The 60,948-nt window shown below is 39.9% G+C and overlaps 2 long non-coding RNA genes and 1 pseudogene across 4 annotated transcripts; 1 reads left to right on the forward strand and 2 right to left on the reverse strand.

Moving 5' to 3' along the window:
- Nucleotides 1-14,344: 14,344 nt before the first annotated feature.
- On the reverse strand, nt 14,345-20,294 carry LOC134477287 (uncharacterized). The gene is made up of 2 exons (XR_010049228.1): nt 18,837-20,294; nt 14,345-15,645 (listed from the first exon to the last, which is right to left on the reverse strand). It is a non-coding gene; the product is annotated as an uncharacterized LOC134477287 (long non-coding RNA).
- Nucleotides 20,295-30,839: 10,545 nt separating this feature from the next.
- On the reverse strand, nt 30,840-57,329 carry LOC134477288 (uncharacterized). Of its 3 annotated transcripts, XR_010049231.1 has the most exons (5): nt 57,233-57,329; nt 46,380-46,450; nt 41,064-41,500; nt 39,314-39,485; nt 30,840-33,551 (listed from the first exon to the last, which is right to left on the reverse strand). It is a non-coding gene; the product is annotated as an uncharacterized LOC134477288 (long non-coding RNA). The 3 variants fall into 3 exon arrangements; XR_010049230.1 differs by lacking the exon at nt 39,314-39,485 and having other exon boundaries at nt 41,064-41,200; XR_010049229.1 differs by lacking the exon at nt 39,314-39,485.
- Nucleotides 57,330-58,015: 686 nt separating this feature from the next.
- Nucleotides 58,016-59,750, forward strand: LOC100723953 (probable ATP-dependent RNA helicase DDX41; annotated as a pseudogene).
- Nucleotides 59,751-60,948: the final 1,198 nt, after the last annotated feature.

The following is a 60,948-nucleotide window of genomic DNA, read 5'->3' on the forward strand; positions in this document are numbered from 1 at the left end:
CTATTCTGTTTCATTTCATTTGGTTTTATTCTCTTTAAAACAAAAAGAAAATGATAAATTGAGCTGAGGACTTACGTTCCTTCTTGATTAAGGGAATAAGAAATCACTAGTTCCCAACCTATATCCTGAATTTCTTTAGCAACAGAACATTAGTTTTTTGTCAAGTACATTGCCATCCAGCTATGATTACAGTTTTTAGCCTCCTTTTCAGACTTCTGTGGTCATGTAAGTAAGTTTTGGTCATGATATATAAGACTCATTGCTTAGTGTTTTCAAGGAATCTCATCCCTAAGAAGGAGGCAAAATTTTTCGTGCCCTTCCTCAGCCCTGCTGCCTGAGCACAGGTGTGCTGGCCAAAACTTTGGCACCCAACTGTCAACCATGAAAAAGGCAACAAACCCCTAGAATTACAAAAATGAGGGCTGCTAGGAGTCTTCTATTTTTAGATTTATTTTACTCACCAAATAGTGCTGAAGACATTATTATTTGGGCTACTGTAATCTTACTTGAAGAAACTAGTGAGAGTCTGCTTTCTGGGTAGATTTATTCATCTTAGTGATGAAAGCATTTTAAATCACTTTCATAAAAATCTCTAAGACGCAGTAAGTGTAAAGAGGTCTAGTTGTAATTTATGCATCAGTGGACAATAGCAGCTGGGGAGAGAGACCTGGTGAAGAGCAGAGTTGCCAAAATAGTCATGAGTGGTCACCTGGCCCACCTGGAAGGGAGAGAGCTGTCACTCCCACCTCAGTGGGTCTCTAATGGCCTCCCACTTTCTTCACACTCATTCTTCCCAGGGGAGGAAAAACCTGTCCAACTGGAGATTTGTACAAAAAAACCTCACCTCAACATGCTCATTTCAGGGCTGAGTCTCTCTTAGGTTCTAACTGATATGATAAGATATGATAAGGTTGTATTCAAGCACACACACACACACACACACACACACACACACACACGCTCCACCCAGGTATGATAAGCAACGAGCAGGCTCCACAGAAAGTAGCTTTGCCTTGTGCAAAGATCAAACCATAAAAGCATCAGCTGCCAGTCTCATAAGAAGTCAGGGCTTGCCAGCCTTCTATGCAGGCCAACAACCCAACAGGCATCTTGAGTCTTCTTCCTCTCATATCACACATAAGATCTATAAGGAAATCCTGTAGACTTTACCTTCAAATTATGTCTAGAACCCTAGTATTTCTCATCCTTTCCTCAGCTATCCTGTAGGACAAAACCACTGCAAACTTTTTCCCGGATTACTGCAGGTAGTAGGTTAAAAATAGCCACAAGTTACTGGCAACTTCTTTCTTCAAAAAGTGTAGTTATTACCTGTCCCTTGAATGTGAAAATGGACTTGTGATTTGCTTTGACCAAGAGAATGGATAAAAATAATTGCTCCACTCCCATCAAGATAAGTGCAAATTAAAATTACCCCAAGATACCATGTCTCACCTCTCAGGTTGGCAAAATGCAAACATTTGATCAGGTATGCCATCATGTTGTTCACTGGTAAGGCTGTGAGAAAACAGGTGTGTTTCTATTGCTGGGAGTATGTAAAATGATAAAACTCCTCTAAAGAATTAAAAAAGCATGTAACAAAACCAAAAAGCATTTAGATTTTAGAGATATTTATAAAATTGTATCTTCATATATACAAAGCAATACAAACGCAAAGTCAATCTTTGTGGTATTATTTGAAATAACAAAGTGCTTCCATAAATGGTCATGTATAGAAGGCAACACATCCAAACAAGGGAGTACTATATAGCCATTAAAAATATGAAGATGATATTGTAATAACGAAAGGGAAAGAAAGTGCTCAAAAATAAAGAACAACTTGTAGGTATACAAGTTCTATATAACTGTATGTATGTTTAAGTGTGCAAGATAGATGACCATATTATTAATTCTGTTAGTTTATCAAGAAGAACAGTTTGTGCTGTCATAGTTTGTCTGTTCATTTTTTATGTTTTGATTTTGTAACAAGCAACTACTTCTAAGATAGCAATGGGTACTATATTAACCAGTGTTGGTTTCTTCCTGTTATTTTTAAAAATTGTTTTATTTCTACCCTTTTTTCTGTTTTGCTTTTTAAAAGTTAAAAGAAAAATGGAGAAGATCTCTGTGAACTTATATGAATTTCCAGGCATACATCATAAAAGTAAAGTGCAAAGAGTTGCAAGGCAAGAAATCATGGTGGAAAGCCCTGGGCAGAAGGCACTGCCCCCCTCAGGATGGCGGGCAAATTAACACAAACAAGGACGGAAGCAAAGACAAGGAAAACAATGGCAATAATTTATTCTAACCACACCAAGTTCAAAACCTGTGAGTCCATCGTGAAATAAACACGAAAATCAAGGCCAAGTGGGGAGACGATGAATTCCATGTTGTTACAGAAGAAAATTGGTTAATAAATGTAGAAAGAATGTCATAAATTGAAAATCATTTTGAAACCACGTAAGCAATAATGGATTCAGGTAAGCATGATTAATGGATGATAAAATAAACCACTGGATAAAAGCTTGTTGGCTATTCACAGGCTATTCATGTGGTCTTAAAATATCATTCTATATGTAACTTATTAAATGTACATGAGAAAAAAGACATTAACAAAAAACAAGTGTGAGAAATACCACCTGAACCAATCCATCAAATTTGGCATCAACATTGGATTGTGTCTCAGTATCATGTCAATATTAAGGTTCTTGTATCAAGTGTAACTGGAAAATATGGTGAATGTTTAAATTTTCTAAAATCATTATATCTAAAGACATATTGCCATAATCACTTTCAAAATACTGCCTTCACTTTGTACACACTTATTTCATCCTCTTTGCCACTATTTTAAGCAGTTCTGGAAGTTACTTTTTCTGGGTGTCTTTAGTTGTGCTGTCCTAACTGCTTAGATGTCCTGAATTAGTTTGAAACATCTCTCTCTCAAGTTCATTTGGTTTTGGGGAAGGGCTAGAAATCACAAGGCACCAGGTCGGGTGAGGGGGTGGCTCGGGACACACACGGTGCCTTCTTGTTGACTGCAACTGGGCAGCAGTATTCATTGTACAGTATTTTGAACACACTTCAAACAAAGGGGACTTTCCTCCTCCAAAACTGCTCCTCCAAAAATGACAAGAACAGGGGATAAGTGTGTTTGAAGGAAAGTGAGTATCCAGGGTAGGAGGGGAAATTAATTATTACAATGTGTCTCATTGTAATAATTTTTAAAATGTAAATATTGCTTCATATTTTGCTAGCATCTCCTGTATAATAATGATAATTAGATGAAAATATCCCAAATGTTCATTTTATTATTTTTTCAACTTTCTAGCAGTTCATAATTTTTTGTGAAAATTTGAATTATTTCCATTTTCTAGTACTATGAATCATTGTTTTGAACATTGTGTACAGATTTTCGTCTATCATGTGTTTTAATTTCCCTTCAGGATATACCTTGGAATGAAATTGTTCAGTTATGGAATACCTGTCACATTTTGAGGAAGTATCACATTTGTTTTCACATGTGACTGTAACATTTTACATTCTCATAAGAAATATAAATGGGTTCAGATTTCTCCACATTCTCCTCAATATTAATTGTCCTTTCTAATATAGCCATACTTGTGAGTGCAAAGTGGTACATCACTATGGTTTTGTTGTTGTTGGCTTTTTTTTTTTTTGTTTGGGTTTTGCTTTGTTTGCTTGCTTTGGTTATTTTTGTAGTGCCAGAAATGGAATCTACAGTGTTACATGTATAGGCAAACACTCTGCCACTGAACTACATCCATAATCCTGTCACCATGGTTTTGATTTTCCTAATAACTGGTAATAATCATCTTTCCATGTCCTTGTTGACTACTTATATGCCATTTTTGCCCATTTTCCAATGGGGTTCTCTCTCTCTGCTGCATTGTATGTGCTGGATATAAGTCCCTTATGAGAAATGTACTTTGCAAATACTGTATCTCCTCAAATTCTGTGGATTTTCCTTTCAGTTTCTTGATGGTATCAGCTGAAGCACAAATTGTTTAAATTTTGATAAAATCCAAGGTACCTATTGCTTACTTGTCATTTGTGCTTTTGATATTGTGCCAAAGAAACCATTGCCCTATAATTTGCTCCCATAATTTTTATATAATTTTTTAGAAGTTTCATAGTATTATTTTTTTCTATCAACAATATTGAGTTTATTTTGTGACTGATATGAGGTAGAGTTCTAATTTCATTCATTTGTCCCTGGGCTATTTCTTAGATTAAATGAAGAATATTCTTTCTCCATTAATATTTGGGTGCAATAGGGAGCCACTGGCTGTGAGCTGAAGCCTGCCACAGAGATCCCTACCAAGTTATACAGCCATGGGACTCTGCCTGGAAGCTGGTAGGCCACTGCCCAGCATTCCTAAACACTGCAGGACTCTGGGTAATCAATCCAGTACTGGCTGGACCCCACCCAGAGACTTCTAGGCAGCAGGCAGTCACTGCATATGAGCTGAAGCCTGCCACAGTGATCTCTACCTAACTGTGAAGCTGTGGGACCATGCTCGGAATCTGGTGGAGCCACACTCAGAGACCCCAAGAAGCTGGGAAGCTTTGGTATGCCACATGGCATGAGCTGAAAGCACGTCCAGTATACTCCACAACCAATCAGCCTATACCACTCAGAACCTGGTAGGGCCCTGCTCAGTGACTTCAAACAGCTGGGGTACTTCAGTGAGCCATGTGGGGAGAGCTGAAGGTCCACTCAGAGCACACCCCGATCCGGGAAGTCTCTAAGTGCCACAAGGGAACTAGGGAATACAGGAGAATGACAAAATGAAGGAGGAAAATGCAATCTCAAACCTCCAGCCCATCCCAAACAAGCCGAAGAGACATGGACATGGCAGAAAACTAACCTATACACTTAAACTGCTGAAATCATAGCAACTGAAGTAAAGAAGCAACTCCATGAAGCTAGAAAGAAACTCAAATCAGAAATAATCTCTCAGGTAAAAGAAGAAATGGTAAACATAATAAAATAAATGCCAAACACATCTAAAAAAGACCTAGGTTTAAAAAACCAAGGAACACTGCAAAAAGATAGAAGCCTTACATGGACAACATAAGAAAACAATAGAATACATGAAACAGATTCAAGGAGACATCCAGGAAATCAAAATAGCACTGAAAGCTGCCAAAACTGCATGATTGAATGTGAAGATAGACTTTCAGACCTAAAAGACAAGATTGCAGCTAGTGAACAAGAAAGGAAAGATCTGTTAAAAATAACAAGGAATCAGGAAATAACAACTCAACAGTTGCAAGATGATAAAAAAAAATAATATATGATTGATAGGTGTAAATGAAAAAGAAGATGACAAGACAAATGATATCCAAAGACTCTTTACAGAAATATTACCTGAAAATTTCCCAAACAGGGGAAAGAAAACTGATATACAGAGAAGTGAAGCATATAGAACTTCAATTAGCCATAACCAAAATAAATCTACACTCAGACATATAATAATCAACCTCCCAGAAATTCAACATAAGAACACAATATTAAAAGCTGTTAAAGAAAAGAGATCAACTATAAAACCTATCAGAACCACCACAGCAGACTTCTCCACACAAACAATGAAGTCAAGAAGAGCATGGAGAGCCGGGGATTTAGCTCAGAGGTGTAAGTGCCTGCCTGGCAAGCACAAGGTCATGAGTTTGATCCCCAGTACCAAAAAAAAAAAAAAAAAAAAAAAGAAAAAGAAAAAAAAAAAAACCTAAAAAAAAAAAAAAAAGCATGGAGTGAGGTATTTCAAATCCTAAAAGAAAATGACTTCCAACCCAGATTGATGTATCCTTGCAAAACTGTCCTTTAAAATTGATAGAGAAATAAAATACTTCCATGACAAAGAACAGCTGAAGAATTTCATGACCACCAAACCAACTCTAAAGAATACTGAAAAATATTCTAGATAGCCATAAAAACAACTACAACTCCAAAAACACCAAGAGAAAAAGCTACTAAGCAGGGCAGACAATTAAAGAGAGGGGAAAGGTAAAAAAAACCAACAGCAGAAAAATAGCATGTCAAAAATAAGCCAAAATGTATCAGTTATAACCCTTAATGTAAATGGTCTCAATTCACCAATTAAAAGAAACAGACTAGCAGAATGGATCAAGAAACAATATCCAACATATGCTGTGTGCAAGAAATTTACCTAACACAAAAGGAAATTCATAGACTGAAAGTCAAAGGATAAAAAACATACTTCATGAAACAGGAACCCAAAAAAAAGCAAGGGTAGCTGAACTGTTTGCAGACAACATGAACTTTAAACCAAAAATGATCAGAAGAGATAAAGAAAGTCACTACATACTAGTTAGGGGAAAAGTTCAAGAGGAAGAGTTAACAATCCTAAATGTGAGAGCACCTAAATATGTAAAACAAATATTAATAGAAATGAAAAACCAAATAAGCAATGGCACATTTATAATGGGAGAACTTAACAACCCATTAACACAAAGAAATAGATCAGCCAGACCAAAAAAATCAGCAAAGAAATAACAGAACTGAACCAAACTTGTGAACAGAGGGACTTAGTGGACATGTACAGAGTGTTCCATCCAACAACATCAGAATGTTTCACATGGGACATTCTCTAAAATAGACCACATACTAGCCCCTATAATATGCTTTAGTAAAAGCAAAAGAATTAAAATTACCCCATGTATATTATCTAATCATAGTGCCATGAAATGAAATTAATGACAAAAGAAACTGCAAAAGCTCCATAAACACATGGAAATTAAATAATATACTCCTGAACAATCAATGGGTGATAGAAGAAATTAAAGAAAAATTAAACAATATCTACAAGTAAATGAAAATGCAAATACATCTTACTGGAACCTGTAGGATGCAATGAAAGCAGTCCTCAGAGGGAAATTTATTGTCATGAACTCTCACATCAAGAAAATAGAACAAACACAAATAAACAACCTGATGCTACACCTCAAACATCTAGAAAAACAAGAACATGCCAAGACCAAAGCAAAAAGAAGGGAGGAAATTATAAATATCAAAGTGGAAATCAATGTAATAGAGACTAAGAAAATAATAAAAAGAATGAATCAAAGAATTGGTTCTTTGAAAGAATAAATAAAATTTATAAGCCCCTAACCAACCTTATTTTAAAAAGAAAAAACTCAAATTCAGGCAATAAGGAATGAAAAAGGTGAAATCACTGCACTCCCTATGGAAATACAGAAGATCATCAATACCTACTTTGAAAACCTTTACTCTCATAGAAACAGACAGATTCCTAGAAACATGAATTACCAAAGCTGAAACGATGTAAAACTGCTGAATAACCCAATTTCACTTAATGAAATTGAAAATGTAATTAGAAGCTAACCAACAAAGAAAAGCCCAGGTCTTGATGGATTCACAAGTGAATTCTACAAGAAATTCAAGGAAGACTTAATACTAACATTCCTCAAACTCTTCAATGAAATCAAAAGGGAAGCAGTCCTCCCTAACTCATTCCTGGAAGCAATTATCATCCTTATACCAAAACCAGAGAAAGACCCAACCAAAAAAGAGAACTACAGGCCAGTCTCTTTAATGAACACAGATGCAAAAATCCTCAAGAAAATACTTGGCAAACAGAATGTAGCAAGTCATTAAGAAGATCATACACCACGACCAAGTGGGATTCATCCCAGAAATGCAGGGATGGTTCAACATATGCAAAACAATAAACATAATACATCATATCAACAGAGCCAAAGAAAAGAATTACATGATCATCTCAGTAGATGCAGAAAAAGCTTTTGATGAAGTCCAACACTCATTCATGATAAGAACCCTAAAGAAAATTGGAGTAGACGGTCTTTACCTCAATATAATAAAAGCCATCTATGACAAGTCAACAGCAGCATCACATTAAACGATCAAAAACTGTAAGTTTTCACTCTAAGATTAGGAACAAGGAGCAATTAGACGAGAGAGAGAAATAAAAGGAATGAAGATAGGAAAGGAAAAAGTTAAACTATCATTATTTGCAGATGACATGATACTCTATATAGAAGACCTCCAAAACTCCATTGAGAGACTTCTAGTTGTAACAACCAAATTCATTAATGTAGCTGCACACAAATTTAACACTCAAATATCAATAGCATTCCTGTACACAAACAACAAACTCACTGAGAAGGAAACAAGAGAAACCTCACTCTTCACAATAGCATCCAAAAAAACGAAATACTTAAGAATCAATCTAACAAAGGAAGTAAAATATCTATTCAGTGAAAATTACAGTACTATGAAAAAAGAAATCAAAGATTTCAGAGACTGGAAAGACATTCCTTGTTCATGGATAGGAAGAACAAATATTGTGAATATAGCCATTCTCTAATACTTGTTATAAAGATATAATAACATTCCAATTAAAGTACCATTAGCATATCTCACAGATCTAGATAAATCATTCCTAAAATTCATCTGGAACCATAGGAGACCTAGAATAGCAAAGGCAATTCTGGGCAACAAAGGCAAGGCAAGAGGCATCACAATCTCTAAACTGAACTTATACTACAAAGCTATTGTGATAAAATCAGCATGGTACTGGAATAAAAACAGACCTGAAGATCAATGGACTAGAATAGAAGATACAACCATAATTGCAAACACACTCAACCACCTTATCTTTTTTTCTTTTTTTACTTAAAGAAAGAAAAAAACAAAACAGAAAAGGGGCAGAAATAAAAAATAAACAGTAAGAAATCACTAGTTGATAATTACATAGTGTCCTCTTAGATATAGTTGTTCAAGTTACAGAAGTGAAGCATACAAAGTGGACATTCAAAGAGTGAGACTGCAAACAGTTCTGTCTAGCTATCCAACAAAAACTTAGTAATATGGTTATGAATCCCATACACTTAAACATACGTGCAGTTATAGCTTTTAGAGCACTTTCTTTTCCTCTCTTTCTTACAATAGCAATTACACATTTTGAGTTTTATTACTCCTACATTTCTTATTAATTTTTACACTAGAGACACAATGTGATATTTATACATATGATTCTTACTTATTTCACTTGTTAAAATTCTCAGATTGTCAGGACAGTCTCAAATTGTCTCCATTTCAATATGAAGGCCTAAAGATCATCATTTTTTATAGCTGAGTAATATTCCATTGTATAAAAATAGCACATCTTTTTCATCCACTCTGTGGTTGATGGGCATCTTGGTTGTTTCCAAGATTTAGCTATTACAAATTGTGCTGCTATGAATATGGATGCACATATATCACTGTGATATATGTATTTCATTTTTTCAGTTTTTCTGGGAAAATACCCAGGAGGGGAATAGCTGGGTTGAATGGAACTTCCAATCCTAGTCTTCTGAGAATTCTCCATACTGATTTCCACAGTGGCTGCACCAGTCTACACTTCCACCAATAGGGGAGCAGTGTTCCTTTGTTCCCACAGCCTTGCCAACATTCGTTATCAGCCAATTGCTTGATGGCAGCTATTCTTTCTGGAGTGACATGAAATCTCAATGCTGTTTTAATTTACATTTCTTAAATGATCAGTGATGGTGAACATTTCTTCATGTATTTATTTGCCATTTGTATATCTTCATCTGAGAAATGTGTGTTCATCTCAGATGCTCATTTTTGGAGAGGATCTTTGAATTTGCGGGGGCTTAATGTTTTTCAACTCTTCATATGTTCTAGATTGCTGGCCATAACTCTTTCCCATTTTGTGGGTTTTCTTTTCACTATGTTGGTGATTTCTTTTGAATTGCAGAAACTTTTCAATAGTATGTGATCACAATTGTTGATTCTTTGAAATGTTTCCAGTGCAGTTTGCATTTTGTTCATGAATTCTCTGCCTCCCTCTATGTCTCCAAGACTTTTACCTTGTTTTCCAGTAGATTTAGTGTTCCTGTTTTAATATTTAAGTATTTGATCCATTTAGACTTTAGTTTAGTGCATGGTGAGAAGCATGGACCTAGTTGCAGTCTTCAGCATGTGGAGAGCCAATTTTTCCAACATCACTTACTAAAGGCTATCCTTTCAGTGAACATGTTTAGGCCCTTTGTCAATATCAGGTGGCTGAGTGTCTCTGTAGTTGTGCTTGCATCTTCTAATCTGTTCCATTGATCCTCAGGTCTATTTCTTTGCCAGTACCATGCTGATTTTTATCACTGAGACTTTGTCGTATAGTTTCAAGTCAGGAATTGAGATGCCTCCTGCCTTGCCTTTGTTGCCCAGAATTGCCTTTGCTAAACTAGATTTCTTTTGTTTGCAAATAAGTTTTAAGAGTGTTTTCTGTAGATCTGTGAGGTATGTTAATAGTATTTTGATTGGGATTGCATTAAATCTGTGTAACAGTTTTGGGAGTATGGCCATTTTCACAATGTTGGTTGTTCCTAGCCAAGAGCAAGGAATATCCTTCCATTTTCTAATATCCTCTTCAATCTCCTTTTTTAGCACAGCAAAATTTTCAGCATATAGATCTTTTACATTCTCAGGTTGATTCCTAAGTGTTTCATTTTTTTTAGATGTTATTGTGAAGGGTAATATTTCCATAATTTCTCTCTCGGTGAGTTTTTGTGTACAGGAATGCTATTGAGTTTTGAGAACTGACTTTGTATCCAGCTACATTGCTGAATTTATTTATTACTTCTAGTAGTCTTTTAATGGAGTTTTTTGGATCTTCTATATAGAGTATCATGTCATCTGCAAATAGTAATAATTTAACTTCTCCCTTTCCCATCTTTATTCCTTTTATTTCTCTCTCTTGTCTGATTGCCCTGCCTAGTGTTTCCAGAACTATATGGAATAGGAGTGGTGATAGTGGACATCCTTGTCTTGTTCCTGATTTTAAAATGAAAGCTTTCAGGTTCTGTCCATTAAATATGATGTTGGCTGTTGGCTCATCATAGATAGCCTTTATAAGATTGAGGTAGACACAGTGTATTCCAAGTTTCTGAAGGATTTTTATCATGAACATGTGTAGGACTTTATGAAAAACTTTTTCTGCATCTATTGAGATGACCATGTAGTTTTTGTTTTTTCCTCTGTTGATGTGGTATATTACATTTTTTGATTTGCATATGTTAAACCATCCCTGCATTCCTGGGTTGAATCCCACTTGGTTATGATATATAATATTCTTGATGATTTGCTGTATTTTATTTGCCAGTATTTTATTAAGAATCTTTGTATCAATGTTTTTTAGTGAGATTGGCCTATAGTTCTTCTTTTTTAGTTGGTCTTTCTCTGATTTTAGTATGAGAGTAATACTTGCCTCCAGGAATGATTTAGGGAGGATTCCTCCCTTTTCAATTTCATTGAAGAGTTTAAGGACTATTGACATCAAATCTTCTCTAAATTTCTTGTATAATTCGGCCATAAATCCATCAGGACCTGGGCTTTTGTTGTTGGTGGTGGTGGTGGTAAGGTTGAGATTTGGTAGCTCATATGTTTCTAAAAATCTGTCCATTTCCTCTGTGTTTTCCACTCTATGTGAGTAGAGATTTCCAAAGTAGGTATTCATGATCTTTTGAATTTCCATAGGATCTGTAGTAATTTCCCCCTATTCAAACCCTATTGCATGAATTTGGTTTTTTCTTTCTTTTTCTTTATAAGATTAGCTAGAGGGTTGTCAATTTTGTTTATTCTCTCAAAAAACCAGCTTTTTGATTCATTAATTCTTTGTAATTTTTTTGTTTCAATTGCATTGATTTTTGCTCTAATCTTTATAATTTCCTCTCTTCTATGAGCTTTGGGTTTAACTTCCTCTTCTTTTTCTAGAAGCTTGTGATGAAGCCTTAAGTTGTTTATTTATGCTCATTCTGTTTTCTTGATATGACAATTTATTGCTATATATTTCCCTCTTGAGACCACTTTCATTGCATCCCACAGATTGCAGTATTTTGTTTCTGCACTTTTCACAGAATTGTATGTATTGTTTTATTTCTTCTTTAATTTCATCTGTAGCCCACTGGTTGTTCAACAGGTTGCTATTCCATTTCCATGTATTTATGCAGGTTTTACAATTTCTTTTGCTATTAATTTGCAATTTTTTTTTTTTTTTTTTTTTTTTTGGTCTTTTTCCTTTTTGTCGATACCAGGGATCGAACTCACGACTGCCTGCTTGCAAGGCAGGCACTTATGCCGCTGAGCTAAATCCCCAGCCCCATTAATTTGCAATTTCAATGTTCTATGGTCAGATATTGTGCATGGAATAATTTCAATACATTTGCATTTACTTAAGAATGTTTTATGGGATAATATATGATCTATTTTGGAGAATGTCCCATGCGCAGTTGAGAAGAAGGCATATTCTGATGTGGTTGGGTGAAACACTCTGTAAACATCTACCAAGTCCAATTGCTCACAGGTATGATTCAATTCAATAGAACAAAGAAATAATAATTTCTTTGTCGACTTTTTGTCTAGTTGATCTATCTCTTTGTGACAATGGGGTATTAAGGTTATAATTGTGTTCTTGTATATTTGGTTTTTCATGTCTATTAGTATCTGTCTCATATAGTTGAATGTGCCTGTATTTGGTGCATAAATATTTATAACTGTTAGTTCATCCTTTTGAATTTTTCCACTAAGGAGTATGTAGTAACCTTCTTTATCTCTTTTAATCATTTTAGGCTTGAAGTTCATGTTGTCTGCAAATAGAATAGTTATCCCTGCTTTTTTTCTGGGTCCCTGTTGCATGGAATACTGTTCCCTCCATCCTTTGACTTTTAATCTATGAGTTTCTTTTTAGGTCAGATGTGTTTCTTGTATACAGAATATTGTGGGATCATGTTTCTTGATCCATTCTGTCAACCTTTTTCTTTTGATAGGTGAATTGAGCCCATTTACATTTAGGGATATCCCTGATATCTACTGGCTTGACTTTGCCATGTTATGTTCCAGTTGTTTGCTTTCTGCTTTTCCCCTTGTTTAATTGCTTGTCCTACCTGGTGGTTTTGCTCTGTTGTTGTTCTGGGGATTGTGGTCATTTTTATCTCTATTTAGTATGTCTTTCATACTCTTTCTAGGGGTTTTTTTGGTGAATGTGAATTTCTTCAGTTGTTCCTCATCATGGAAGTATCTTGTTTCTCCATTAAATTTGAATGAAAGTTTTTCTGGGTACATGAGTCTGGGCTGAAAGTTGTTTTCTTTCAGGGCTTGAAATACCTCACTTCAAGCTCATCTGACGTGAGGGTTTGTGCTGAAAACTGCAGTGATTCTAATTGGCTTTCCTTGATAGGTAAGTTGTGTCTTTTCTCTAACAGCTTTTAGTATTCTGTTTTTATGCTGTATGTCTGAGATCTTAATTATTATATGTCTGGATGTAGATTTATGTTGGTTGTGACTGTTTGGTGTTCTCACTCATCTACATATCAGATTTTTTTTCTCCATGTTTTGGAAATTTTCTGCTATTACTTCTGTGAATAGTTTACCTATGTCATTTACGTTGACTCCTGCATTTTCACTGATGCCTATTAATCTTATATTGTTGCTCTTGGCATCATCCTGAAGCTGCTGAATTGTCATTTCTTGCTGCTTTGTTATTTTTAAAAGTTCTGTCCTTTCATGATCACTAATTGCAATCCTGACCTCAAGGTCCAAAATCCTATCCTCAGCTTCATTTAAACTGTTTTGCCAGCTCTGAATAGAAATTTTTGTTTCTGGGATGTCTCTTTGAGTTTGTTTCATGAATTCTGCTTGTTTTCTATATTATTCATTCAAAGTTCCAATCAGCTTCCCATGCTCCTGTACTTTTTTCTCTATTTCTTCTTTAGCTGTGCTCAGCAACTCCTTTACTAAGGTTGTTATTTCTATCTTTACATGGGAGAGTACTTCTAATTTGATTTCCTCTATAGCCTCATGAAGTTGTTTTTTTATTTCATTCACTATCTTTTCAGAGATCTCTAGTGTGTTACTTTTGAAGTCCTCTATTTCAATGTCTCCTATACTTGATCCTGGGGGACTAGATGTTTGAGATTGCATTTTGCTTTTTTGTTTTGCCATTCTCCCCTTTCAAGTTAATATTTGGTCCTTCAATCCCACTAGTGTCAACTGTTGGTGGTGTGTATCTTGGGGTTCTAATATAAGGTAGATGTTTGTCCAATTGCTGGGTCCCTCAATGAATAGGTGGGCCAGTCACCTGACTTCCCACTGCAGGCCTGTTGAATGAGTCCTATATTTTTCCTGGGCTGACAAGCCTTGTAGTATTGATGTAGGTCAGCGTTTAGTTCCTGCTATTGCTTTATCTTCAGGTTATTCCAGGTCACCAGATCTCCCTGTGTTAGGGCCGACGCCGCAGGGAAAGAGACCCCAAGGACTCAACTCTTGGTGAGGAAAAAAAGTTTATTTCCATGCGCATGGGGTCCCTCAGGCAAACAAGTGCAGAGGGGCCCCGAGGGGAATTTGTGTAGGGTTTTTAAAGGTACATGTAGGAGGCAAGCAAGTTTACAGAAGCAAATCGCATTGGTTAATTTTGAGCGGCGCAGGACCTGGCTAATGCTGATTTGAGGGTCTGGGGCTGAGTAACCATGGAGACCGAGGGTCTTGGGTTGACCTTAGAGTGCCAGGTGCTCCCTGGTCCTGTTTATACAGTACATTCTTTTTGGCCCTGCTCTGACTATCTCCTGGGAAAGGTTTAGGGAGTGAAGCACTCTTTACTGCTCTGTTCTGAGAGCTCCGGGGAGTTAGGGAGTCAACCCTTTCATTCCCTGCTCTGGGGAGTTAGGGAGTTAACCCTTTCATTCCCCGCTCTGGGGAGTTAGGGAGTTAACCCTTTCATTCTCCGCTCTGGGGAGGGGGTTGTAGCAGGGGGGTCGACTCTCACATTCCCCCCTTTTATTTCTCCAATGACTTTTAATCCTAAAAGTCCTGTATAGGTAAGGGGTCATATTGTTGACGTAGCACCATAACTTTTACCTGAGAGATCTGAGCCCTTACAAACTGGGTTACTCGGTTAATGAGGCAAGGGGCTATAGCCATGACTATAATGAATCCGGCCAGGGGTCTCAATAAAGGGAGGATATAGGGCAGAATTGATTCTCGGAAAGAGAACACTTTGGCTTTATTTGAAGGGGGCTCTTGAGATCTGATTTTCTATCTCAACTTTTTTATTGTATCTTTTACAATCCCAGTATGATCAGTGTAAAAACAACATTTTTTTTTAAGTGCGGCGCAGAGACCCCCCTTTTTTTTTTTTTTTTAAAACAAAAGATCTTTAACAATTGGTTTTTTTTTTTGCTTACAGGGGGACCAAAGCCGCCATGTAAGGTCGGCATTAATGTTATTAAAATCAAAACAAGCAAGCTAAAACAGTTAGTCAATTTTTAACTTTAAGGGTTACCAGTCTGTTGTGTAGTCCACTGAGTATGTCCCTCGTTGTCTGCTGTTTCCAGTGGCTTTACATGAGTGTAGTGAATCCGCGCAGTTTTTCCTGCTACCTTGATGGCAGTGGGGGTATTGAGCACCACGGTGAAAGGTCTTTCTCAGCGGGGTTTAAGGGAGTCACGGTGGTGACATCGAACCAAGACTGGAGTCCTTGAGGCCTTGGTCTCTGAAGGCAGGTCCAAGTGTTTTTGTCTAAACAGCTGGTGGATCCAGGCCAACACAGGTTGGAGTGTCTGTAGGGACTTAAGATTTTGATTAGTAATTTCAGCTAATTTGTCTTCTGACAATCTTGGAACCAATGGCGGGGGCCTCCCAAACATGGCTTTAAAGGGGGAAATTTTAGAAACATATGGGGTATATCTAGCTCTTAACAGTGCAAAGGGAAGAAGGCTCATCCAATTATTGCCAGTTTTTGAAGACAGCTTAGCTAAAATGTCCTTGAGACTTTGGTTCATACGTTTTATTTGCCCTGAGCTTTGTGGCTGATAGGCACAGTGGAGTTTTAATTAATCTTTAATGTCTGGGCTAACTTTTGGGTGACTCGGGCTATGAAAGCCAGGCCATTATCGGACCCCATTGATAGTGGGAGGCCAAATCAAGGTATGATCTCATGTAATAGCCTTTTAACTACCACTAAGGCTGACTCAGACTTAGTAGGGAAAGCCTCTACCTAGCCAGTAAAAATGTTTATTAATACCAAGAGATAGCAGTGTCCCTGTAAATTAAGTTTTACCATGTCCATGAAGTTTATTTTCTAATGTTCTCCTGGAACAATTTTTTGATGTCGGGTGGTCTCCAACGCAGAGCTCTTGGCTGAGTTGACTAACAAACACTGTGGGCATCTGGAGCTCGAAGAGGTGGTCAGTTTGTAGAGTTTTGGAATAAAATACTGAGTTCTGAACAATTCTGTAAGGTGAAACAGCTCCCATCCTAGTGCCTCCAGTAACAGTACTTGTTTATCAGGTAACTGGTATTAGCCCCTTGGGGTGGGAGACTTTATTCCAAGTTGAGATGTCAACTGTAGGTCTTTTTTTTTTTTGTGTAGACTAGTTCTGACAAGGTCAGAGGACTAGTATCAGAGCAGTTACTTTCTTGGTTGACCCCTCTGATGTGGTTGTTATTTTTTATCTCTGGTTGGGTGAGCCTTGTAAGGAATAGCAACCCATTGAGGCAGCCAGACAGCTGCCAGCAAATCTAGAATCTGTGGAGCATTTTTAGATGGCTTCCCCGTATATGTACAGTAGCAAAGGGATGTCTTCAGTAAAAAAAATGTTTACCCTCTTTTCCGTGGCTAGTTTTAGCCTCTCAGTCAAAGCAACAAGCTCTGCCTTTTGGGCAGAAGTGCCAGGCTCTACCCGCTTAACCCAGAGTACCTCCTTTTCGGTGGTCACTGCTGCCCCGGCCACTCGTTTGTCGTTTTGGATGAAGCTGTTTTCATCGAACAGTTGTTGGCATTTCCCAAAAGCTGGTCAGTAAGATCAGCCTGTAGGTTCTGCTGCAGTTCGAGGATGTCAGCACACTCATGGAGAGGTGTCCTTTGTTCCTCCGGATCATCATCAGGCATAAGGGTGGCTGGGTTTAAAGCTGAAGAAGTCTTGAATATCATTAACTCTGGGTCTAGAAGCAGGGCTTGACAGTAGAATTCTGGCATTTGAGAGCCCTTTTTTTTTTTTTTTTTTTTTTTTAGGGGGGGTTTTGATAAGAGTCTCTAAACTGTGAGAGGTTACCACAGAAATCACTTGCCCAAAGCGAGTTTTTTTTTGTCTCCTTAAGTAACATTGTCACAGTAGCTAGTATTCTAAGGCAGGGGGCCATACTCCTGTCACTGGATCAAGTCTTTTGGAGAGGTAGGCTATAGGCCTCTTTTAAGGGCCAATGTCCTGAGTTAGGACTCTTTTGGCAATGTCCCTGAGTTTATCTATGAACAAGATGAAAGGCTTGGTAACGTCAGGGAGTCCCAGGGCTGGGTCCTCTGTCAAGGCCCGCTTGAGCTGTTGGAAGGCCTGTTTACATTTATCAGTCCAGTTCAGTGAATTTTGAGTTTCTCCCTTATGGGAGTCATATAGAGGCAAGCTTTTCAGTAAAATTTAGCCTACAGTATCCAACTGCCCCCAGAAAGTCTCGTCTGTTTTTTAAAAGTTTTTTCTCATAGAGCAATTTTAACATCTTGGCTATCTTTTTGTAAATTTTTCAGTTCTCAAAGACCTTTTTGTGCTATCTCTATTAACTGGCTGAGGGGCATTTTCTTAAACCTCTCAAACCTTTGTAATTTTTGTCTAACATGTGGGGCCGACTGAGTTACAAAGAGAACAACTGGCAATATTGGGAAACCTCCTTACCTCTGGATGTCCAGTCAGGGTGGCACAAAAGGAGAACATGGTTTTGGCATTCCGGATCAGAGAGCCGGCTTCATCTGGATGGCACACTGTTTTTTTGTCCAAGGGTGTCACGTGACAGGCCATTATTTTATTAAAATTATATTTTTAACAAAAAGGGCTTTTTCATAGGTAACAAAATTGTGCTGTATAATCTCCCAGATGTTTACAGCGCATGTAAGAACTTGTATCTTATTTTTAATATCACCTATAATCTCATTTTAATGAAAACATTTTGCAGCAAAGTACAATCTTATGTATACTTTTACCAAAACTGATCTAATACTGTCAAATTCTGAACACATTTACTTTTTGTCAAACCTGTTATTTGTAGTACTATAAACCAAGACAAATAAAATTCACATCCTCTTGAGCCTTCTACAACTTACAATAATACCTCTCAAACTAAGCTTTAATCTTTTTCTACATTCTGGCATAGCCAGACACCTTTACTTGAAGACCACTCTCTTTGTCCCTCTTTTTACTATTACCAGTCAATTACCTTTTTTTCTCATTTCTCAGACAACATCAAAACTCTCAACAAAACCCTTGAAGTCACCTTCTAGTAGCCCAGAACATACTTATTTTATGTCTTTTTACCACATAAAAATGTTGTATTTTAAAAACAAAACTGTAACCTTTTAACTGGCTCAAATATAGTACCGCCTGGTTTTTACTTGGCAAAGTTGACATGACTCTTAACAACCATAGATATACATATATATGTGTACATGTTTACATTTTCACCAGAGAGAAAAAATACTCCTTTTAAAAGGCATGCCGAGGTTGCAAGCAATCAATTGAAGTCTTACATATTAAACAAGGTGCCACAACATTAAAGACACAAACAAAGGGAGCTTCTTGCATAGTTTGGTCAGCTAAAGGAAATAATTTTTCTTATCATGAACCTTGAATCTAATAAGCCATATGGATCCTGCAACAGAAATGGGCAACAAGCCCCTAAGTTAGTAACAAGTTTAAACAGGCAACCAAGGAGAGGGCGGAGGAAGGAAGGGTTTTACCCACGGTGGGGGCTTCTCCCTGAGGTCTTGCCATACCAAGATGTAGGTGACCCAGTCGGGGTGGCTCTCTCGTCCAGGGCGGAAGATGATGTTCTTAACTGCTAAGATGAGGGGAAGGTGGAAAGTCCCCTCTGGTGGCCAATCCACGGAGAATGTGGGCCACTCAGACGAGCAGAAAGTCTGCCATTTACTTTTTTAACCTGAAAGGAGAGATTGTGAGCCCTCTCTCGAACCTCCGACCAATGGTCGAGGGTGAGGGACAATGGGGACGATGTCATTTGTCCCATGGTGTTCTGAAGACAAAGAGTGGTTAGCGTACGCGCGACACAACAAATAACCGATCACAACAGTCACAACACACAGGACAAACAGGCCGGCCACCTCACTCTCACGCATTAGTTTCACATCAAACGAGTCACCTTAGGGGGTGCCTCCAGATTGGCCCGGACGGACCACAGATTGGGAATGAAATTCCCCAGATTGGCCCAGACGGACCACAGATTGGGAATGAAATTCCCCAAACGAGTCACCTCAGAGGGTGTCTCCGAATTGGCCCTGACGGACCACAGATTGGGCCCCAAACCGATAGGAAAATCCTATCGCAGACGGTGAGTCACGGAAAACCGTGTGGGGCGTCCCCCGATCACCCAAGAACAGAGAACAGATAACAAAAACAGGTAACAAAAATTGCCCCTAGACCGGAGCCGTTTGGCTCGGGGCGTAAAATACCGGTAGATTGATCCTCAGAGTAAAAATAAGAAGCGACCGGTCGTACTCACCCACCGCAGAGCCGTTGAGGTCACCTTCCATGAGACGTGCTATCTCGGTGGGGCCTCCAAGATGTTAGGGCCGACGCCGCAGGGAAAGAGACCCCAAGGACTCAACTCTTGGTGAGGAAAAAAAGTTTATTTCCATGCGCATGGGGTCCCTCAGGCAAACAAGTGCAGAGGGGCCCCGAGGGGAATTTGTGTAGGGTTTTTAAAGGTACATGTAGGAGGCAAGCAAGTTTACAGAAGCAAATCGCATTGGTTAATTTTGAGCGGCGCAGGACCTGGCTAATGCTGATTTGAGGGTCTGGGGCTGAGTAACCATGGAGACCGAGGGTCTTGGGTTGACCTTAGAGTGCCAGGTGCTCCCTGGTCCTGTTTATACAGTACATTCTTTTTGGCCCTGCTCTGACTATCTCCTGGGAAAGGTTTAGGGAGTGAAGCACTCTTTACTGCTCTGTTCTGAGAGCTCCGGGGAGTTAGGGAGTCAACCCTTTCATTCCCTGCTCTGGGGAGTTAGGGAGTTAACCCTTTCATTCCCCGCTCTGGGGAGTTAGGGAGTTAACCCTTTCATTCTCCGCTCTGGGGAGGGGGTTGTAGCAGGGGGGTCGACTCTCACACCTGTCTATAGTGTTCGCATGAGCTGAGGTCCTACTGTGCCCCTATTGTGTGCCTGTGTGTCTCATGAGCCCTTTTGATTTTCTCCAAGTTGAGGAGGTCCTTATTGGCACACTCCTCACTCTGTCTGATGTACTCAGTGTGCAGGAAGGGGTCACCCACACTCTTGTCAGACTCACCAAGGTCTTACAGTTAGTTGGAGGGAGCTTTATTACTGGCCCTATTTACCCACTGTACACCTCTATTTTAGGGGCATACTCACCACACTGACTGGAGCCTGCTGAGATCTTCTGAGTGGGTGAAGCAGTTACTGAATCTCCCTTCAAGCTAGCACAGTTAATCCACTGTTTTCCAAGGTTCTGGGAGAAAGGGTGGGAGCTGAAGATCAACAGCAGTATTAGGCCCAGGAGGTAGGGAGTGTCCCTGAGGGGCAAACAGATTTCCTGGGTTAGGGCATCCACTGGGCTCTGGCTAAGGTCCCAGAGCAGCATGGCACCCTCAGTGTTGACTGAAGTCATGCAGGAAGTGGGCAGCTGCATAGGCCAATGTCCGAGTGCAGCACACCGTTCCCCAGGGCCAGCGCGGGTCATGCAGAAAGCTCGTGGCAGTCTGGGCTAAGGTCCCAGCATGGAGTCACGCCTATTTTTGGGTTTTGAGAGATGTTTCAAAGCTTCCTGGATGTACTGGGAATCACCTGGCCCACTTTTGGCTCCTGGGGCAGACAGCTGGCAACTGCTTGCCACTTGGAGTTTGCTGTGTGGGGGCCAGTTGGGCCCTCTGGGACTCCATGTGTTCTCTGATGACTTCAGACACAGGATGTGGTCTTACTGCCTGGGAGCGAAGTTCTAAGGCTTCCCCGTGCACTGGAATTCAACCTGCATGGTCAGGGCCTGGGACTGGATTCCAGGCCTTGCTTGCTGCTTAGAGTTGGCTGGGCATCTACATCACCTTATCTTTGACCAGGGGGCCAAACATGTTGACTGGAAGAAAGATAGTCTCTTCAATAAGTAGTGCTGGAAAAATTGGCTTTCCATATGTTGAAAACTAAAACTAGACCCAATGCCTATCACCATGCACTAACCTAAGGTCAAAATGGATCAAAAATCTAAATATTAAAACAGAAATGGAAGACAAAGTACGTAAAATCTTGAGGATATAGGAGTCGGAAAAGAATTCATAAACAAAAATCAAACTGCATGGCAAATATTTCCCAGAATCAACAGTTAGGATCTCATCATATTAAAAAGTTTTTGCATGTCAAAAGAAATTTCAAACAGAGTGAAAAGAAAGAAAACCTATGACTTGGGAAATATTCTTAGTCAACTGTTCCTCATACAAAGAACTTCTATCTAGAACATATAAAGAATTTTAAAAAATCAGGCTCCCAAAGTTCAAAGACCCAATCCAAAAATGGGCATTTGAGATGAATACACAGTTCTCAGAAGAAGAAATAGAAATATAAATGGCAAATAAATACATGAAAACATGTTCAATATCATTGGTTATTAGAGAAATGCAAATTAAAGCCATACTGAGATTCCACCTCACTCCAGAAAGAGTAGCCAGAATCAAGGAAACCACCAATAAGAAATGCTGGAGAGGCTGTGCAGAAAAAGAAACTCTTCTGCACTGTTGATGGGAATGTAGACTATTGCAACCACTGTGGAAATCAGTGTGGAGCTTCCTCAAAAATCTGGCATTGGAGGTCCCGTTAAATCCAGCTATTCTACTTCTGGGCATATTCCCAGAAGAACTGAAAACCTCATACCACAGTGATATATGTGAACCCATGTTTATAGCAGCACAATTTGTAATAGATAAATCTTGGAAACAACCCAAATGCCCATCAACTGAGGAACAGATTTAAAAAAAGGTGTGGTATTTTTATACAATGAAATACTACCCAGCTACAAACAAGGACCACACTGGGGCTTTTATAAGTAAGTGGATGCAACTTGAGACCATACTCATGAGTGAAATAAATCAAACTCACATGTATAAATACCATATTGTCTCCCTAGTGTAAGAAACTGAAAGAATAAATAAGGTACAAAATCTCCAATAAATATTGTGAAAGGGAAGAAACTGCTCAAAGAGGAAAAAATAACAGGGAAAAAAAGAAAAGGAAAAGAAATGAAATAAGATATACATTTGTATATGTATATCTAAGATTACTAAAATGATTGTACTACTAATCCTATTAGTTCTCAGAACAAAACAGATAACATCTGTAGGATTAAATCAATTTTGCATGACTATATCTGGTAATTCAAGTAAGATTTATGAAAATATGCAAAACAATAAAAATTGTTATGTTCCTAACAACTTGCTTTGAAAGACTACATTTGTATTGTTTTTGGCTCTTAGATATAGTAATTCATTTGTTGTTTTGTATTTCCTCTAATACAGAAAGGATAGATGTACATGTATATGCTTATGATATGCCTAGAACTTTACCTAAAGAGTTTATAAGAATTGATTTTAGTATGTGTGATGGTGTGAACAACCACACCAAAGAAAATGAGACCCCATGGTAGCCACTGATGATTTCCTATCATTTAGATTCAAAAGCCAATAATGCTCTTATTCTTGACTTGGATTGATTTTGTCTATTTTCAATTATTTGATTCCAATATGTATGAAGATATGGACAGATGTTTTGAAGAAAAAAGGAGACATTATAGTAGCCATTATTGATTTCCTAGTGTCTGGTCTTGAAAGCCCTTAAAGCTCTTTCTTGTGTTTTGATTGCATTTTGATTGATGGGTATTAATTTATTTTATGTGAAGGTCTGGATGACTATTTTGAAGAAAACAAAAGACATAGTAACCACTGTTGATTTCCTGCTGTCTTTTTCTATGTTGTTTGCATTGTTCTACTCTACTGTACTTTGTTCTGTTTTGTTTTGGTTTACTTTGGTTTGTTTTGAAAGACTATATTTTTATTGTTTTCGGCTCTTAGGTATAGTCATTTATTTGTTGTTTTTTTTCCTTTGTATATGTACACCTAAGATTACTCTCATGTCTGATAATTGGTGCAGACTTCCAGCTGGACCTCTTTTCATGTGGTCTGTCATCAGCAGGGTGATCACACTGTGCCTCTTTCCATGTAAGTCTCAAAGCAAAAATGCAAGAACACAAGATTAGAAGTTCTCAGTCCTCCTGAAGCTGGCTTGGAAACCTCACTCTTGTGGCCCACATTTATTGGCCAAAGCTGGTTCCAAGTAGAACCCGTCCAACCCAGATACATAGGGCGGGGCACTGGGATCTACCTGTTTATGGAAGAAGTGGCACCTTAATTCACCATGCCTATCAAAGATGTGTTCCACTGGTTCTCATTCCTTCCTCCTGCAGTGAGTTACAACCTCCCTTAGTCGTTCTTCCTCACTGCATTGTACTTGAATTTACGAGTGCAACATTTTCTTGGATAGATAAGAACAAATAAACATTGTTTTCTCTATGTTTTATCACTCTCTCCCCAAGAGACAGAAAGAAGATAAATAAATTTTGCTCTTAGAAGATAAGTAGAGATGTCAGAACAAGGTGATGATAAAGTGTAAATTACTATTTGGTACCAGCTCCCATAAATTCAATAGAAAAGCAGAATCCAGGATTTTGTAAATAGAATTCATCTTCTCTTGTTGGAAGCATGGTATTTCTCCTAAGTAATTACATTTACATGATTTGTTTGTTAAATGTTTCAAAGCAGCTGGTCCATAACTAAATGGAGACAATGATAGTAATTTGCATATTTTAAAATTATAATTAAAGTTCCAGAAACAATTTTGACTATAGTATAGAGTAGTTGTCCAAGAGTATGTTTTGTAGACTGTGTTCATTGAAAGTAAAAAATGCTAATCCATTAGATTTGTCCAGTTGTCTAGAATCTGAAAGCTAAGTGGAATATTCAACCCTCTGTTTTAAAAAGGCAAATTATTAGAGAGCACATAACTAATTAAGAACAGAACAAAATTTCTTCCTAAAGCTAATTTACATTCAATTCCAATCTTCTGCAATTAAAGAGAAACACTTTGGCTTATGAGTTAAACAAAAAAAACTTTAAATATTCAATTCTAATCAATATAAGGATGAATGAAGCATGTTTAAAAGACTTCATATTAGAATAGAAACAAAGGATCCTCTGCCAGTTAACCAGAGAAATCGATTTAACCTTGGCACCCTTAGCAATCTGATAATGTAAGTGGGAGATTGTTCTTAAAGTAAAGCCAGATATATTGTTATTGATAATTATAAGTACCACACAATGAATATTATCATATGCTTTAGTGCATTGTATAAATACAGTTATGTACAAGGTTAGTTCCTTCTGAGGCCTGTGAAGGAAGTCCATTCCAGGCCACTCCTCGGTTGGCATCAGATGGCTGTCTTCAGTTTTCCCTCTGTCTCTATATCATCTTCCCTTTGTATGTGTCTATGTTCAAATTTCCCCTTTTTGTGAGGACACCAATCATATCGGATAAGGGCCCACCCTAATAGCCTCATTCTAACTGAATTTCCTTAAGATGCTGTTCTTACCTACAATCATATTCTAAGATACTAGATGTTAGAATTTCAACATGAGAATTTAAGGGGAAAGAATGGGACATCATTCAGCCCACATATACAATTCCCATTTTACAACTGAAGAAATAGGCCCAGAGGATTGATATATATTTTTTTTTTATTTAAGGAGAAAAGGAAAAAAAAGTGAAAGGGTACAAGTTATACAGATTTACAGAAGAAAAAAATGAACAGTAGGAAATCACTAGTTAATGGATTACATATTGCCATCTTAAAAATAATTGTTCAAGTCACAAAATTAAAGCTTGTAGAGTGGACATTCCAACAATGATACTGCAAACAGTTCTGTTCAATGATCCAATAAAACTCTGTGATATCATGTTCTATTTTATACACTTAAATATACATGCAGTTATATAGTTTAGAACACTTTCTTTTCCTCTCTTTTGTACAATGACTATTACACATTTTGGGTTTCATTGCTCCCACGGTTCTTATTGCTTTTTTGGAAGAGAGTAAAACCAAATGAGACATAACAGGACAGAATCGGTCAAGTCAAAAGGGTGGACATAATAGATAATATAAAAACATAATACAAGGTGATCATCAATGGTCCAGGTGATGGTAATGGAGACAAGACAAACCCAGATCCATCGAGTTCCAAAGCCTGCTGTTAACCGTGGCAAACACTCCCACCCTTAATAATAGGTGATAGATTAAGGTTCCCATCAGTGTCCCCACATACCCATGGGCTCCTAACAGCCCTCAATTACTCCTTCCACACTGGCGTCCTATCCCCACCCCGCTGTGAAGGCAGATGTTCCCGCAGGGCTTTCCTCCTCTGAGGGAGGCATCATTCCCAACTCTCCACACTGCTTCCCTACTGGGAGTCATAAGTGGGATTTGTGGGCCTCCCTTAAAATTATATTTGCATTATGCCCTCCAGGTCCCACAAGTCTCCACAAACTGGCCCAAAAATTAAACCAAGATATTGGATTCTGGAGAAGATGCAGAGTTCTCTGAAATCATGTTTGTGTGTCCACTGCACACCCATATCTCTCTCACAACTCACCTCCTTCAGGAGACTTTCATAATGACCCCTTCATACTCTGAAGGGAGCACAGAGATTTTATCAAACAGCAGCAATACCTTACTGTGAATCTTTACCTTCTGTCTGTCTCTCCACCCAACCATGAGGTGGCAACCATATCTTGTTTCTGAAATCCTAGTGCTTAGCAGTTCACCTGGTACTTACTGGTGGGTACTCAGGAAGTGCTTGCCGAATGAATGCTCTACCCTGTGCTTCAAACTTCTTTCCCTTCCCATCCAAATAATGCATAAAATCATAATATTAAATCTAATGAGATGGTCTGTTCTTCCTTTGGTTTAAGAACGTATGCCTCATTGAAGGGTCTGGCCTCTGAGGGCAACAAACAGGAAGGCACTTGCACGCTTCAGGCAGCGGTGTGAATGACTCCACAGTAACAGAAAGGATCACTTGAGGAGCCTAACAAGGGCTGGAGAAAGGGGGAAATACAAAAAGATCAAAAGATGAGGGAGCTTTTTTTCCCTCTTCAACAGCTTTTCTAAACAGCAGCTGGGGTTGTCATAGTAACAGCAGCAATTTGTGATACCTCCTCACAGTCCCCTCTGCACATGAGGAGGAACTGAAAGGATGGGCAATCTCCTGGCATCTCATGAAAGCAGGAGCCCAGGGCAGGACTCCCACAGCCAACAGCCAGGGCTGAGCAGACAAGGGAAGCAAAGGAAAGAAGCCGAGAGGTGGGAGGGACGCACTTCTGCCAGGAGGTGAAGGCTAAAGCGTGGGCACAAGTGACACGGGAATAAAGAGATAAACTGCCACCGTTGGCAAATAATCACAGCTGGGGCAACAGTTCTCAAAGCTGATTACCTAGAGAGCTTCTGGTTTAATTGATTTTAGACAACCTCCTGACTGTGAAATTAGGCACCTCGAACAATAAAGGCAATTTTCAAAGGACAGCTGCTTGCTCAAGTGGACACCCCACACAGAAGTGTTTACTGGAGCTTCTGATGACTTTTATTTTCCTCAGCCAAACCTGAAAATATCTTTCTAAACAAGAAATGGGGAAAATCCCAGCTCTGTGAATAGGAGGTCACACGGGAAGGTGTCACTACAGTGTGTAATTATTAGCCATCCTAATCAAATCAGCAGTTTTGCCCATTTCTGCAGCAGGGTTATGAGTGGGAAATGCTAACAGATAATTTCATCTTTCTAATTTTTCTTTCCATCCATTCTAAGTCCTGAGCATAACTCAAATCAATAGTATTTTTTGTCTGCACAATTTGAGGAAAGGCACAAAAGAATTAGGAATAATCATAAGTTAATTCAACAAATTTATTAATCAAATTCATTAATGAAGACCTAGGAAAATTGTGAATTCAGAAAAAAACGAGCTTATCAAAGTTTTCTTTTGGGAGAATGATTTACTCTAACAACAAGAGGGAAAAGTTATCTAAACAATTCTTAGAGTGGGTCACGGTTCATTAAACAACAAAACAGCAGAAACATGTAATTTCATGGCAACTCCCACCAACCGCTGCCTCTCATTATCAGCAACGAGCCAAATAATTTACTTAGCAATCCTGCTGCTGGCATTTAGCCTTTGTCTTCCTCACATCTGGTGCTCCAAGGATGAGGCATTTAATAAATACGTTTATAAGTCAGTAATTTATTTCTGGCACTATTTTTGCTTCTTTTTACACCAAACTTCATTCATGGAGAGGAAATATGTTGTCACATTGTGAAGTGACCTTTCTTACTATGTTTTTATGAGATTTTACAAATCCTGAGAATGACATGGTCTTAGAAATCTAGTATAAGCTTTAGGTTGTTAAATCTTTGTATGTAAACCTAAGTGAAACATCAAATCAAGGTTGGGGGAACACCTCATAACATCTCCAGATGGTTTCCCGGGGAGTCAAAATGCCAGGCTGTTCTCCTGACCTCTAGATGACAAGGATAGTGTTCACATTATTGCTGCATGTTAATATGGAAAATCAAATAGAATTAATTTGGTTATGGCTTATGAAATTTTTATGTAAAAACCAGGCAGATGGAGATGCTATACAGTTGCAAACAAAAGCCTGTTTGATGTATCCCCTAAAATAGAGATCCATCCAACATTTAAATGGATCTTCTTTACATAAGAATGCTTACACTTCCAAATGGCTACTTTTGACTCCCAGGGATCAGAAGGTACCAGAGTGAATTTTCAGAGGATAAAAGGTCAGCTCCTTAAGGGGAAGACAGGCAGATGGAGTCAGTGGGAGAGGATGGTAGACAAACTCTTATCAGGAATAAGTAGGAGCCTGATCTATACCAGCTCTACCACCAACAAACTCCGTCATGTAACCTGAATCTTTGCATGGGTTAGCTACTATGATATAACAAACTACCCCAAAACTTAGCAGATTAAAATAGTGGTGGCTTCTCACAATCTAGAGAAGGGAGGTTCTACTGATCTGGGCATGCTCATCTGCCTGTGGTCAGCTGATGGACCACTGAGGTCTGAAGAGTTTTTGTGGTATTTGAATTGTAAAATAGTTGATATAAAACTAGTCTTTCTGATAGTGATCTAATCACAAGATGAATCACATGCAGAGGCCACATCTGGATTATGACATTAATATCAATACACAAGAGAAAACTTATTTGATTATTTTCTATGACTAGGGAAATTAACCAAAGGCAGTTTCAAATCATTAATATTTAATTTACATAAAATTAAATTAAGAACACAACCCTGCTCTATACCACCAGACACTGGAGCTGTGCCAATAAAGGTAAGACACTGAGGCTACCTCTCACTGCTGTGTGACACTGGCTGACAGGAGCACCTGACACCAAACAGAACCCACAGCCTGAGCCCAGGCTGGCTACTGTCACAGTAGAATTTGGGAGTGGTCAGTACAGGCTTCTAGCGAGGTACAGAGCACATAGCAGCCTTAAGCGGCCAAGCTCAAGGAGTTCAGTAATTCCTGAGGAGTCGTGATAGCCTTGCAAAATGCAGGATAGAGAAAAGAGAGCTATATCACTGTGGCAAACCATCTAATGTGCATGATGTGACTGCCATTTTAAAAATGGGGTCTGGCTTGTTGATTTAGTGTAGTTGTAACAGAATATCTGAGCCTGGAGGTTTTGTTTTATTTTGTTTGGTTTGGTCTTGTTTTTAAGTATTTTATGCACAAGAAAGTTCATTTTTATTTGTTTTGTTTTATTTTTTAAATTTCTGGGCCTCAAGGGCAGTTTCACTTTCAACAACCATTAGCTTCTGATGTTGACTGGAGCCCTTAGGCATTTCAGGGATAAAAATAAAATGACCAAGTTGTTTTGTTCAGAAAAGCGTGACTGTACATGTGCTGAACTTTATCCTCTCCCGAAATATTTTATAACGCTTCTTAAAACATAGCCTGACTCTTCAGCACATGCTGCAGAGGGGCTGACCTCAGATTCCATCATGCAGGAACAAATCCCATTTTTCTAAAGTATCTCAGATACAGGGATATCCAGGACAAAATCCTTAAAATCATTAATTTATTAAGTTTTATATATTTATGATGATTTACATACAACAGATATTTATTTTTTATAATTCTAAATGCTAGAAAGTCAAAAGACCTACATCTGGCTGTGGCCTCCCTTGTGCATCACCCCTTATGAAAGAAAGCAGGGCAAGAAACACACACTCTTATTGAGGAGGGGGGCTCCTTCTGTTATCAGGAACCCCTTCCCATGATAATTAGTCCACTGTCATCATAATGACAAACTATGAGCTGAGCTCCTCTTAAAGGTTCCCCTATGGCCACTGTTGCCTTGAGTTATGTTATGGTTTGTGTCTAGATGTCCCCTTACAGCCTCATGCAGACATAGGAGTTTTTCAAAGGTGGCTGAATCTACAGTGTGATTGATTTCTGGTGCAATGCTGGGATCAAGGGTGCTAGGATTAAGGGTGGCTGATTACTAGATCAGTCTACTGACTGGATTGGCACTACCCAATCCTGGGTACTTTGCTCTTCCCATGCTTGATTTTGCTGTGCATCACTGCCATGAACGGTTGCCCATCTGCCATATGCCACCCTTCTTTGGATTGAACTGGTTATAGACTAAAGGCTCTGTAAAATATGAGCTAAATAAACCTTTCCCCCTTTAACTTGGAGTGTTAATGTGGAGTATTTTGTCTTAGCAACATGAAAAGTAACCACGACAGGTATTAAGCTTTCAATACAAGAACTTTGGGGGACACATTCAGAGTTTAATGTTCTTAGAGCCTAACCTGGTAAGACTGTGTCTATGAAGTTCATTAAGGTCATTAGGTTGATGAATAGTATTTACCAGTATGAAAAGCTTCAAACGTGATGGTGAAAGGTGTTTCACTCTGATTGTATTTCACTTAAGCAATGCGTAAATGGGACCAAATCTTAACTGAAAGCTATATGGGAATCTTATATTTGAAACACTTTCTGTAAGATTTTAGGAAAGGGCAAAATAAAACAAAGTCCGTGAAAGATAGTGGGCGACGTTTCAGCCTGGTGACTTAAAAAGGAAAGACAAAGAAATGAAGGAGCTCTCATGGCAAAGGGAAGCACAGTGGCAGCTGCCACACCACATAGGAAAGAAAGGAGTCGGAAAGTCACAGTTGTCCAGGATTGTGTGCATAAAGTGGTTGCTGCCATTTCCTTATTTCTTAGATGAAAGTAACCACAAATACAGATAGATTATAAATAAAACAAACAAAAAAAAGTAAAATAAGAAGAAGCAACTCAGCCAGCTGTGGTGGCACACATCTGAAATCCCAGCACTCAGGAAGCTGAGGCACGATGATTGCTAAAGGCTTGAGGCTGGCCTGGACTACAAAGTGAGTTCAAGGCCAGCCTGATCTGTATAGTGAAAATCTCAAAAAGACAAAGAAGGAGAAGGAGGAAGAGGAGAAGCTTCTCTTGCTCTAATTTTTTGTGCTTTAGGCATGTCCCCAAGGAGCCTATGTGCTCTTGAACAGATGTACACTGGGAAAGGAAGTCTCTCTTCCAACAGCTGACATTGAGCATGAGCCAGGGGTGGCCCAGGCCACACAGATAACCAGAGCAGACCAGCACGTGTGCTTTCGGCTACTGTGACTTCTTCCTGAAAATCCAATTTGCTCCAGATGAGCTAACACTGTGGACCCTCCTGACCAGTTAGCTCAGCTCTGAAACATCAAAATATCTTATCCTACAAAATAACATGCCTGCCTTACCCAGGTCCTCATGTATTGAGTACCCAGTGCATGCCAAGCACTGTTCTAGGTGCTAGAGTGAATAAAGTAGAGACAGACAGAAACAGACAAAACATAAATAAGTGAATTGGAGCTCAGGGTAAGTAACAGAAGTACTATGGAGGAGACAAACACAGGAATGGAAAAGACGATGCCAGTTGGAGAGGGGAAGTTCATATCATTTCAATAAAGCACCCTAAAAAGGATGCATTTGAGCAAGTTCTTGAAGGAAGTGAAAAGGGGCAGTGTAATGCTTAGAGGAAAAGAGAAGAGCAAGTGTAAAGGTCCTGAGGTAGGAACATGTTTGACATATTTGAGGGAAAACTAAAGAGAAATGAATAAAGAAGATATTTGCACATGGGACAGTAAAGGTGAGGAGGCCATAGAGAAGAGAAAGTGATAACAGCCCACTGTTTAGACTGCATAGAGCCTTGAATCCATTGCTATCACTTTAGCATTCACTTACAGTGAGATGGGAAGCCAAGGAGGGATCACAAAAGAATAACAACACACAACCAGCCAGCTTTGTTGTTGAAGAGTCGGGCGACCTTTAAGTAGTTGAATCTGAACAATCAGAGGACGAATGTCATAGTTACTGTCTCACTTCTGGGACAAAACACCCAATACCCACAAATTAAAGGAGCAAGGCTTTATTTTGACTCACAGTGTATAGAGGTTTCAGGCCACAGTTGGCTGGCTCCAAGGCAGAAGGACATGGCAGAAAAGAAACAATCCACAGAATGGCAGGCAGAAAGCCAAGAGAGATCAAGAGAGGAGGAAGGATTATTCCCTTTCAGGTCATGTCCACAGTGGGCTGCCTCCTCCCACGAGGGCTCACCTCCCAATATTACACCCATAAACCTTTCAAGGGACTGCACACACCCCTGATGTAACCGTCTCCCAAAAGCTCTTCCTATGAGGGCATAAGGCTTTGGGGGGACATCTAGTTGTAAACAGTAACAATGGAGTTGCCCTTAACAGATGGGAGGATAAGGTAAGAGCAGCTGAGAACCTGCGTGACACTAGGAACTTGTTTCTGAGCATGTTAAGTGTAAGATGTCTAGTGGACACCCCAGTGGAGATGGCAGGTGGACGGATGATTCATGAGTCTGGAATTCAGAATCAGAAGTCTAGACTGAGATGCAAATTTAGGAATGTCAGCCTTTAGACAATATTAAAGCCACAAGACAAAAATTCACACTAGTGAGTATAGGAGAGGGAAAGTGGTTCAAAGACAGTCTAGGACAATCCAGCACCTGGGCCATAAAACTAAGGAGAAATCAGTGAAGGAGGTTGGTAAGGAACAGCTAAGGGGTCAAGAGCAAAATCCAGAACCCAAACCAGAAGGTGCTTCACCTCGTTCTGTTTTTGTTTTAATTCCTACATAATAGGGCTGGGGATTTAGTTAATAAAAGAATTGCTCTATGCAGAGAGGCAAATTTCAGGAGCACCTGGTGGGCTTTCCTCCTCCCACTTCCCAAAAGGAGCAGAGGCAGAGACGCGCCCGGGGGTCAGGGACCACAAGGAGTCTCACAAGGAAAGGCAGGAAGATGGCAGGGTGTCCTATCTGTGTGTCTCCACCCCGCGTCCTGTCGCCACCCCCCACTTCTACCCTCCCAGTCTCAGGCTCCTCCTGTAAGGTGAGGGGCACAAGCGAGTGCTGTGAAGGAGGCAGCCAAGGAAGGGGAAACTTAGAAAACAAAGGGACAAACTGCTAGGAGCAGATGACTTGTCTTTTCCTTCTTTCTACTACTTTAGGCAAGAGATTGAGGGCTCAAGTACAAACAAAACACTCCAGCCTTTCTAATTTCCACTAAATACTAAATCCACTTCTCCAGGAGAACAAGTTTCAGGGGAAGAAAGAATAGTTATTCCCTTCGTCCTCCTCTCCCTCCTCTTCCTCCTCTCCCACTTGGCCTCCTTTACTTCTATCTTCATGTTTTCTTACTTTTTCCTTCATTCTTTTTAATGTTAGCACAGCATCCCACACCACCCAAAGAATATGCTTTCTTTTCAAGACAAGAGAGACTTTTGGCCTACACCAAACAAATCAAGCTTTCTTTACTCTTTTCTCCCAAAGGGAATGACACCCAGGGCCAGGGAAGAGAGGACCAGCGGAGACCAACAGGCTCGTGTACAGGCAACGTGGTGTGGAATTCATTGTGCCTGGGTGCAGGCAAACATAAAACAAACAGACCTTCTGGAGGGAATAAAGAGAAGTGTGTCCCTTTTATAGGGATGCAAAGAAGGTAGAGGACATTAGGCAGGACGATTTTAATAAACATCAGTGGTCCAAGTTTGCTGCAGTCTTTCACTTGATAGGCAGAGCTCCAGATGTCCTGCGATCTGCACAATTCCTTGTCCTATCTTATCTTCTTTATAACATCCTGTGCTTGCCTGTGACAGCTTCAGTGCTGAGCTGAGTTCCCTGCTGGGTGTAGTGCTTCTGCTGGCAGGCAAGCTGAGGCCTGGGAGTCAGGTCCAGTTCAGGCCTTACAGTGAGGATAGTTCTTCGCCTCCTGAGTAGAGTCCTTCTCTTCGCTCTACAAGAATCTATACCACAATAGGAAATAACAAACATGACTGAGCCCGGTGCAGGTGCTTGGCAACCTTTCTAGTCCTCCAACAGAGACACACACCTGCAATCTTTTGCACACTTCTGAATCCTTCCCAGAACTGCTTTATCTCAAGCCCTTTCATCTCGCCACTCTGGCAGCAGCCAGGGCCTTGGTCTCCAGGCTGCCCTCCCTGTGACGAGCCCAGCCCCATGTTCTGAGACCCTTGCTGATGCTCTTTCCCACCTAGTACCCTACCATCATTTCTTAGCTATGCAGAATCCATAGCTAGCTAAGAGGCCTGCTCTGACCTTCTCCTAGGGCCAGAACATCTCCTCCTGGAGCCAGGGCCTTACTATAGGCATGCTATTCTCATAGCATCCGTCTCCTTGTAGTGGTAACCACTCAAGCATCAACATCACTCTGCTGTGAGCACCTCGGAGGTGGGAAACAAGCCATGTGTGATGTGCTGTGGAAGCCTCAGGTCTAACACAGAGTGCCTGGCAGAGTGAGCGCTCAATCAGCAGCTGCTGAAGGAGTGATATAAAGAATAATGTGCCGAACTTCTTTAAAGTTTATTAATTTGTGATACCAAGTTTCTAGAAAAGAAAGAAATGACAGCAGCTTCTTTTAGCTGCAAACTTCCTGCCCTGTTGAATGACTTTGGCATTTTCTCTGTCCAAGCATCTAATAACCAGTCCTGGCAACCTTTGATAGAATAACGGTCATCCATGTTCTTAAAAACAAGCCAGCAACTCCGCGAGCTCTGAATCATCACAAGGACACAAATCATGATCTGGGGAATTTCAGAGCTGCACACATAGTGCCTGGCATACAGACAAAAGACCTCAGGCCGTCAGAGATCAGCAGAGGAGGGGAGGCAGGGGGAAGACTGGGTGTTGCTATACGTGCTAACATAATATACCATGGTCATGGGATTAAACTGATGATGAAATGCAGAAAAATTTACACCAGTAGGAACCTGGCTAAGTATCTTCTGGTCTTCTCACCAAAGCCCCACACAAGGAAAGAAGTAAGGGTATGCAAAAGGGTATGGTCAATTTTTTAATGAAAAAGTAAATAACAAGAATATAAACACTTTAAGCAATGATATTCCAGTTTAAAAAGTAATCTTGCTTTGTGGGAAAAAGAGAAGAGTCTTAAATGTACCTAGAAAAACCCAGATGGTTATATAGGGAGCCGTCTTCAATGGTGCTGAGCTCTGGGAAGAGAGATGGGAGGAGGTCAGGCAGAAGGGGGCTTCATGGCCATACACATTCATAAAAATCTATATTGGGATGTTTTGTTTGCTTGTACAGTGCTGGAGGCTGAACTCATGACCTTTATAGAGCTACATCTCCAACTCTTTTTTTATGTTTGTTTGTTTGTTTGTTTGTTTGAGACAGTCTCCCTAAATAGCTAATTTGCCCAGGTGAGGTTTGAGTTCAACCTTCCAAAGTAGTAGGGTGGCAGGTGTACATCACAGCAGCTGAACATGTTGTTTCTTACACAGAAGAGCAGAAACAATAGTCCAGTAACAATCAAAACACCAGATCTGTTCCACTCTGGCTCAGTCAACTGCATGCCCCTCAGCAGGCCCCTGCAAAATTTAAAACTTCTATCAAAAGCATAGAAGCAAATTTCCTATTCCTGAATTTACAATTCCTATGTTTGCTCTCCAAGTTTGGTGCCCAGACTCTGGAACATAGCAACATGAGGAAGAGAAAGAAGAGAGGTGGGTCCCATGGACACAGGAAGGATCTGATCTGAGACTTGAAGCCCGTGGAGAGAGATAATGCAGGAATTCAGTAAAAATAAGAAAAGCAGGAGTGGCAGCCCTGCCAGATGGGAAGAGACAGCAGGGAGCAATGCAGCTCCTGCACCCCATGTACCGGCGAGGCCCTGATGGCAACAGAGACAGCAAGGAAGCCACGGGCCTCCCTGCATGCTGGCAGAGGCCTTGTCAGCCGGGAGGAACCAGCAAAGAAGTGGCCTCCACCTACCGCCTCCTGCCTCCCCCTACCCCGCAAGCCTCATAAGAAATAGGACGAGACACAGGCGAGGACAATAATAACTGAGGTAAGGAAGCAACTTGACATTTAAATTGTATGACTGACTTTGCAAGCCTGGGACCAGAAACCTGAGCAGTTAATTAGAGGATACGATTACGCAATATAGTAACAAGTGTGAATTTTCTGTCTTATCACTGCTTTGTTTTGTTTCACTTTACTATTCTGTTTCACTCCCTTTAAAATTAAAAAAAAAAAAAAAATTCCTAAGTTCTTCCTAAGCTCAAAATTTTCATTTAAAAGAGTAAAGAAACTGCAACTACTTAAATATAATATTTCACTGGGGATCAAACAGCTCAAAAATCTTTTTAAAAATGAAATTCAATGGAAATTAAAAGAAAAAGATTAATGAGAGTTTTAAACCAAGTATTGATTGTTCAGGAAACATCAGTTCAGTCACTTTTCTTAGTTCTCTGTTGCTGTGCGCAGTCGGACCAAAGTGATCAAAAGCCACATTTTGCCCCTCACACAGCCTTGCACTCTGTGCACGTTCATAAATGTCATGGGGGGGGGGTAAGTAAATAAAGTAGATTATTAGACTTTGCTCTGGGGATGTATCTAACCAAACTTTATGACAAAATAAACCTAGGAGGCAGAACCTTGTTATTTACTTTGAACCCAACTAAACATAGACAATATATTAACACCATGGGATTTTGTATAAACACAGGAAATCTGGAAATTGGTTATGTTCTCGTAATGTTTTAATAATAAATAAATTCTAGCTCAAACCGTTCTAACAGATCATGCTTATGAGCCAGAGGAGTGTAATAAACAAACCTGCTTAAATGCCCATTCCTACAGGACTGGACTAGCGGTGAAGAGAGCCAGCCTGGAGCATGGATACGTTTCATGGTTGGCCATTGCACTGACCTGAGTTCTGAGAGTCTGCGGTAAAGAAAGGCAAGTGTAACTCTTCAAAGAAAGTTTCTTTCTTTGAGCCTCTTTGGACAGTGGGGCTGAGACTGCACAGGTCATCACAGCCAAGATAATCTCCTTGTTGAAGGATGCCCTGTTTTGGTGGCCCACAGAAAAGTCAGATGGGGGTTATGTTCCATGATCCCTGACAATTGTGGGCATTGGGGTGAGAGAAGACAATGTTTGAATCCATCTTTCCCTCAACTAGACCAGCCACATAACACTTCTGAGCTTCCATTATCTCATCTGTCAAATGGGGATGACACAAAGCACCAACACAACAAGGTCACAACCAGTAAAAAAAACATTCTATTGGTACCCTGGCTAGAATAAATGCAGTAATATTAGTCTTCTTCTTTCCAAGTTAAGTCTATGTTTCCAAAGCCATGGGATACTAAGGTGGACTTCGGAACCATCTGGAAATTGACTAGCACATGTCCCTCAGTAAATTACTTAACCTCTGCAAATTTGTATTCCTATTTGCAAAACTGAGATACCATCTGCTTGGCAGCCTACTACCTATGGGCATCATGAAGGCCAAGACTTTCCATTTCCTGTTTCTACATGATGAAGTATTCACACATACACGTAAGCAATAACATCATTATTACTATGTTCATCAGATAAAATGGCAGATACCACTTAAAACACTAAGGAAGGAAAGAATTTTATACCATGTGTAACTCCATCCTAGATCTTGCTATTGGAAAACGGGTCCAGGGAGGTGAAGTGAGCTATTTAGGATTACACAAATTGTGAAGGGCAAACAATGTTAGACTTTAGCCTCTGAATCTCAGAACAGTACAAGCACCAACAAGCTTCAGCCAGGACAGGGAGTCACACTTAATAACCCTTTGTCCTTCACACATCGTCTCTGAGTTCACTGGAGAATACATACTTCTTCTAGATACTCAAATGGCTGAAGAATGCAGTATTTTATCTGGTATATGTGTTTCATAGGGTCTCCACGGTAGGCTTAGCACAATGTCTAATAGGAAGATTTAAAGAATATTGAATGAGTGAATGAATAATATTTCAATACATAAATGATAAGAATCACTAAAGATGCTAGGCCTGGTGTCACGTGCCTGTAACCTCAGAACTCCAAAAGGCTGAGGCAGAAAAAGTTTGAGCCCAGCCTGGTCAACTTAGTGACATGACATCCTCTGTTTCAAAATTTTAAAAAGGCTGTCGATGTGGCACATTACAAAGGCCCTGGGTTCAATCACCAATATGGCAACAGTAAAAACAAATAAAAATTACCAGGGAAAGGACAAAGAATCCAATTGACTATATTTTTACATACCTGTTGATTCTTAGGAGTATGTAAATAAGGTAAACCCTTGAGTTACCAATAATCCAAAATATATAAATAAACCCTACTTAAGAGATTTATTCTAGAAGTCAGCATCTCCCAAGATCCAGCTATGTTGGAACTTAGCGGGTTGAGCAAGAAAGCAACACGCCCTGCTTCCTAGTAATGAGCCATTGCATGAGCAAGCAGACAAGCCAGGAAGAGAACCAATCAGCATCTCCCGGTATCCCACCCCCCCACACACATCAGCAACTGGATGGTGTCAAGGACAGCTGGAGTTAATAGCAACTAAGGCACATAAACAACTAAAGGCTTGTGTTGTTGGGTTGATTAGGCTGACCTGGGGGCAGAGGTCTAAGTGTCTCTTGGGAGAATGACTGTATGCAACATAGCAAATATGGGAGTTTCCTTCTATCTTCTCTTTGAAGGCAAATATTGTTTTTACTGTTTTGCTTTGTTCTGATTAATTATTTTGCTTTATTCAATATTCTGTTTTGATAGGTTTTATAAGGTTCTGTTTTGGGTTTGATTTTGCTATACCTAATTAAATGCACAACTATTGTGAAGATAACGAGATATACTCTGGTACCTATTACTGTTATCCCAGTTTCCTGCTCTGAAGTTCTGTACCAATTTCACTGTTTTATCTTGATTGGCTTTGTTCTGTTGTATTTTACTTCAATTTTAATTCAAAATTTAAATAAAAGATTTATTCTAATTTCACTTGAAAAAAGGCAGAGAAGATAACTTCAAAGTGACTTTACATATTTGTCAAGGAAAGAAGTGCTTGTGTCTCATTTTCTGTGAGAATTGCAAATACATCACAAAACCAGATAAGGAAATGTGTTTGTTAGCTTCTTTGTTTTTTCTCAAAGCACTTAGGGAAGAAATCTGTCTTCTAGGAATCTTATTCCCTGGGAGAGAAGAGATGAAAGACCTTGTACCAGCAATTTGACATTCCAGGAAATTTTACAATGAAAGAGGGAGCAAATAATCTATAAAAAGTATGTCACACAAAGGAAAGCACTTACACTTTTCTGAGGGAGAGAAAAACATCAGACTCAACCTTCAGGGCTCTGAGGATGCAACACATTTGAGTGGGGAAGGGTAGAAGAGAGGAAAATCAGACTGGAGGAGCCCAGCTACGGCCCACCGCCCCATGCCAGGGAAAGGAAGGAGCGACCAGGCCTCCAGCTTACATCTCCACAGTTGCCTTCTGCAGATAATGGCCTGTGACAGAACTGTCAACCAGGGGCACAGAAGATATACAAGGACTCATCTGTCCTCTGGGACTCTGGGGAACATCTTGTTTCCCTAGTCCGTGGGCCCTCAGGCTACACTCAAATGTGTGCCATGAGGGAAAACAAATATAAACAGAATTCAAATAGAGAGTGTGGCCAAGTGATTTTTTGATACTACAAGCTCCAGAAGAAATTTCCAGAAAGAAACAGCAGGTACCTCAAGGTCCTTCTGTGAAGAGCTGCTCTCTGCAGTGCAGTGGGTGCAGGGAGGCTGGCGCCCTGGAGCATGGAGCACAGACCCCAAAGGAAATCTCTGCTTTCCCATCTCAGAGTGACCAGTTCATTTCCTGTCCAGCCCAAGACTGACAGCAGGATATGCTTTTATTTTTCTGTCAGACAACAAACAATTGTTAAGGTTTTGCACAAGGGGAAGAAAAGGTGAATGTGACTGTAGCTTCTCACTAACGCTTTAGCATCGAGCTCTAGACATCCAGGAGAGGATGAGAGGCCACAGCTGGAGACATTCACTACCCAGACAGAGGAAGTGAGAGACAGAAATGGGCAGGGAGCAACGGTCCCCCGCCCATATGCCTGGGCTGTGGGTCAAGCTCCCATCCCAGGCCTCCAGGGACACTTGTCATCCTATACTCAGATGCTGCCTCCAAAGGGAGAACATGGGTGTCCCCTCAGCACAGTGATGTCCCACAGAAGCTTCCAGACTCAGCCCCACCAAACCACTCCAAGATGGACTATTTCATTTCATCCTCACTGCAACCCAGTGGAAAGACACTATTTTAATTCCCATTTTACATATAAAGAAATTAAGGCTTAAAGAAATACACCTGAAAGATTAAAACTATTAAACGAGAACTCTATACAATTGGGATTCCTCTTGTGTGAATATGAAGGAGGTATATGACAAAAGTGCCCCCTCTTAGAAAGAAAGAAAGAAAGAAAGAGAGAGAGAGAGAGAGAGAGAGAGAGAGAGAGAGAGAAAGAAAGAAAGAAAGAAAGAAAGAAAGAAAGAAAGAAAGAAAGAAAGAAAGAAAGATGCGAGCTGGATATAGTGGCATGTGCCTATAATCCTGGCACCTTGGGAGGCTGAGGCAGGAGGATCACAGTTCGAGTACAACATGGGCAAATTAGCAACTTAACATGACCCTGTGTCAACATCTTTTAAATTTTCTAAAGTTGAATATGAAGACCCTGGATTTCACCCTCAATACCACACACAAAAAAAGTTTATTTCTTTCTTTAAAAAAAAAAAAAAAAAGACTATGTCTCCTGCATATTCCTCTTGTGGAGAGTGCAGGGGAGGGAGGTTCTCTGTGAGCACGTGAGGCCAGGACAGAAGAAGGCACTGCAGCCACAGGAAGCGAGAGGTCAGTGGCCAGTATCACCACTGGGTCACGGCCTATCAGTGTAGAACGGGTGTCTTCTCCTTCTCAGCCATGGGAGACTGAGATTTCCCTGAGTCACAGCAGGGCAGGCCACCAAGCTTCTGGTTGGAGTCTCTGGAAAGAAAGCTCCACACAGCTTTTCCCTTCCCTGTCTCCTTGAGTGGCCATCACAGTCCCTCCTGCACCCCGCTGTGTGCCCCAAACTGCATGTTATGTATTTGATACACGTAACAGCTTTCTCGAGATGGTATCGTGTTGTCATGCAATAAGAATCACCCATGTTTGAGGTTCGAGACTTCCAAATGGAATGCATATGAATCTACTCTTCAGTCTTTTGCTGTTAGTGAGATTTGGGCTCTCAGAACAGTCAGGCAGAGAATGCATTGCCTACTTTTACACTATTTCAATTCTGAGGCAGAAAAGACCTGTGTTAGAAGGTGTGAGGGATGAGATAAACAGGGTAAAAGAGTAGCTATGTGTGTGTTCAAAAAATGAAACCATAAGAAAGCAAACACATATTTCTCCTGTGATCCAACATCCCAAGTCAGGAGCAACACCTCAGCTCACCTTTCTCACCCGGCGGCTCGCTGAAGCTCGCAGGCTGCCTCACCAAGGCTATCTTCAGTGATGTTTCAATTCTTTTATCCACCATGGCAGAACCAGGCTTCTGAGTCCTCTGTTTGACACTATGTTCTCAGGATGAGCTGTGAATCAAGGCAGAGGCTGCCTTTTAGCAGTTCCATGTGCTGAATATCAGCAAGTGAAAGTCACATATCCAGTAACACACGCGTCTGATGTGCTCAGTTCTGTCGACCTCTGAGGCTAGAAACCACCTTCAGAGGATGGAATCAGTAGAATGTTAAGGGTAGGGTTCTGCGCTTCGCCTTGATCTTCACAGCGGCATTGTGCACCATCTGCTCTTTTTTGGAGGGGACTGTAACGTGTGGAGGTGCATAGAAGATCCTGTCTTTATGGAAGGATTCCAGGTCCAGTTCAGAGGAAGCCTACAGGTAAGAGCTACAACAGTTCATTAAGCTGTCCGTTTGTTTCATGCAGTTTTCTATTTTATTTACTTATTTATTTTTCTCTTTTCAGACAAGGTCTCACTATGCAGTTCAGGCTGGCCTTGAACTCACTTTGAAGCCCAGGTTGGCCTTGAACTTGCAACAATCCTCCTGCCTCAGCCTCCCAAGTTCTGGATATACAGACGTGTACCACCATGCTTGACCTTGTGCAGTTTTCTGTGTTTGTGTTATTTTTAACAATTTTTAAAGACATTTTAGGGTTTTTTTTAAGTTCACTATGCTGCATGAGTGTTAAGATTCCTGTGTCCATTTTGTTCACACCTGAATCTTTAGCATCTAACAAAGTGATTGGCACATAGTAGAAACCCAACAAAAACTGAACACTGTGAAAATTACACAGATGAAAAAAGTATCCATCATTAGACCTTTGTCCAGATCCACAGCATGTACAACACCAAGAGTGAACGCTAATGCAAACTTACGGACTTGGGCTGATAATGCCACATCAGGCCATGTTACGTCCTGCAGTGGGATGAGTGTACCCACTTGGTGTGGGATGTTGAGTGTGGGGCAGGTTGGGAGTGTGGGTGTGGCCACATGGAAACTCTATGTGCCAGCCTCTCATTTTTCTATGAACCTAAAACTACTGCAAAAATAAAGTCTATTTTAAAGCTAGGCATGGTGGCACATACCTGTAATCCTACCACTCCAGAGGCTGAGGCAAATGGATCATCTTGAGTTCAAGGCCAGCCTGGGCCACATAGTGAGTTCAAGGGAAGCCCTAACCCAAAGTGTAAGTGAAATAAATCAGACTCACATGTAAATGTCACACTGTCACCCTGGTGAAAGAAACTGAAAGAGTAAATAAGGACCAAATCTGTGTACAATGGGTGTTGTGAAATGGGAAGAAATTGTTCAAAAGAAAAGAGGAACTAGGGTAGGGGAACGGGAAAGGAAGGAAGGAAGGGAGAAGGAACAAAATACAAGATAATTACACTACTAGTTTCTCTTAGTTCATTGAAAAGAATGTTTTGTGCTAGTATGATTTAGAAATATTTTTATGCCTGTACCTTGTACTCTGAGTAATTACTTCATATTAACCATTGTTATTCTCCTATTATTTTTTTATGAAATTTTGGTTTTTTTCCATAAAATAAAAAAACAATAAATAAATAAGTAAATATTCTTTTTAAAGCAATTTTAAATTCATTAATGTTTTTGTTTCTTCATTAAAATGTTTTAGGAACCCACTGGCATTTAAAGGCTTAATAATCTGCTAAATGATTCTTGCTTCAGTTATTTCATGAAGGCTTGCTGCTGGGTATGGTGGGCACGCTGTCATCCCAGCTCTTGGAAAGCTGAGCAAAGAGGGTCACGGAGAGTTCAAGGCCAGCCTGGGCTGCATAGCAAGACCCTGTCTCAAAAAACTTTTAAACGGTGGTGTTGGGGGGTGGCTTGCAAAATGGTTCTGTTTCTTTCATTCCTTCTATATTTATTAGCTATCAATCTGAGAGTGAGAGACAGAGACAGAGAGAGAAAGAAAGAGAGAGAGAGGTTTAACTCATCAACTGCTCCTACTGGAAAAGCAAATAATCACTAATTTTGAATTATTATTTTTCAGAGTAAAGAATGTCAAGCTTTGTTGTTTTTTTTCTGAGTATCACATTACAGGCTTATGGGTTTTATATATATTCAGTGTATACATCCCATTAGCATAACCTTTTGAACCTCAAATATTATCAACTTCAACCAATAAGAATTCCTCTGGTTGGTTCTTTTCCTGGTGCCGTGTAAAGTATCCAGTCTCTCCCCAGACTCAAAATCAACCACTTCTTTAAAGATTCTTGGTTCCTTTTAGTAAGAAATGCAGCAATTAGAAACCAAAATCTGAGTGGTAGGACTAATTATTGCTGCTACTTGCCAATTTTTCTAGCCCCATCCAATGGATAGAAGTGGAGGGAAATATATTTGCATATATTTTATATCACATATTCATGTTAAATTTCCAAGTCAAATGTCTCATTATGAGGATTTTAAATTTAAAATGCTTTATTCTTGCATTTTTCTTTTATATTAAAAATCTCAGTTGCTAGCAAAATTAACACATTTCATAGTTGTTCCTCTTACAATAGATAGATAGATATAGATAGATAGATAGATAGATAGATAGATAGATAGATAAATAGTTCCAAAATATGAATTACGGTATTTATAACTTGTTTTATAATCTTAGATTTAATTTAGTATCACTTCTGTCTTTAGACTGCTCCACTAAGCACGTCCAGTTAAAGTATTCTTATAAAATATTTTAAGTCTTTATTTTCTTGCTACTTGTTACCAATTTGATACACTAGATTTAAATAAGATTTACTTAGTCAAAAAAAAAATAAAAATTACGTAAGCATGAGTTTTGATTCTATTGCTGTTTCCTCTACCTCATAATTTTGTTAAATTTAGTTACACGTTTTCACTTTTTCATCTCTTTCCTCCTTCCCTTCCAAACTGTCCAGTCCTAACATCCTTATGCAGCAGGAGAAATCCAAGCGGGAGTGAGGGAAGGGTGGTGACCACAGCACAGGCCAGAGTCCACACAGGGCCTGCAGCTGCAGAGCCCAGCATAGGCCGCGGGAGCCGCAGAGGATGGAGCGGGTTTCCACAGGACATTTCCACCTCATGCCCAGTCAGAAACCAGGGGCAACGGGACTGCGAGGGCAGGGGTGTGAGGGGAGAGGACCTTCACAGGGAGAAGATGAGCACATCAGCAAGTACATCAAAGAAAACGGGACCAAGCGGAAAGGGACAAAACTGCAGCCTTGTGACTAGGAAGAGAGGAGAGCTAACTCAGTGTTTGAAATCTATACATAGAGAAATGAAATGAAAATTTATACACACACATATATACACTCACCTGTCCACTGACACAGCTTAGGAGCGATGACACTCCAATAGTTACGAGCCTGCCTGTCACACGCACACCTTCAGTGTTAAATTCTCTGCTAAAAGGAGCCAGGGATCTTGGAGAATCGGCAGCACCCAGGGTGGGGCAGCGCTAGTTTTGATATATGGTGCCAGGAAGCAGAGAAGGACTCTGTGCATAATGAAATCATCTCCAAAGGACACACAAGCCAGCTCAAAGGGGCTCTCACTAGTAAATTCTGGGATAATGCAGGTCCAGAATTAATGAATTATAATCTATGAGTGAAGTGGGGAATCATGGTAATTAGTTAAACATAATGTACTGAGAAACAGGCCTTTTACATATTCCCAAAGTACCTTCCTGCAGATGTGTATTACTGACAAGGGGGAAAGAGTAACTGCAAAGGATAGCCTGACAGGCTTCGCCCTAGTCAAGGGAATTAGCACAATTCAAAGTCATGTACCATCTGATGAGATGCAGTAGAACTCACATCCCTTCTGTGATACCCCTACCAGAATGACACAGATCTCTATTAGGAAATGTCACATCTCTATTAGGAAATGTCTATTTGGAAATGTCATATGACTACAAACCAGGGGACGTTTTAACCTTCAAAAGATTACCAAAGGAAATCCTAAGGAACAGTCCCAGACCAGGGAAGTCTAAAGACACTTGACACCAATGGTGACACCAATGGTAACACGTGAGTCTCAGCTCAGCCATTTTGGGCTAAAGGACGCTGTAGACCCAAGTGGTGAAATGTGGATGGAGTCCGAGAAGTCGTGCTTCAGCATCACTATCCTGATAAGTGTATTGCATTCCTCCTGCCCTCTGAAGTAATTTTGGGGTGTAGGGGGAGCATCATTTCAGCAATTTACTCAATATGTTTGTGGAAAAGGGTTATTTGGGCCACACTTGCAACTTTTCTTCAACTTGGAGATTATTTTAAAATAAGGGGATTTTTTTAAGTTGTAGGTATGTTAGTATCTTAATCTCTAATTTGATCTTTTAGTGATTTGAGGAGAGCCAATTTAAGAAAAAATACGTAAATTCTTATTGCTTCTTTTCTTGTGCAAAAGCAGTATACCCTGCACTGTCCTGCACCCTCCCTTTTTAGCAACATGGCCTGACTCTTGTTCCATATCAGCAAATCAACATCTTCCTCATTCTTTTTATGGCTGCATACTGTTCTGTTCCATTTGCTGGTGTTCATTTGAGACATTTCCCGTTTTTTCCCCCTTTTTTAAAGTTACAGTGAACAGCCTTTGTGTATGTGTAGTTTTTTTATTTTAAAAAACAAAACAGAAAAAAGGACAGAAACAATACAGAATTTCCAAAAATACTAGGAAATTAACAGTAGCTAATATATTACATATTGTCATCTTAGAAATACTTATTCAATTATAAGATTTAGGCATAAAAAATGATTAAACAATCAAACATTGAAAGCCAAATTGTTCTTTTGGGTGAACTAACAGAGATTATTAGTATAGTTATTTATCTTATAGATACATAATATATGTATTATATATATAATCTTTTCCCTTCTTTTTCTCCTTTCCCTTATCTCAGTTCTTTTTTCCTCTTGAACACATTTTTTCTCTTTCATTATCACAATATCTATTGTACATTTTGGATCTTATTATCCTTTCAGTTTACTTTTCAATCCAGCTATTCCCTTCTGGATATTTTCCCATAAAAGCTGAAAACATCATGCTACAGTGATATATGTGCACCCATGTTAATAATAGCACAATTCGTAAAAGTTAAATCTTGGAAACAACCCAAACACCCATTGACCATGGAATGGATAAAAAAGGTGTGAGGTTTTTTTTTTTAAGAGAATAAAACCAAGCAAAATAAAACAGAATAAATCCAATCAAAACAAACCAGTGTAAGTGCAACAAGACTGCAAAACAATAGGAAATCAACAATGGTTACCTTAATGCCTCTTGTTGTCTTGAAATAGCTGCATATACCTTCAGACATAGTAAAAATCAAACAGAAGAGAACTAAAATAAAAACCAATAAAAGTAAAACAATGAATGCAATAAAAGACTTGAAAACAAGATAAGAGTAAATCTAAAATTGCTACCATAATATATCATGTTATCTTTGAAATAGCTGCCCATGACATCAGATATAACAAAATAAAACAAAACAGAATAAAACCCAATTCAATAAAACAATGAAAATGATACAGGACTTCAAAACAAGGTAATAGGGAATTAACAATGGCCACCACTTTCAGAAGGAGATCCCCCATTGATGCTACACTGAGTATTGTTATCATCTAAATAGATGATCAGACTACCGGCTTTACATCTTCAAAGTCAGTGAAGCACTAAACATTGTAAGCATTAGGCTGTGTTTTACCTCACAGCCTGTGTTTCTCTGGATCAGCCAGTTGGTTATGGCTCTTTTGTTTCCCAGCCCGCACACTGGAAGGGGCTGGCATTTGGCTGTCCTCTCAGTGGACCATGCATGACCCAATTCACAGGAAGGGCCTACTTCTTAGTGACTTCTTGTTCTTTCCCCCTACAGTTCACAAATGGCCAGATGTGGGTTTTTTTGTTTTTTGTTTTTTGTTTTTAGTTTTTTATTATTTTGAAGGTAGTAAAATATAACAGAACAAGACAGAACAAAGCCAATTGAGACAATGCAGTGAAATTGGTATAAAACATCACAGCAGGTTACCCTAATAACAGTAACAGGTACCAGAGTATATCTCATTATCTTTACAATAGTTGTCCTTTTTCAATCAGGTATAGCAAAATCAAACCTAATACAGAACATTATAGAACTTATCAATTCAAGCAAAGATGGTGGATAGATAACAGCTGGCTACAGAGGCTCCCTGAGATAGTCAACTTAGAATTCAACATAATATCGTGTGGGGAGTCCCAAACAGAGGGAGATGAATTCTCTCATCCTAAGAAGAAACTAAGATGAGAAGAACCAATCAAACATACAGTCCCGGTGCTATTATTGGAACAGCTAAAGGATCAATGCTCCTGCCATGGCAGGCGACTTGCCAAACCATCCAAGGTCCTGCCACTTCAACTCACTGGAGCTGCAGTAACACTGAGGTTGGGGGTCAGCCAGCCGAAAGGAGAGCTGAGCTGGTGGGGAGCCTGCATCAACCTGTGTTGAATGATGGGAGTGGAACCATTCCACAGAAAGGGGGCTCCAGCAGATGACGTTCTGGGACTGGAGGGGACTGGAAAGTACAAGGCGCAGCAGTGACTTCAGTCAGTTGTTCCCTTCCTGAATGGGAATAACAAGGAAATAAGCAGTAACAATACAAAGGCTAGAAGATGACAAGAGGATCTATAACTTGAGAATAAAGAATGTGAATGAAGAAGCAGGGGTACAAACAAAGGAACTACAAAGGGTATTCACAGAAATAATTAAGGAAAACTTCCCAAATATAGGAAAAGGAAATGATATTCAGATGTATGAGGTATATAGAACTCCAGCCACCTACAACCAAAACAGAGCTACACCCAGGCATATAATAATCAAGATCCCAGAAATCCAATATAAGAACAGAATATTAAAAGGGACAAGAAACAGATAACCTACAGAGGAGGGCTCATCAGAATAACGGCAGACTTCTCAACACAAACCATCAAGTCAAGAAGAGCCTGGAGTGAAATATTCTAAGCCCTAAAAGAAAATAACCTCCAGCCTAGATTGATATACCCTGATAAACTGTCTCTAGAAATTAATGGAGAAATAAGATGCTTCCAAGACAAAGAGGAACTTGGGAAATTCACAACCACAAATTCACCTGTACAGAGAATAATGCAGGGCATTATAGAGAGAGAAAAGTGCTAGAATTCCAGGGACAGTGACAGAGAGGCCTCAATGAATGGAGCGGAAAACAGAATGAAGAACACCAGCAGACAACTGATGGCAAAAAAAGGAGCATAACAGAAATGAGGCAGGGAAGGTTGGTTATAATCTCTAATATAGATGGCCTTGATACTAAATTTAAAAAAAAAGGACCACACATGGGGTAGATCAGAAGGTAGGGTCCACCAAGATGCTATTTACAGGAAATATAATAAACATGAAAAAGAGTACATAGACTGAAAATCAAATATAAGAAAACAATGCTTTATGTGACAGAGAACCAGAGAGTAATAGGGGCAACTAGAACAGTATATGTGGATAGGTTGGAAAGACAGGCTTTAATAGGTAAAGGAATACAATTAGAGATCAAGTCCAGAAGACAGAAGGTTCAGAACCACTTAGGTAAATAGCAGGTTGCCCCTCCCAATTTAAAACCAAGGGTCTTGGTCAGACCCAAAAATGCACAGTGTACCCTGGGGAAGTGAAAGGGAGATTCTTTAAAAAGATGGCAGAAGATATTGTTAATAGTGTGTCAGGATTTATAACGCACATTACTTGCACCACTCTGCTTGGATAGATTTTATTCTGTCCCAGTTTGTCTATTTGCATTAGATTTGAGGGCACAGACAGCCATCCCAAAAATATCAGGAAAGAGCACAGTAATCATCTTTAATTTCCTATTAACTTAATCTGGAGCCCTGTATGACTTATACTGTTTTATCATGACTGATCTTAGTTAAATCAGGTTTGTTTGATTGCTGTTTGGTATCCACAGATTTTATTCAAAACTGATTTGATTGATAGTATCAAGTCTGAGAGTACAGACAACTACACTGAAGATGACAAGACTCTACAATATGCATTCTGGTTTGATAACTGCCTGTTTTTAAATTTTTATACTATATACAAAGTTGTGTTTTTATTAATACTGTTATGTACTGATATATTCAATGATACTATGTCTGATGATATAGCCAATTCTATTGGAGATAACAAGAGACAACACAGGAACTATGGTAGAACTCCTTGTACAGCAGTCTTATATGTCTTTTTCGTTTCGTGTGTTTATAGGAATATGTTTTGTTTTGTCTCACTTTGTTTTGCTTCTCCCTCTAATATAGAAAGGATAGAAATACATGTCAAGGCTCATGCATGTGTAGAATCTATAAATAGTTTATGAGAACTGATCTGATGACACATGATGAAATGAACAGATACTTTGAAGAAAAAGAGACACTAAAGTACCCAGTGCCGATCCTGGAATGCCATAATGTGGAACCCAGCAGTAGTATTATTCTTTGTTCAGAGTGATATTAGCCTGCTTGAATTTGTTCAGTCTCAACATAATTGAAGATATAGATAACTTCATATATGTTTAAGAGTAATTGATAACCATATTTCTAAGTTTTTGTTGGATAGTTGAACAGAACTGATTGCAGTCTCACTGTTTGAATCCCATTTATATGCTGCACTTTAGTATCTTGAACAACTATTTGTAAGAGGACAATCTGTAATTATCAACTAGTGATTTCTTACTGTTTGTCTTTTTCTTTGAAATTATGTATTGTTTCTGCCCATTTTCTGTTTTGTTTAGTCTTTCTTTGGATAAAATTTAAAAAGAAAAAAAGACACTACAGTACACAGTGCTCAGCACGTAGTGTCATGATGTGAAATCCAGCAATAGTACTATTCTTTGTTCAGAGTGATTTTAGTCTGCTTTGGTTTGTTTAATCTCAACATAAATGAAGATATGGATAGCTGCATGTATGTTTAAGTGTATAGGATTGACAACCATATTACTAAGTTTTTGTTGGATAGTTGAACAGAACTCTTTGCAGTCTCGCTGTTTGAGTTCCCACTTTATATGTTCCACTTTTGTATCTTGAACAACTATTTGTATAAGGACAGTATCAACTAGTGATTTCTTACTGTTAATTTTTTCTTTGAATGTATGTATTATTTCTACCCATTTTCTGTTTTGTCTAGTCTTTCTTTAAATAAAAGTTTAAAAAAAGAACTTAACAAAACAGAATATTGAATAGAACAATACAATTAATCACAACAAAACAAAACAGTGATAACAATATTTGCCTTTAAAGAGATGATAGAAGGAAATCCCCCCAATTGGCTATACTGCATATGGTCAGCCTCCCAAGAGATGCCCATACCTCTGGCTCCCATACCAATGGGGGGAGGGGAGCGGGTTGCTTGGTTTCCCAGCACCCTAAGTTCCAAAAAAGGCATGGATCTAGGGAGATGCTGGCTGGTTCTCTCCCTGGGGCAGCCGCCAGATGTTGTATTTTTATATAATGGAATATTACTCAGCAAGAATAAATAATGTTGAGGCTTTTATTGGTAAAATAGAGACAACTTGAGTCCATACTTAGAAGTGATATAAAACAAACTCACTTTTTAGAGCAGTGTAAAAAAACCTGCATGTGTAATTTTATACTTACATGGGTGTAGGTTTAAAGCAAAAACATTTTTAAGAGTGGGACTCTTGGGTCACAAGGCAAATGTTTCTTTCATTTATGGTATTTCCATATTCCCTTGCAGAATGGTGGTTTTCATTCACACCACCAACATGGTTAGAGAAATTTTGTCAAATCTCAGATACGTTTTAAGGTCTCCTCTCCCCAACTGAATCTCAAGGGTGCCAGGTTTGGAAACTGCTCCATCATCTTCTAACATTTAGATAGCTAAGAATCAACAATGGACTAGTAATGATTTCTCATATGTATTGGTTGTCATCAGAGTTCAGATAACACTGGAAAACAAATCTATCCATTGAGTCATCTCCCTTGTGAAAGCTTCCCCAACACTTTCAGCTGTGCTGGGTGTGGTCCTATCTTAGCATACTTTTTACTCATCAACTGAACAAAATATCTGATGTCCAAAGTTGGGAAAGGAAAGGTTTATTTTTTATAGTTTTTGGAAGTTTTAGTTTACACTCAGTTGGCTCCAAGGCAGGGTGTCATGGCAGGGCCACAGTTTATGGTGGCTGCAAACAGCAAGGCAGAAATGGCAAGAGAGAGAGAGATGCTTTTTTTCTGCCATTATATTGTATGTTGGCTCCACCCCTAGGTGGGTGTAGCACTGACATCATCAATCTAAGTGCTAGACAATGAACAATGAACAATACATAATGCAAACTCATGAGGCCTGGGGGCCACTGACATAAACCATGACAGATCCCCAGATCCCTTTAGCAGTTTGTGCATCTGCCTTTTGATATATATATATATATATATATATATATATATATATATCAGTCAGTGTTTACTAGACAAATAGATTTAATGCAAGACATACAAATATATGCGGATTTACAAGACTGGCTTACAATGGCCACCCACAGAGACAATTATGGCAAAATGCAAAGAGCTGTCAGAAAACTAGAGATCTGAAGGATCCAGTGAAAGGCCTGGAGCTCAGTGTAGTATCAAGAGGTTGAAGGGTTTTCCCTAGAACCCAGAAGGCAATGTTCAAGATGATGGTAAAGACCAAAAATGTTAGCTAAATTTCCAGCTTAATAATAAAGTATGCCCATTTCAGAAGTCAGCCTTTCAGGCCTGGTCTGAGACTGACCTGAGAGAACTTCATGACTGCACACTATTGATAATGGCCTGGCCTATGCAAACAAGAGGTAGGTGAAAGGATTTTGCCCTAGATGGGACGCTGCAGGGGTGGGAGGCTGAGAGGCAGAACCAAGAGGCTCTATCTTGAGGTCGTCTTCCCCACCCCTAGGCAATTTACCTGTGGTGCCAAATGAATTCCAGTGGACTACTTGTGCATCAGTAATGCCCCTTGGGCACTCCCCCAAACCAAAGCTACATGTATGCCCCCACACCACGTGTCCACAGAGAGAAAAGCCAGATCTCAATGCTTGGGGGTTCTTTCTCCATGTTCTTAAAATAAAGGCCACTTTTATTTCATATTTCTATCTTCTAGCTGTGCTGAAAATTCTATCAGTAGGGACCTTAACGTAAATTTAGGACCAAACCTGCAGTCATCCTGATAACAGTTCTATACATCCACCTGTGCTGACTGTCCTTATAGCTTTAAACTCAAATATTCCATCTGGATTCTTTGAATCTGTGACTCCAATCCTAAATCTATATGCTTAGCCTCCCCTCAGGAGAGCTGCTGCTATCACTCTGATGTCAGCCTGCCTGGATGGAAGTGGAATAAATCCAGTCTTTCCCATAGCCTTGGTCACTGGGTGTTTCTTCACACTATCTTTTTCTAACACAGTCTATAAGCACCCAAACCTCTTCACAGCCTGGAGTTTATAAACTGTAATCCCAGGGAAAAGTTAGTGTAATTCTCATGAGTAAATTCCAATCTACCACTTCCAATACAATCCACATTGAGAGAAAAGAGACAGAGACATATCTGCAATTGTGGGGAGCCAAGGGGCTCTCAGCCCAGTCTAAACAAAGGCTAACTGAAACAAAAACCATGACCCAGGGCCAAACCCGGGTTTTACTAATTCATGAAAAGGGACACAACTTGAGATTGAGTGACTGTGGGACTGGTGGGAACTACATGAATTCAGTGAGCTGGGCTAGGTAGGAGGAACATGGCATCTCTGCACTTTGCAGAGAGAGGTATGTGGAAAGAATACTGAATTCTGGTAACATGTAGCCTCTAAGTTTGGAGGAATCTTTGCATTGCTTATAGCCAACTGAGGCAACTGAGCATCTTCCTAGCCAGCTCTGTGCTTATCACCGCATGAGAGTAGGACAAGGGTGAACCAAAATGAAGGCAAATTGTCTTTAAGGGAACCATTTCAAGGGTCCTCCACAACAGCCAGTTTCAGAAGCCAGCCCATTTTACAACTAAAGAAAATGGAGATATAATCAGGTGAAAGAAAGGAGAGGGTGCTATGAATTGACTACAGCTAGCTCAGAGTTTGGTAAACACAGAGAAGGCTCTGAGGTGGCTTCTTCATACTGTCCTGTGCTAGTTCCCACTTGGACAGCTTCAAAGACCACCTCCACCCATGTACATGCTACACAGAAAGCAGTGCTTTCAGGAGCTCAGTGACCAGCTGCTCTGCCCTTGCCAGTTCCTAGGCATGTGGTCTTGAAAAGGTAACTTCATCTTGAATCTCGGTTTCCTCATCTGTAATGCAGAGACAATAAAGCTTGCTTTGCAAGGGAAACCACCAATATGTTTAGCATATGTAGATACTATTACCTATCAACATCCAACAACCAGCCAGGATTTGAGGTTTTAATATGAAATAGGCATTATGCAAAGTGCTTAGCTTCCACACTTTCATTTACTCCTCTGAATAAAACAAGGAGGTAAATAGCACCGAATGGGATTAGCATCCTACAGAGAAAATCAAGTCAGGAAATGTCATGTTGCATAGCTAGTAAATTGTAGAGACTGACTTTAGGCAAAGCTGGGAAACAACCCACTGTAGGGGTGGCAGGAAAGCCTGAAATACCCTTTGTCAGTTTCTAAGGTGTAAATAGCCCCAATAATGCAGGAAAAATATAACCCCCAACTTGCTAGATGTCAGACATGCAGAGACTGTATCCCTTGAAATCAAGAATGAATTGCAAAGGATAAATGAAGTTAAAAGTAGAAAAAGTTTATTGAGAGATAGCTCCTGAGACAGGAGAGGTTCCAGATGGATTGCCACCGAGATCCTTGGTCAGGGGTAATTTATACACTAAAGTCACAATGTGGGTAAACAGCGATAAAACTATAATCAACAATAGAATTACAATTTATAGCCATTTAGTTGATACTGATCTAACAGGGAAGCCGGATACATGCCAAGGGTACATATTTGACGTCATTAACCATGTCTTACCTATGACTTCTAAAATAGGAATATTTTGGGGAAATTACACAGACTGGGTGACTGGACAGCAGAAATTTCTCAAAGTTCTGAAAGTTCAAGATCAAAGTCCTGGTGATCAGGACTCCTGCAAGTTGAAGATGGTCATGGAGATCTGCCCTCAGATAGTGACAAACAGAGAAAGAGCAGGCCCTGGAATCTGCTTTCACAGGAGCACTAATCCGACTCATGACCTAATGTCCTGCCAAGGACTCCATTTCCTAGTGCCATCATACTGAGTTAGGATTTCAACATGTGAATTTAAGAATGAGAGCACAGCCAGGTATGGTGGTGCACCCCTGTAATCTCAGCACCCAGGAGGCTGAGGCAGAAAAATCAAAAGTACCAGCCCAGCCTGGACACGTTACTAAGTGTCTTATTAAAAGGCTCTGTCTCAAAATTAAACAATTTTTTAAAGGGTTGGGGTTGTAGCTCAGTGTGAAGGCACTGAATTCAATCCCCAGTACTGAGAAATAAACACACACATACACAAAAATCAATTCATAATACCTTTACGTACATAGAAGGGTTTGCATAATAAGCCTTTCGTGTTAGAAAATACTTATAATTGGTTCAGAAAATAGATCTAGATTCTGTGGCTATATTGCTCCAAAGCAACAAAAATTCTTTAAAGAAATGTTTTACCTGTGCATTTTAAATTCAGCAATATCCCTTGATTGCATTTGAAGAAATATGAAAGGAAAAGAAATGACAAATTCTTCAACCAGGGAAGAAGAATCATCACTCCCAAGAGGCTTCTTACTCATCAGCTCCCACTACACAGCTTGATTAATGCCAACCTGTTAACCTGTTTATCACCCTTTAAAAGCTATAAGCAGGCCAAGTGTGGTGCTGCACACCTGTTACCCTAGCACGAGGGAGAATGAGAGAGGAGGCTAGTTGTGAGTTCAAGACTAGCCTGAGCTACAGAGAGAGTTCAAGTCCAGCCTGGACTATATAGAGAGGTCCTGTCTCAAGAAACTAAAAAAAGAAAGAAAGAAAAGAGCTATAAACAGGTATTGACTTCTCCATTCCACACTCTGGCATAACAGTTTGGAAAAAGGTAAAATTATTTCAGCATTAAGCCTACCAAATACTAAAAGTGACTTACAAGACAGTCATGTGGAAACTGAATTTTTCTGAAAGCTTTAGGATAGAAAGACTTGGAAAAGAAAACAGGAAGAAAGACAAAAAGAAAGAAGAAATCTGCCATGGACGTCAGGCTGGCTCTGGAATGGAGAGAGGAGGGCTGGAAAAGAGGCCTTTGAGGTTCCTGCTCATTGGATGGCTCGAGGACAGGACGCTTCCTCACTCTCACCAGTGTTTGCTGCTCCAGTGACACTGAGATCCCTGAGAAGTCAACACTAATAGTCTAAGTGAAACAGTTACACATCGTATCTCTTCTGAACACACTTTCAAGCTGGGTGTGGTGGCACACATCTGTAAGCCCAGCACTAGGAAGATAGAGACAAAAGAATCATTATGAGTACAAGATCAGCCTGGGCTACAAAGTGAGCTCAAAGCCAGCCTGAACTGCATAGCAGACCCCATCTCAAATACAAAAGAAAAAGAAAGAAAGAAAGAAAGAAAGAAAGAAAGAAAGAAAGAAAGAAAGAAAAAAAAAAACACTTTAAAAAACCTCAAAAATGATTTACAACTGCTGCCAGTACAACTAACATCTTGTTCCTATTTCTACCTTTCCGTGTGGTTGCATCTTAATGTTTTCCTACTTGGAAAGGTACCAGAGATTCTCTTGAAATGCCCTGCCAGACTTTACTTGATTAATTCTTTTTCTCTCATTGCTCAGAGATCCGGAGAAATCTGGCAGGGCCGGCTAACCACTCACCAGTGCTGTGACCTAGATTGGATCTGTCCATTTAATAAACAGGGAGAGTTTTGGCCTCAGGCTGTCAATACATCTAAGACTGCATGCAGCGGGCCCACAGTTTGTTTATGAGGGATGTTTTTGCCTGGAGTAAAACAGGCATCAGCTGTTGATTTTTTTCTGAGTTTGTACAACTGGGTACACTTTTTAGACTTTTTTCAGAAACACTTGTAAAGTGTTATTTCTGTCTCTTAAAATACTCAGGAAAATCTGTAAATTTCTCCATTGATAAACTAGTGCCTTCAACTCCTTCTGATAATTAACTGGAAGTAAAAGACATTGCCCTCAGCACTTAACAAGAGACACCACTCAATACATCATTTTTGGTTCATGATTTATCTCCAAGTCTTCATATTGGCACAACTGCAGTAATAACTAATTTTTATTTAGTGAACATTTATCATATACCATACTCAGGGCTATATACTTCCAATTTGGTAACTCGCTGAAGCCCAATAAGCATACTATGAGGTAGATAAAATGATAATCCTATTTTATAGATAGCCAGTAACATATATCTATTAACTAGAACAGTTAAAACTCAAACTGATCTTATTCTAAATTGATTTAACAACGATAAAACTGTTTAGGAGTGTGTGAAACTGCAGACTCTGTATCATTTTAACCACTGGGATCTCATTCATTCTATTCTTCAATGCGCTAGAGTAAATAGTATTATGCTCTATATTCCAAAGGTGAAGAAATTGAAGCTCCAGTAGATGGATTGATTAGCACTAATTAGCACTAATTAGTGCTAATTGGGGTTGCCAGAATGTGGATTTGGGTAGAGGAGTGTGAGGGGCAGGATATGCAGTTAAATTTACATTTTACATGTTTAATATTTGGTATAGTAAATATTATTTAGTATCTAAATAACTGAAAATATATTTATACTGAAAATATCTGGTATGCATTTGAAATTGAATGAGTAGTCTGAGACTGTTAAGTACCAAACAAACTTTTCATTTACATATGTTCCAACGATTATTCATTGTCTGAAATTCAGATTTAACTGAATTTCATCTTACCTTAGAACTACATCCTTGGTGTGGGACTGCATAATAGCTTTCCTCTCCTAAACCCAAGATTCTTTCTACCATACCTGAATGACAGGCTGTCTTAGTTACTTTATGCTCCTCGCTGAGACAAAATATCTGAAGCCCAAAGTTGGGAAAGGAAAGGTTTATTTCTTACAGTTTTTGGAGGTTTCAGTCCACACTCAGTTGGCTCCAAGACAGGCGGGCATGGCTGGACCGCAGTTGATGCCGTCCGCCCACAGCGAACTCGAACCAGCAAAGAGAAAGACACACCTTCCTCCTGCCATTACATCACATCCTGGCTCCACCCCTATATGGGTGGAGCACTGACACCATCAATCCAAGCACTATACAATGAACCATCACATTTGAACAATACAAACTCATGAGGCCTGGGGGACACAAACTTAAACCATGACACAGGCCTAACAATGGACTGTTACAGAAAACCTCTCCTCTAGTCAGTTATTCAAATAGCTATGAAGTATAGTATTTTCTCTATAGCTAAATTAGCCTTAGAGCACATCTGCCGAATGTCTGCTAGAAAAGTATAAGGGCAACTAAGTAGAAAAGATATAAAAGGTTACCCAGCTCTGGGGCCTCCATTCCTTGGAGTGGCTTTGGACTACTTTCTTCTGCAAATTACTTTACCTTCACTCTGCACCACTTCAGAATCCTATTCCTTTTTCTACAAGTGGTCCAGACAGAGGAAAGTTGGGGGGCACTGAAGACCACCTGTCACAGCCCTCCAGCTCCACTCACTTTAGCTCAGGTATCGCCCTAAGGCCATCCCGCCCTACTCACTTAGCCCACGCTCAGCACCTCCCTAGGAGCATTCTATGTCAGACGGCATTCGGCTGTCTTTTTCTTGCTCACTTTTAAGCCCACAAAGGATGGAGCTGTCAGAGCCCCTAAAAGAAAAGGAGCTTGCATCAAGGCTGAGGACAAGGATGATGAAGACTATGTACCCACTGAGCCATTCCAACAATGCTGGCAAATCCCGCCCCAGAAGCTGCTGCAGCAAAGATACAAGGAAGAGAGGGAGATGGCAGCGAACCCCAGGGAGGTGAGAGTTATACCCAGCAGGGGCTTCTGACCAGTGTCAGCCTCCTGGATCAGCACCAGCACCTCGAAGAGCAGGCTGCAGCCTCTGAGAAGTCTGGAAATCAATTAAAAGGAAAATCAATTAAAAGAAGAGAAAATTCTGAAGCACATGATGGAGGGCAGAGCTTTGATGTCAATGAGGGAGATGGCCAAGGACATCACATATGATGACAAATCAAAACAAGTTGGACACTGCCCTGTTATGTCCTCAGTGTGTCTGGGGACTGGCACAAGCATGTGAAGAAGTACCACATCTTAGTGGAAGGAGATGCTATCCCACCACTCATCAAGAGCTTCAGAGAAATAAAGTGTTCTGTGGTGATCCTGTAAGACTTAAAGAGAAAAAGTATCTTCCACAACACATGTCCAATCCAGAGCATCCCTACCATCCTGTCTAGCCAGGACAGCATGGGCATTGCCTTCCCAGAATCAAGCAAGGCTTTGTTCGCATTGTCCATCCTCATGTTCTTCCTGGAACAAGATAAATGTTGCCTTTCTCTAAGCAGGAATGGGCCCTGTGGATTCATCATTTGCTGCTCCCAACACCTGGCCAGGCAGTCCCATGGCATCCTGGACTATTATTGCCACATGCTGCAAAAGGACAGTTCACCCCTCCTGAACTGTGCTCGCTGCATTGGGGACATCGCCCTCAAGGTGCAGGTGGAGACCCTCTGACACACTGCACACATGATGGTGGCATTTCATAGATTCAGTATACCAGAATATGGTCAACCTAGACATCTATCACTACCTGGCCCTGAATGAGACTAACTGTATGATTGACATGAGCTTTGAGGGTACATCTGTACCATCTTGTCCAACTGTAAGGTCTAGCAACAGACTCTGTTCTTCGGTGCCACTATGCCAAAAAGGATTCAGAACTTTTGCGAGGAGTGCCTTGGTAAAGCCTGTCACTATCAACGTGGAGTATACTGGGTCTCCCAGACTGGAGGTGGAATACCTGGGGGAGGAGGCTAAAATGACGCACCTGCTAGAGTGCCTTCAGAAGACAGCTCCACCTGTGCTCATCTTGGTAGAGAAGAGGGTAGCCATAAATCCACCCATAAGTACCTGCTGCTAGAAGAGGCTGAGACCAAGGGCACTGAAGTATTTCAGGAGGTCAAGAAAAATATCTTAATGGCTACAAGTAACCTGCAAAGGCCTAGATTTCCCTGCCACCCAGTACATCATCAATCATGACACATCAGAGGAAACTGAGAATTACACACACCAGATTAGCCATACTGGATGCTCAGGAAGTGTTGGCACTGCCACCACCTTCATCAATAAGGCCTGCAACAAGTCTATCCTGACAAATCTCAAGGCCTTACTTTTAGAGGCAAAATAGAAGGTTCTATTTGTGCTGCAATCTGCACTGAGGGAATGAGTCCATGCTGAATGCTGGAGGAAAGTGTGGCCCTGCCTTCTGTAGGGGCCTTGGCCACTGGATCACTGACTCTCCCAAACTCCAGGCCGGCCATGCAGGCCAAGAGGTCAGCAGCATCAGCTGCAAGGACTACCTGGCCCACGACTCTATGGACTTCAGAGTCATATGTTTTCCCTCCTTCTAGTAGTAAGATATATAATGCAAAATTAGTAGATTCTTTGGGTTTATCATCTTCATAAAATTTTGAATTGCAGTATAAATAAATCAGTTAATGGGTTATGTGTTGTCTTAGTTCTACACAGAGAGATACCTCAGTTCAAGAACTTAATTCATTCTATGTTTCTGGAAAAGATGGTCATGCTCATGTTCATAAGGGAAAGAAAGCCGCATGGTGTTCTGTAAGGAGTGGCTGAAGCTGGAAAGGAATCACATGTGTGGGCTGAGCAAGGCTAGTCCCAAGAACAGAGAGCACCCGAGGTGAGCCACATGAACAAGCTGCTCCAGCTCTGAGAACAGAGGCGCCCTGAGGCTGTCCAGCAAACTGGTTGCCAGGCAGAGAGGTGTCACGTGGCATCAACCTGACGAATGCATAAATAAATGCCCTGCTATGGTTGAACAGTGCCTTTCCTCTCATCCAAAGAAAGGACTCCCCTGACCCCAGCTTTCTGTATTCTGACTTTTTTCTTTATTTCTCCATCCTTCCTCCCAGGAACTTAGCAACACTGGATGATGTGTAGTACCCGATACAGAATTCACAAACAAAAACAAAATTTTGCCAAACACTTCTGTTTGCAAATGAAATTGTTCACAAACAAAAGTGCTCATTAACCAACATAACACTATACTTGCTAATAAGCAAGGAGTTATTTGAAAGTCAATTATACATATTGTTTTATGTAGTATAATACATGTATAATATTTGTTACATTGGCAATGTGGCAATGCATTCATGCATGTGTACATAAGGTAAAGTAAAGAATAGCATGATTAAGTTGCAAAATAGTGTAATACGTGAATTCAGTATTGGTAAGGAAACAATTAATTACACCTCTGGGTGCAGTTGGTGGAGCTGTGAGTTTTTTGCTTGATTTTGGTGTCCTAGGGAGATAAATTTCCCATTTTCAGCTTGTAAGACCACAATAACACACTACAAAGACTCCTTACTTTAATAGTTTATTTTCTCAGAGCCTTATTAATGGTATAAAGATTTGAATAATAGAAAAATATAAGCTCAGTGCTCATTGACCAATAATAGTAAGTGAATATTCTGCTGGATGGCCTCCAATCCATGTCAGCACAAGCAAATTTGGTACTAGAATTCAAATATGCATTGAGACTCAAAGGACCAAATGTGATGCTTCATTGTTTTGATGCATGAAGAA

The sequence above is a fragment of the Cavia porcellus genome, unplaced genomic scaffold, assembly GCF_034190915.1.
Source record: "Cavia porcellus strain 051 isolate PalLab524CR breed Dunkin Hartley unplaced genomic scaffold, mCavPor4.1 scaffold_8, whole genome shotgun sequence".
NCBI lineage: Eukaryota > Metazoa > Chordata > Mammalia > Rodentia > Caviidae > Cavia > Cavia porcellus.